The sequence below is a fragment of the Protomyctophum parallelum genome, assembly GCF_964188405.1.
Source record: "Protomyctophum parallelum genome assembly, chromosome: 1".
NCBI lineage: Eukaryota > Metazoa > Chordata > Actinopteri > Myctophiformes > Myctophidae > Protomyctophum > Protomyctophum parallelum.
In genome coordinates this window covers 17,243,708-17,307,469 of record NC_139697.1, presented here as the reverse complement: position 1 = coordinate 17,307,469, position 63,762 = coordinate 17,243,708, and the positions used below count along the sequence as shown (strand labels likewise).

Below are 63,762 nucleotides of genomic sequence, written 5' to 3'. Positions count from 1 at the left end.
CGTCGTAATGAGTGTTTTTACACTTGCTGAAAACGCGCTGTGCTGCGACACGTTGTGAGATTGTAGATCAGCTATTTTCAGCATCCAACCATTTGTAAAAGGACTTATACTGGATCTCTTGTCCACTAGTCCCTTCCTAACATTTTATTAGTTTTTATTTGTTGACAAAATTGTCAATATATTTAGTCTCAGTTTTAGTCATCGTAGCTTAGTGTCAGGAACACCTCAGTATTTGGACCCGTATGCAGAAATCCAGGCAACAACGTCTTGCACTCAAGCACTTTTATTTATAACTCAGAAAGCCCTCCCAGGGCGTACATAACATAAAGTCCCACTCTTGTTATAATCGAGCAACCTAACCAATAACACAGAGTCCCTAATATACCTCCATGCTCATTAACCAAAGTCTCTTCAGCTTAGAAGCGCAGGTGGACACAGTCTCACAATCAGCCAGGGAAAGGGAGGCAACAGAGGGGCAAAGGTAGGGACGGCGGTCCAGGTGTGGTACGTCCTAGGACAGGACGTGACACTTTTCATTTATATTAGTTTCCATTTAGTTTTTGTCAGTGAAAAAAGGTAGTCGTCGAACATGTTTCGTCTTAGTTTTAGTCGACGAAAACAACACTGTTTACTATATTTCTTTGGACCCCAGTCCGCTAATAAAGAAAGACTACATTTATTATTGAATATTATTGCAGGCCTAATGTCAATGGATGGAAATGATGATTTATTTATTTTTACCAGTTGTTTTGTATTATGTGAAAGAGACCAGCTTTCTTAACCTGTAACTCAAAAACACAATTATTGGCTGAAGAATTAAATAGACTCCATTTGCATGCAGTGCTAAAAGACCCATTCATACACTGCCCCATTTTTTTTATAGAGATGTTCTAGTGCCAGTTAAAGCCAGCCATTGTTGAAGCCCCCAGACCCAGATTAAGCACCGGGCTCCAGGGGGGCCCCAGCCAGTCCACAAGCACCAAGCTGTTTTTCTTCACACTGTTTTTCTTACCATTGTGTGTGTGTGTGTGTGTGTGTGTGTGTGTGTGTGTGTGTGTGTGTGTGTGTGTGTGTGTGTGTGTGTGTGTGCGTGCGTGCGTGCGTGCGTGCGTGCGTGCGTGCGTGCGTGCGTGAACATTGATGCTACACTGACTTACAGCAGTATTAGAACATAATATCAGGAAAGTGCACGCAGTGTTTTGGAATTTCTCAACAACATCCAATCCCAGGAAACAAAATGAATTATTTGTCAACCATTCAGTCAGCCTAGTTAGTAGTCTGAAAGATGGCTGTGCTGAAAAAAGGATTGGGTCCATTTCAAAGAATATGTTGAAAATCACACCCGTGTGAAGTGAGGGGCGCTCCTATCATCATAGATCATCCATTCATTTAATTGTCAATGGGAATGTAATCTTGGTGTAGGACAAAAATCACACCTGTGTGAAGTGAGGGGCGCTACACATTTTATGATGTTATTATCAGACAAAACAAACATAAAACCCATTAGACTGTTCCATGTCAATGGCGTTTTTATTGTTTGTTTAAGGAAAAACAAACATTAAACCTGTAGGAGAGGCTAGCGCCCCGCAAAAATAGACACTAGCTGAATATAGGAGGGGCTAGTGTGTAATACGGAAAAAGCCTTGGTCCGGCCGCCCTGCGGGGTCTACATAGTCTTAACCTGGTTCTGGTTGAAGAAGCCAATGGAACGGTCAGTTCAACTGTATCAAAGACTGCACTATTGGGTCAAGCTAAGCAGCACAGGCGAACTGAACATTCTCCAACATCAGCAGCCACTCATAAAGATGTCATTCTGAGACCCAGAGGAGACGAGAGCCCTTCATTTCCTTTCCTTAGTTTCAGCACTGCACTGAGGCTCTGACAGAACGCAGACACGACTTGAACTCATCAGATTGTTGTCCAGAAGATGACCAGATGAACGTGGGCCTGCTGGCGTGCAGCAACGGACTCATTAACAGTAGGCGTTATGCCTCTGTCTGTCTGTCTCTGTCAAACAATCTACTGGATGAACCTGTGATGTCATGCCCTACATTTTATTTGTGTTTTCTCTATTCACTTGGTCATTTAGGTCCACAGAATGAGAGGCCTGCTCTGCCGAAAACATCGCGAAAAAAACGTTATGGCCATTTTTGTATACCACACCATAGACAACAATATGAGGCAAAATGTTGCAAATTTCATCATGCTTTAAGGTAGCATGCGAGTCATGTCAAACTAGGGGGTTTTCATGATTCTGAATCCATTCCAAGCATTAGTTTTGCACGAAAAACAGCCATAGCCACTTGCCCAAATGTGCCCAAAATGTGCTGACCTCATCACATTTGTGATGACTTCATCACATTTGTGATGACGGATATGGCCGTTTTTAGCCCAAGGAGTAAAAATGGGACCAAATGCCTCCCTGCTTGGCACTCAGCATCAATGGGTTGGATTGGGGGGTCAAATCTACTAATCAAATGATTCTCGAGCGCGGCACGGCTGCAGTTCACCGCTCCTTGGCTGCAGCACACCGCTACAAGAGATGGGTCAAAATGGTCACTTACAGCAACTGAGGGAGCATTATTACGGGTCCATTTGGTTCCATAATGTACACTGTTCAGAGTTATGGCTTCATGGGGGGTCTGCCTGTGGCCTAATTCTAAATGCATACTTTGCATAGGAAAAACTAGGGGTCCTTACAATTAAAAAAGGTTTGAGAACCATTGTGGCGAGAGAGAGAGAGAGAGAGAGAGAGAGAGAGAGAGAGAGAGAGAGAGAGAGAGAGAGAGAGAGAGAGAGAGAGAGAGAGAGAGAGAGAGAGAGAGATTGATTTGATTGATTGATTGATTGATTGATTGATTGATTGATTCTGTCTGATTTTCAGACAGACAGACAGACAGACAGACAGACAGACAGACAGACAGACAGACAGACAGACAGACAGACAGAGATCCATGTCTGTTTAATACTGCACAAAAACACACTAGCAAAGATTAGGCTATACTATCAGAGCTTTTCAACAATATCAACAACCCTTTTGTTTTAAGTTTAACCACAAACACACACTGATGACGGGCAGTGCTGGAAAGTAAGTACTGTACTTAAGTACACTTTTGAGGTATTTGTAGAGTAGACCTACTTTACTTTCTAGGTCTATACATATCGGATGCAAATATTGTACTTTTACTCCAGTGCATTTATTTGACAACTTTAGTTACTATAGTTAATTTGTAGATTTTGTTTATGAAACAATCAACAACATTAACCACTTGAGTATAAATTGTTAATTTATACATTTGAAAAATTGAAATGGAACATTGTGATTTTGGGTTTTTCTTTTAGTTTTACTTCAGACTTTGACACCATAGAGATTCATTGCATCATTGGAGATTCCCACACAGCACCACGTGACGCGGTGGTGGTGAGGTCGGTGACGTCACGGCTCCAGGCAGTGAATGTGTGCGTAGCCTGCTCGAGGAGCGTTCATTCCAGTTACAGTATAGTTACCGTTCACTGTATATTCCACACACTATTATTACATTTAACAGCCATAACTAGTACTGCTCCTGACCTAAAGGACGACACACCAGGTAAGAATACGAGTAGTTCTTAACGACAGACGACGCCATTGTGCTCTAATGTCGTCCGTTATTGTGTGGTATTTATTATTTATCGCCGAACCAACCGGCGGCTCCTACAACATGGTTGTTTTGTTGTTTTTCTTTTTTTTCCTTTTCGACGCCAGAGCGGATACACCGGCATCGGTGACCTGTCGAATTTGGAGGCGACCGTAACATCTCTTGATTAGAAATAAACAAAACATTTTTTTTTAAATTATTATTATTTCAGTTGTTTTTGCTGCCATCCATCCATCCTCTCGTCGATGTTTCTGTATGTGTGAATTCACCGCAAATTAAAAAGTTAAACCCCCTGGCGTCGCAGAGTTCTCCAGGTCACCGCTTTCGGTGTGATGATCTCGGTGTCGCTGTGCGTTGCACCATGCTGGGCTGTATGGATGGCTGGATGGATGGCGACCCAAATAATGTGTTTCAAGTTTGATTTAACAATGACACCCATTTATAAGTTTTTTTTATTGAACCGTTTCTAAAAAATAAAAAAGGGGCGTTTGAATATATGTGTTCGGTAATGTCACAATACTCAAATAATATTCAAAATGATGATGGCCGCAAAATATAAACGGTGATATATCAACAATATCTGCTTAATGTTACAGATTCTATGGGGAATGAGCTATGTATATCTATATAAAATAATGAATATGACCGAGGCCTCAAATGTATTTACAAAATGGTGTGTGTGTCTGTCTGTGTATAATATAATTACATAAAGGCTGCACCTGTCGTCCCGTTAACATGCTAGCCTAGCTGATAGCTGCTGCATCCCCCAGCCATTACACACACACACACACACACACACACACACACACACACACACACACACACACACACACACACACACACACACACACACACACACACACACACACACACACACACACACACACAAATTAATTCACATGGGTTGTTTATCTCCTATTTATTTCCTTTGATGACAACATCATATTCTGCTTTGGTCTTTATGCTATTTCTGACTGTCAGACATGTGTGTGTGTGTGTGTATGTATGTATGTATGTATGTATGTATGTGTGTATATATATATATATATATATATATATATTCTCTCGTGAACATTTTCCAACAGCATGTGATGGCTAGTTTTATGGACAGATTTAGTAGGAGGACCAGTGAGGCCTAGATCTGTTTGTTTTCAACCAGTGGTCCTCGAGAGGGTTCCAGGCAGGGGGTCCCCAGCTAAATGATGAAGAGTCAATGCTAACCAAATGGACCCTGATAGATCTTTAACTCTTGAGAGTGTAAAATGAAACCAAATGGACCTCTTAAGGGTCCTTTTTGGTTTCATTTTACTCTCTCAAGAGTTTCATTGCATCTCAAATGCCCAATAAATGGACACTTTCAAAGAAATTAGAGAAACGGCTGGATGGCACTTACACCCGCCTTCTAATGAGAGTGCAAAATCTCTCTTGGAAGAGCCACCCATCGACTAATCTTATATACGGCAACATTCCCCGTGTTTCTTCACTAGTCCGGAAAGTCTGGCGTGGCATTGTGAAATCCATGATCTCGGTCGAAAAATGATGATGAGATGGATGGATGCATGGATGGATGGATGCATGCAGGTGTTTCCAATGCAGACAGGCCCGCCTGTCCTGTGCTGTGTAGCTCATCATTTACCTGTGCATGCATTAGTGTGGTGGACCAGGGTTCAATGAATCCATACGGCAATATATCCAGACGATCTGTGAATCTGCGATGCAGTTTAATTGTCATATAAACACAATAAAGCCAAGAGGTGGCTTTTATTTTTATGTGGGCCTGGAAGTGTTTTATTGTATTTGTGCAATATACAGAATAATAAAGAAGAGCTCTTGTAGTAAATACATGGTAGTTATTTGGAATCAACGTATGATAATATCGATATCGCTTCGATATATATATCGTATTGTGGCCTCTGTATCGTGGTACGTCTCCATCCTGAGGTTGCAGGCAACGCCCACCAAGCATGCATGCTTATTGTGTCAGATATACCGATGTGTTTTGTTGTTGCTGCATGTGTATTGTGTCATTCTTTCTAATAAATAGTAATTGAGTTTGCAGGGGAAGTTTCAGTCCACTGCAGAATAGTCTGTGCCGTAATGCAGTTTGTATCGACACAATATTTGGCAAGTGGTCGTAGTAGCAGCAGCAGCTTTAGAGATTTGGCAATGCTTAGTATAGAGCTGCAAGCAACAACATTAAGATTCTATCTTCATTGCATCATGCATATACTGCTGAGTTTATTGTCGTTTTTAGCACACAATCATCGGATAATAAGACCTTTCTGTTTCATGAATGGAGGGTATTGCAGCTTAGATGCAGATACTGGCATCTATATGCTTGTTGGTAAAATTAATTACTATTAGTGCCGAGTCATCCAGATGTCCCCGTTTCTGTGGGACAGTCCCTGTCATTTCCAAGACTTTTCAGGCGTCCCACAAATTGAGACCCTGTCCCACATTGTGACTGGCAGGCATCAGTGTTCAAATTGAGACCCTGTCCCACATTGTGACTGGCAGGCATCAGTGTTCAAATTGAGACCCTGTCCCACATTGTGACTGGCAGGCATCTGTGTTCAAATTGAGACCCTGTCCCACATTGTGACTGGCAGGCATCAGTGTTCAAATTGAGACCCTGTCCCACATTGTGAGTCTGTGACTGGCAGGCATACATTAAAGGTGTGTTCAGACTTGGACGGTTAGAGCGGCACGATTACATACAAAGTCATTGCAAAGACGAGATTGCAAACGGGCGCGCCGCGACCTGGCGCAGCACAAACAGGACGAACCGAGGTGAATATTTAAATTCAAGTCTGAGCGCACCTTTAATTGTTCAAATGCCCCTAATAGTGAGTACCCTAATAGCTGGCTTTCTGTTGTAAAGCTCTCTCATTGTCTCTTTTCCTGCAAGAAGTGTTTTTATTTTAAGCCTGTTGAAATGCCTGGTGAAGGTCTGAACGACCGAAACGTTGCTCAATCAATCTAAGTGAAGACAGCTGTGTGGGATCCTTTTTTCCTCTACTTCCAGTTATCCGACGCACCTGTCCACTGTAGGTGTGCAGAAGGACTTTTTACCAGCTGCTTCGTAGAAGGTCAGTGTTTACCTGGGAAACGTGCGACCGGTAGACGGACACCGCTATGTGACCGGTAGACGGACACCGCTAGTCTTTCTGCTGAGTGTTGCCAAGTCTGCATATTTCCAGCCTAACGTGGAATCGTGGATTAATTCACAGTTGCTTGCCTGGTTTGGTTTTTGGAGGCTGCTTAGCTTATTTCTGTCACGACAGTTGCCACCACTGGCAACAACCCATAACATCCCATCGTCTGCACGGCATGGCTAGTCGAGCAGTTCTGATTGGCTGCCTCGTCTCCAGCCATGTTGCCTCAGAATTCTTTAGGGTCACTAATTTGAGCATAACAGCGGAGCGCAGCTAAAAAGTGGCACAACGTCAGCAGCAGACCCACAGATGATAATAATGCAGCTGGTAATTAATTGATTTAATCAATTTGGGCTTGTTTTCTTCTAAAAGCCTGTTGAAATAACATGAGAAATATCCCCTATAGGCTACAGTATACCAAGTCGGCCATACCACCCACCACCCATGACCAAAAAGTTTAATAACAAAATGATATATTATTAGGCCTCTGGTCGAATATGACATCAAGGCATTTAAATAGCAAGCAAAACTAATCCGTTGCTAACCCCGTCCCGTCCCGTCCCAGTTTGTCCCACACAAGCAGTGTTGTTTTTCGCAGCAATTTTAGTTTTAGTCCTAGTCCTTTGAATAGTTTTGCTTTAGTTTTAGTCACATTTTAGTCACCAGGAATGTCTTAGTGTTAGTCCAGTTTTAGTCGACTAAATATCATAAGATTTTAGTCCACTAAATCTACGGCTGATTTAGTCGACCAAAATGCATTTTGGCGGGCCTTGATGACTGATGACTAATGACTGATTTTAGACTTGCTGAAAATAGCCGATCTACAGGCTTGTAGATCGGTTATTTTCAGCATGTAAAATTACTTATACTGGATCTCTTGTCCACTATAGTCCCTTCCTAACATTTTAGTCTAGTTATTATTTGTTGACAAAATTGTCAATATATTTTGTCTTAGTCATCGTAACTCATGCAGTTTCCATTTAGTTTTCATCAGTGGAAAAAAGGTAGTCGACGGACATTTTTTGTCTTAGTTTTAGTCAACGTCGAAAACAACACTGCGCACAAGCGATACTTCTTTGCCTCAAATTGAATCGGATCTGATTAGCCTAGCACTGCAGTGCGGACACACTTCCTGTAGTTGTTGTCATGTCAGTCAGGTGGTCATATATATAGGGCTCGTATGAGTTGGTGTACAGTGAGTTGTCAAGTCAGTCCTGGTGGTCATCTATAGGGCTCGTACAGTATGAGTTGGTGTACAGCAAGTTGCCTATAGGTAGGGATGCACCGATCCGATACTTGTATCGGAGATCGGCGCCGATCCAGGCTAAAATTCTAGATCGCGTATCGGATCGGTGGCCGATCCATTATCCGATCCGATAATTATGTGTAATTACAGTATGAAAACAACTCTACCTCCTCTGTGACACAGCAGTGTAGTATTGACAGTATAACATGTGGAATGCAGCCAGGCTAGCCTGCGCACACATTAACCTGGTCTAATTGTTGCACAGTTATTTAATAAATAATTCAGTGCATTTATAGCTGTGTTTGTTACATTTTGTTTTACAAAGTTGGGAAAGTAATGTTTAAGTCAAGCCTTGATGTTGCCTTACACAAAATAATGATTCCAGACTCCACACAGTGAGGCATACAGCTTAATAGGTTATTACGTTTCTTTGTGGGGGGTATCGGATCGGTACTCTGTATCGGCAGATACTGGACCCCCATGTATCGAAATCGGTATCGAATGCCAAAAAGCCGGATCGGTGCATCCCTACCTATAGGGCTCGTACAGTATGAGTTGGTAGCTCGCTGAGTGTCTGATTGAGCATGACTGAGGCCAAATCAATGAGGAAAACCGCCAAACGCATTGCTCTTCATTAGCTCGCATAGATTGAACAAAATCCAGAAAACGGAGAGTGATGGGGAAAATAAAGTGTAGTGTTTGCTTGCTTCCACCGACTGATACCCAGTTGTATTTTCCCAGTAAAGTACCTTGCTTTTAACACACTACTACTACTGTACTCCATTGTGGTCCATTGTGTCTTTTTCATTCGTTTACAGGGAGTGTGACTAGTCGTAGTTGATCAGGGGTAGAAGTTCAGAGTATGGTGTGTGTGATGTAAACACGTCTAAAGTACAAACCGTTCCTCTGTTTCTGTCCTGTTAGCAGGACATGCATGATGCCTTGTGGAACTAAACACATTCACTGTGTTCAGCTGAAACTAACAGGCCCTGCTTGCTTCCTTCCTATCCTCTGTGTGTGTGCATGTGTAGATTTAATGTGTGTGTGAATGTTGTAACAAGAGGGATTGATTGTGTGCATTGTTCTCCATGGTTGATTGATTCAGTCAGATAGACTATCATCATTGCAGGCAGTAAAGGAGTGAGAGAGACGGACGGACGATAAGTCTGCTCCGAGATGAGAGAGTGTAGCAGCTTTAGTGAATCTTTATAGCAGCATGCCAGCAGCCATGGAAACTACTGCTTCATCCCTACAGGATTTTTATGAGGCTCATTCCATTTTACTATTAGTAGAGAGACAAGTCAATGGACGGATGGAAAGTTTAGTTGGACAGGAGAACGGTCTACCATCTTGCATCGATCTCTTTTTATATGAGAATCTACTAGTTCATCGTTAATCCGATCCAATTTGGGGTTTGTTTGAGAAGAGCAATTTTGTTTAAAGAAATAGTTCACATTTTTTAAACTTAAGCTGCATGAAATACTTGCCATTAATATAGTGGTTGCAACTGTATCTGATTGATTGCCCGAGTCCCGTGGTGGGAGTTCTGCTCTGGTTTTGGTGAAATATTAAGTAGTTCTGGTCATTTTGTGGGAGTCACTGGGGTCATGCAGTAAAAGTAAATTAATCCACAAATCTAACGTCATTTGTATTGTTGACCTATTTCTAAAATATTAGTGCAACTTTCGTTCATTTTTTACCCCTCTACCACACGGAACTATGTTTTTTGTGTCCATATCACTACGTCCAAAAAATAGCTCCATGTGATAGAGGGGTCAAAGCTGAACGAAAGTTGTGCTAATATTAAAAAAATAGGTCAACAATACAAATGACGTTAGTTTTGTGAATTAATTTACTTTTACTGCGTGGCCCCCTGTGCCCCCCACAAAATGTGGAACTACTTAATATTCCACCAAAACCAAAGCAGAACTCCTACCACAGGACTCGGGCAACCAATTAATACAGTTGCAACCACTATATTAATGGCAAGTATTTCATACAGCTTAAAAAACAAGCCCTCGCAGGCAGGTATGGTCCATATTGCACACTGATCGATTTGACATTTTACTAGGGGGCTGTGGGGCCTTGCAAGCGTACTGCCCTGCTCTGTCCGTCCGGGGATCCCGGACAATTAATTTGCATGTGCATATCCAAATTGACAAATTCGTTTACTTTGTTTGATTTGTTTTGTTATAGTTTCTTATGATTATTATTGTTTTTGTAAATCCAACTTCAATCGAGTTAATTGTATTTTGGTCCAAAAAAAAAAAAAAGTATTTGTTTATTTTATTGTTATGAGGTCTCCTTCCATTTGCTGTCAAAAGCCTACTCCTGTCTAGGAAGAAAATGATGCGCTGGATCCAAAAATCAAGTGCGGGACATTTAATTAATTATCAGGCTCCTATTGACTGTAGCCTACTACAATATGACTTGGAAACAAATGGCTTTGAACATGAACTTGGATTTTCCTCCCCACTTCCTCCTGTCGGCAGGAAGCGGCGGTCAACGCGGCAGTTAACGCTTCCTGTTACTCTCTTGCTCACACAGTTCAGTTGTGGTAGATCAGCTCAATTGATGTCCAGCACACATGAAACTCTGATCAGTTTGGTAGTGTCTCAAAGTGTGCACAACTCAAGTCTGGCAATGCTTGATTAAAAAGCTCCACTGACAAGTTGATCATCCCGTTGAAGAGCACAAATTATAGCCTACTGTATATGGCTGTGGAAATATATATAGGTGTGCGTGTGTTCGTGCATGTGTGCAGACTTGGAGTCTACTGAAAACCCTGATATGCAATCTGAAAACACTGATATTTATGCAATCTGAAAACACTGATATTTATTAGGGATGTTGAAAAAAGTTGAAAATCGACTCGATTTTCGACTAGTGCTCACGGCGACTCAAAATGGACGAGTCGAAAAATCTTTTTAATTTTTTTATTAATTATTATTATTATTATGGGTGTGTGTGTCTGAACATGTCTGTGCTGCGCGCGTCTGTGCTGCTCTAGTCCATGTCTTCTCAGAGTCCTCTCGTGTGCTCACTGCGCATCTGCGTTTACTTCCTGCTTGCCCACAGCAAAGTAAATAAATACAGCGCCGCGTGAAATATGGCAGCTGCAGGTAGGAGTGTTGTGTGGGACTTTTTTGTGAAGATTGATGACGACAAACGTGTACAATGAAAACTGTGCGGCAAAAAGTATGCATATCACTCATCTACATCGGTGATGTCAACTCACATGCTCAGCAAACATCCACAGCCAAAGAAAGCCCAAAGCCACATGGACAACTTTACAGTGCAGCCTCGCCACTGTGACCCTCAGCGGGCTGAAAGGCTCACACAGTTGACAGCAAAGATGATAGCTGAAGATACCTTGCCAGTTAGCTTTGTCGAGGGTAAAGGCTTCCGTGCCCTGATGGCATTCGCAGAACCAGAATATACCGTGCCCTGTCGCTCAACAATGACAACCCGATTGGAGGGATCCTATCATCAGGAGGCCGCCTCACTCCGTGAGATTTTGACCAAAGCCACGAACGTCTCTCTTACCACTGACGCATGGACAGGTTTGACTACAGAGTCCTATATGACAATTACCGCTCACTATTTTGAAGACTGGGAGTTGAAGAGTGCTATCCTACAGACAGTCTCTCCGCTCTCGCATGGATCTCGACAAGCCAGACAAGGTCCAGTCGGTGTCTAAGAAAGCGTCTATGATCGGTTCTTTTTTGGATCCACGTCACAAACATCTGAAGTTCACCACCGAGGAGATGAGAGCAGCTGTTCATGAAAATGTCACTGCTCTCTTGTCAAAGCTCCCGGACTTGGATGCTGCTGGGCCAGCTACTACTGTTGAGGGGGAGCCGGACGAAGATGTGGCGGAGTTGGTCGCTGCTGCACCCACCGAAAAAAGAGCTAAACATGTGGACGCAATGATTGACTTCTTCGGGGAAGATTATTTCGCCACGGATGCCGCTTTGTCTGTTCAGGTCGAAATGGAGCGTTACCTGGAGGAAGACGCCATCTCTCCCACCAGGGGGGCAGTCAGCCAGATATTTCGTGAAGCCTCATTTGAAATCGGTAGTTCATATAATGGCCTGTTGTGGCGCTGGACCGGACCCAAAAAGCCCCATAGCTCCATAGAGGCCCATGTATTTTGGCCCAACTTCACCTAGACTGTATTACCTTAATAAACATGGTCATGAATACTTTCTTCTTCCAGTCACTAGTTTAAAGTCTCATTTCTAATGTCATAATATTCTTTTTGGAAAATTATGGTCCCATTAATTAAAAAAATGACCATAAAGAAAAAAAAACATCGCGTATGTTCTGAGGGGCGTGGCTACCATTACAGTCTATGATCGGGATTCCCCTCCCACTCGAGTCAAAATAAAAACCAACGGAGAAGAAGGGGGGAAGTCCCGCCTCGTTGTCTGGGCAGCCAATGACCAGCTGGTATACAAAACGGAGCCAGCCAATGGCCAGCTGGTACCAAAGATGGCGACTTACATCAGGAATTAGCATATTATTACAGGCTTCATTTTACGTTCATGTTAGACCCGGGGAACGCTTTGTCCATATTTTTTACAGTCTATGTCTCCCACACAAGACCCAGGTCTGTGGTGGGAACTACACGAGAACAGGTATAAGAAACTGTCACGTTTAGCAAGAGGTTACCTGTGCGTTCCCGCAACATCTGTGCCAGCAGAGAGAGTTTTCTTTGTTTTATGTCCGGTATGTAGGGCTAATGATTTCCAATTGATTTGGTCTGCAATGTGGCGTGATGGAAAGTTGGAAATGATAATTGCACAGAGTTCGTGTTTAATTGCACAGCTTTTCACTGTTAGGGAATGTGTGCAATATCTCTGTTTTGTGTATGTGGGTGTTTTATGGTGTTTTTTCTTTTTCGTATGTGAACATGTCTGTTATTTGTATGCAGCTGTGACTCTGTCTCCAAGACAAATTTCTCCCAATAAGGGAGACAAATAAAGATAACTTTGAACCTTGTTAATTGTTACTTACTGTTGTTTAACTGTTAGGCCTAGAAGAATGTTTTGGATTTAAAATTGTAATGTTTTGCTGCTACGAAGTTCGTTGTGATTACAAATAGGCCTATAGTGCCACGCACATGCCTCTTATTTTATTTTAAGCCTATAATAGGCCTATTTTAGGGCGCTATGTGTCCATTTATTTTGGAACAGCTGCAAGTGTATTACTTTTCGTTTGTTTTGTAATAAATGTTCCAGGCCATATAGCTACATTATAATGTTTAATTTGCCATGTTTACTGACTGTTAATTGGCACCGGGAGTCTGACATTATTCTAATTTTGTCAAACGTCGGCTTTCTTATATAGGCTGATGTAGCCTACGGATTACTGTTCCGTGTTTAATAAACACATGTTTATTGGTTACAAAATGAAGTTTAATTTGTATTGATTGATTGATTTGATGCACATTCTAAATACTATGGGTACAGCTGAAGAAGTTGTGGCGCTTCAAAGGAATGCACCGTTAGTTGCGCTGTCCTCAACTGCTGCGCAGCAACAAACAAAAAAAAGAAGGAAAAAAGTCGTTCGACACGTCGATTTTAGGCCTCGATTCGTCGATTGGCCACATGAGTCGTTTGGCATCCCTAATATTTATGCAAACCTCTACCAGGGGTAGAGGTTTGATAAGCATTATGCTTCTTCCCTTTTCTCAGCATCCTGGACTGTGCATTATGTCAAATGGACCCAGACTACCATGCACTCCTGGACTTGTTTGAGTTTGTTGGGCCACCGTGGCACCAAATTGCAGTGTTCATTGTTCTGGAATCTGAATTGATTGCACCATTCTAGATGATAAGTTAATACAGATCATAGATATGTATTTTTTTGTCCTGAACTGAACTGAGTCTCTAGCTTAGTGCTTCTCAGACCTTCTCATGTCAAATATATAGTTGGCCACACCGGTCGGACTCTCATCTGAACCTTTTTTGGTGCCACAGAAGGGACTCCCCCACACACCATGTTTCTATAATGGGGACTCACATTCTTCCCCAAATGTTTTTAAAATAGTTGATCTACAAAACAAGCTCACAATGCGTTGCTAATGCTATGCCACGCCACACGTTGTTGTGAGCTTGTAACTCGTCTACTTTCAAATAGTCTGCTATATGTCACACGGCTACTCTGCCTCGGAGCCACTGGTGCCCAGCTTGGGATCCGTGAGGTTCCCAGTTCGATCCCTGAGGGGCAGGGCTCCCCCAGAGTTAGTGTAGAAGTGTCCTTGAGCAAGACTCTGAACCCCTAATTGCTCCCGATGAGCAGGTTGGTGCCTTGCATGGTCTCCTCCGGCATCGGTGTGTGAATGTGTGTGTGCAACTGTGCGTATGGGTGAACGTAATGCACAATCTATGTAAAGTGCCGTTGATTGAGGCACTATATAAAATTATAAATGCACCATTTACCATTATTTACCATATTTAAAGCAGGTAGGTGTCTGTGTAGGCCTCATGATAGGCCTATAGTTACATATTTAATGCTGGTAATCTTCCACATAGGCTGTATAGGCCTCCAATGCTGTAGGCCCCACAGGCTGCTTTGTGCAGCTGTTTCATTCATGCAGGCTACATGTCATATGGGGGAGGGGTGGGGGTTGTCTCTGGTCTGCCTATTGTCTTGTGCTGCTGCTGTTACGAGGCTTCCTGGCTAGCCCAGTTGAACCCCTGTCCTGGTCTGTTGAGTTTAAATTGTACAAGTGAAAGCCCTGGCCTAGGTCTGTTGAGTGGGCGACTGTGGCTCAGGAGGTAAAATCAGGTCGTCCAATGACCCGTGGGTCGGCGGTTCGAATCCCGGCTCCTCCTGTCTACGTGTCGAGGTGTGCTTGGGCAAGACACTGAACCCCAAATTGCTCCCGATGTGCTGGTTGGTACCTTGCATGGCTTCTGCCGCAATCGGTGTATGTATGTGTGTGTGAATGGGTGAATGTAATGTAAAGCGCCTTGGATAAAGGCGCTATATAAATGCACCATTTACCATTTAAACGGTACAAGTGAAAGCCTTGGCCTAGGTCTGTTGAGTTAAACAGTACAAGTGAAAGCCCTGGCCTACGTCTGTTGAGTTTAAACTGTACAAGTGCAAGCAAAAGAGTGGTCCTTTTGAACCTTTCCTTACTTTGAAGATGAACAGCTGGAAATTGTCATGTCATTGTCATTGTCGATGAATATGTTCCACTTCCACTTGCTAACGGGAACATGTGCACTGCGTAGGTGTTGCAAAAAACATTAGCTTCAGAATTGTTTCCATTCATTCATTAGGTAGACAGTTTCTGTTTGGATGGGTTTTTATCGGATTATACCAAGCAATTATTTTTGACCAGTTTATTGTTCTTTCTTTCTTTCTTTCTTTCTTTCTTTCTTTCTTTCTTTCTTTCTTTCTTTCTTTCTTTCTTTCTTTCTTTCTTTCTTTCTTTCTTTCTTTCTTTCTTTCTTTCTTGAATAAATTGTCATGATTTTGCAGTACATCGTTAGTGATGCAAGCTGTGTGACACACCGTGTGCAGCTAATCTGTTGCATACACAGAAGAAAATCTCGTCTTGTGTAAAAAGCTTTGGGGAAATACTTTCCATCACATGCGTAGACGATTGGACGTACTGTAGATAGAGCGCATATCACTGACGTCGGCCAGAAACCTCTTATCTCCATAGTTCAACTGTCCTTACTTTCTGTACATAATTTAACGCTCTTATTTTATCACGCAAGAGTTTAGCAGAAAAGTAGTGAGAATAGCAGATCTACAAGTCCACAACCGGTCTCATCGCGACCCGTTGTGAGCTTGTAGATCGGCTAGAAAAAATGAATGGTTCTGGACATACAAGTTTTCCATCCCGACGGCGACAGTATCAGATGATGGGACTATGTCACGTCTCGATTTGGTCACGGTTGCTTTAGTTACGCAGTCTATCAGTTGATCCCATTCCTGGGCTGACCACAGTACTCTATCAGTTGATCCCAAGGCTGGGCTGACCACCCACTGACTGGACATGACTGAAATAAGGCTCATCTTGTGTTACTTATGTGCCGTGGTTATGTACTCTTCAGGGAGGGGAGGGGAGGGGAGAGGAGAGGAGAGGAGAGGAGAGGAGAGGAGAGGCGAGGAGGGGAGGGGAGGGGAGAGGCGAGGAGAGGAGAGGAGAGGAGAGGAGAGGAGAGGAGAGGAGAGGAGAGGAGAGGAGAGGAGAGGAGGAATGCAATCGCATCAAATAGCATGGTTGGTGAGGAGAACGTGTACAGTGGTCATGTCCAGTCGCGAAGCGTGCCGTGGGCATGGCATATCTCTCTCCTGTTTAGGTAACTAGAATTTCGCGGCCTCCCATCCCAGAGTTACTTTGCCGCGCACTATGGGAAGAAGGAAATTGCGGGAGTTGACTCCACATGTAGTAACGGATGGGTTATTAGTTATTATTATGTGTCCTTATTAGTGTAGTGTAGTGTAGTCAACACGTTATGGCTCATACACACTGCCCGGTATTTGCTCCGATTATGCTGTCGGGGAGCATTTTTGGCGCTGGCCGAGATCGTGATCTACCTTTTGGGCACCGCTTAACTCAACATTTTTTTAGAGAGGGTGTGCAAGTCAGTACAGAGCTATCACACATGTATCTTGGCATATAGGCAGGTGGTGGAGTGTGGCATGGATAGGGTTCAGTTATGCTTGTCACAGACATCTTCTTATTCCCGAGACTGTAGTAGTTGTGTGTGTAAAATTAATTTCACATTTACTTTGTGTTTGGTACTGCTGGCAATAACCTTGAGCCCTGTGCCACCCACCCCCAAAATCACAGCAGGTGAGCCTCGTCAGCCTTTTGAGTTTTCACATGTCACATGCCTGCAGGCAGCATTCCCTTCAACTCTAAACCATTTCCATTGTACCATGATGACAAGAAGCCATGTACAGTCAGTAGCTAGTAATAGTAAACTTAATACTCACTGTGTGTGTGTGTGTGTTAGGGATGGCCAAATGGAAAGATTGTCTTAACCGGTTACCGCCAGGACTTGCCGGCTAATTAACCGTTATCCGTTAAGAAAAGAAAAGCGCTATTTTGCGCATATAAAATAGACAAATACACCGTTTACACGTGGCCTGCTGTCAATCAGTGCACTAGTGCGCACTGCGTAGGCTACAGTCTTCTATACGCACACATGTATCGCGGACCGGTCGGGAAGGATTAGGAAGAGAGAGAGAGAAAGAAAGACGTGTTAGAGAGCGTCTCTCTAACACGCACGCGCGCGCGAGAGAGAGAGAGAGAGAGAGAACGTCTGAGAGAGAGAGGGAGGGAGAGAGGGGGGGGGGGGGTCCCGTCCGTCCGTCCCGTTAGCAACAAGCTAACAGCATACGTTCGTTCGTTCTATGATCCATAAAACGACAGATCCACAACGCAGATCGGAACCAACGTTCGTTGCATGAAGGGCAGATCTGCGGGCGCGCAGCGGCGCAATGCTGTGTGTGTGTTCGTCTTTTTTTCTTTTTCCCTCCTGCTTCCACAGTCCACTACATGCAGTTGTTTTTGTGTTTTTGTTTTGGGGGAAGTAAGTCACAGCACATGCGTGGTCACTGGTTGCACTGACAGTAAAGGTGGAAAGAGGGGCTTGGTGCTTTGGCCGCGGTGCCTGCTCTCGGCGCTTCAAAATAAAATATATTTTTTTTTATCGGTAAACCATTAGCCGTTAGTGTTGTCGGTAACCAATTAATTAACGGCTAACGGCTAACGGTTATCGGTTGGCCATCCCTAGTGTGTGTGTGTGTGTGTGTGTGTGTGTGTGTGTGTGTGTTTATAATGTCTATCCCTGCCAGTGTGTGTAATGTCTATCGCTGCCTGTGTGTGTGTGTGTGTGTGTAATGTGTATCCCTGCCAGTGTGTTGCTTTTTTAAATATTTTTTGTGGCCTTTATTTTATTATTTTTATAGAAAGATAGACAGTAGGCTGACAGGAAATGGGGAGAGAGATGCGGGGTGGGTCGGGATCGGGAGTCAAACCCGCGGCACACGCACACTGCCATATTGGATTTACCAGCCAAGGTGCCTGGACCGCTGAGCCACGGCCCAGGCCGTGTGTGTTGCTTTGTGAGCGCGTCAGCAGCCGTGTCTCACCGCTGTCGCGATGGACGGACGGACGGATTTTTCAATAGCTAAAGTGTAACATAATGCTTAGTTAAAACACCAAAAGGGGTTCCCGTCCACTCTTGTCTTAAAGGTTGCTATTTCCAGCCTGTTGTATTGCATCTGACAGACTGCTAACTGTACTCGTCACGGGAGTACAATGATTTCTTAGTGTTTTGATTAGGCTCACTGGGCGGAGTGGAGTTTTTGTTGTTGATATTGTAATGATAATATCACTGTGTGATGATAATATCAATCAGATTTATGTTTAATTTGTAAAAAAAAAAAATGTAATGTAATGTAATGATAATGTCATAATCACAATATCCACAGACCTCTCTTGTGTGATGAAGTAGTAGGGCATTAATGGTCCGGGCATCTAGGCTGCTAATCCAGCCTATAGCCTTGCTTAGCCAGCCTTCAAACGGCCTTTGCAATGCATATGGAGGGTATGCGCATGCATAAAGTCAATGGCAGATCGAGTGGCAAAGTGAATTTAATGTTGTTTAAAGTAATTTAATGAAATCGGATAGGACTTTTCTGTTTGGATGTATTGGCTGTCTGTCAATCAGATATAGGACTTTTCTGTTTGGATGTCAAGGCCAGAAAGTAGTTTTGTGCCACTCAGTAGGCGTTCCCGCATAACTTCCGGGTATGATGATGATGTCACGCGCATACCCTCTATTGCCCCAGGTGGATTGAGTCTGTCGCTCAAGTGTCTGTGGGCGTATGTCGCGGACCAGCAGTAGTGTAGGACCAACCAGGGCCCAGTATGTGTGTGACGTAGCGGGTTGCGCTGCTCTGATTGGCTGTAGTATGTCAGTATGAATCTTTTTGTAACCGCCCATTGGACAAATCCAAACCCAGATGCGTTGGCTAGGCGGGGCTACATCCAGCCAGGCAGTGGGCGACGGGTTTGAGTCACGAGTTTGGACCGACGGACGGTGTTTGGACGTACTGTATACAGCATGTTGATTATCTGTGTGTGACTGCTCTAGTTCAGCGGTTCCCAGGGTCGGTCCGTTAGGGGGAGCTGGGGGTACGGCCGTTCCCCGGCCCTGGACTCCAGGGCTGGGGGGTATGGCCGTTCCCCGGCCCGGAACTCCAGGCCTTCCAGCTGTCAGTCAGATGATCACCATCGCACAGTCACAGAGCTTTACTTGGTCGACCAAATAAAGGTCCAAAGCATTATCTCAGGGTGCTACAAATGTCTATCTACGTCCTGTATGAGTAGACTTAGAAATATAACTAGTCTTGTAGCCGAGCTTCCATGACAGTTGTTGTTGATGCCGGCCAGCGCTCTGTAGACTAACCGAGTAGTAAACAAGAACCTGCGTGGTTTAAACGCAAGCTTTTAGCCAAAGTTCATGTATTTACAAATTATGAAAACCATGCACCTGTGACTTAAACAATGAACACACTTTGGAAGTACGTTAAACATTGAACCTCTGGTTCAACATTGAACCTCTGCGCCTGATGGAGGGGAAAGGAACTGGTTGGAATAACGTGTTCCTTCCACGCGCTACGTCCAACCAGGGAAACTCCCCCCTGTCAGGTGTAAAGGAGCTAGCCTGGTTAATAAACCAGACCGAATCAGCCGGCGGATTTCGGTCTGGAGAGGCTCAATTTTACGCCCATTTCCTACACACGAGAATGTGTGCGCCCAATAGGGACACGGTATGCAATATGGGCGGGCTTTGGTACAGTGACGTTCAATGCTTGAGACCTTTGACTGACAGTAGCTCTGACCAATTGCGTCAAAGAGAAAATGTTTCCCTGGAAATGAAATCCAAGCTGAGCCTCCCCAGACTAATATCCCGCGGATCCGTGCGATATTAGTCTGGTTTATTAACCAGGCTATAAAGGAGCAACTTGGACACTCAAGCATGAAGGAAGCATGAGTTAAGTCCGTTGCTCTCCCCAGGTTGGCGGAGGGTGTGTAGAGCCCAGGATCACATTAGATGATTGACACAGGGGTGAAAAATGGGTTACAAAATCGTGGGATAAAAAATATATAAAAAGAAAAAATAAACATTGAACCTCTGTGGCATTCGGTAATCGGTATCGGAGTATAGTTTATTGTATTTGTCATACTGGCTCACATCATCATCATCAACAACAGCTGGCGAAAAAACACATGAACAGGTAGCGCTACAGACAGTACAGTACTGTTACTGTCACTGCCTGCAAGAATGTGATGTAATTAATTCATTAGTTAATTAATTAGTTCTCTTAGCCTGCTTATATCATGCCCTTAAAGGCCGCCGTGCCGACTCTTATAAACATTTTAGTTCATTAGTCGTAACTTAAGTGGGTCCGCCGCAGTGTTGTTTTTGGCAGCAAATTTCTATTTTGGGCTAAGCCTTTGTCTTTGGAATGAACTTAATTTAGTTTTAGTCACATTTTACTAGTCACCTGGGATGTTTTAGTGTTAGTCTAGTTTTAGTCAACTAAATTTCATAAGATTTTAGTCGACTAAATCTACAGTTTATTTAGTCGACTAAAATTGTCAATATATTTACTATTTAGTCTTAGTTTTAGTCATCATAGCTTAGTTTTCATGTGGTTTCCATTTAGTTTGTCAGTGAAAAAATGTAGTCGACGGACATTTTTCGTCTTAGTTTTTTAGTCGACTAAATCAACACTGGTCCGTTGTGCACTGTGCTGCTGAACTCTGTTTGCATTCGTGTGAGAGAAGCCTGCAGTAGCCGAGGCCTGTAAGACCACCGGTGTTCAGGTGCGGGATGTGTTTGTTTTAAAGCGACATAACGACAAGCTTTGATGGGTTTATTATCTCGCACCATAATGCAGCGTGTCATGATACAGGGTGAGGGGGGTCTGTTCGGGGTGCCCCCCACCGGCCCCGTGTTGACTTGTAAGAGCTTGTAGAACTGTGGTTTTCACTCGTGTCTACTAGTGAGTCTGTGACCTCCCCAGATCACGGAGAGACAATCAAATGTCTCGTTTCGGTCTTGAGTGAAAATCTATCTTCTTCACCACACACACACACACACACACACATACACACGCTCACGTGCGCACACAGCAGTGTACCGACCACAAGTCTGCTGTTCTGCTTCCTAACAGTACTGCTGCTGCACACTCGTTTTAAGTCAGCAGTTTGTGGAAATGGCTTTGGCTTCACCCCCTCCTCCTCCTCCCTGCCAAAGCTCTGTTCTAAGGACTTGTGGGCCTTGGCTTTAAAGGGGAATGTATTTTTTTTAGGGTTCGGGACAGGTTTGGTAATGGGGTGAGTCAGAATGGCCATGGGTCGGAATAGCGAATAGTGAAGTTTCTCGGAAAGACCTCAGGTTTAAAGGTGTCTAAAAATGCACCCTCTTTGTGTGTGTGTGTGTGCGCGTGCGTGCGCGTGTCTGTGACGACACTGCAGTTACGTCTCCCGGGCTAGTCCGATTAATAATGCATTCTATTTCCAAGATGTCACCACATGCGTCCATGGCAACGCTGTTAGCACTGGAGCAAGAAAAGGAGAGCTCAGTTTAAGTAGACACGTACGTGTGTGTGTGCGTGTGCACCTGCATGACGTGCGTGTGTGCGTACAGTTCCATCGTTTACCCTTCAACCAAACCGTTTTCATCTCTCTTTGCTCCGCCGTTTTCAGATCTACAAGCAGATCTACAGATCTACAAGCTCATAGCGCGCCACCGGGTGGCGCGCTACGAGCTTGTAGGTCTGCTATTTTTGAAAAATCGTGAAAACGTGGCACAAATCTTTGTATATTTTATTTATTTCGACGTCGGGCCTAAATGGGTTAATCCTGTCAAATCCATGGATTCCTTACTGCCCTACTGCGTAGCCAAAGTGCAAATACTTCATCATCATCATCATAACCTTTTATTTAACCCATTTACTGTAGACCTGAGGACGATTCTACAGATGCCTTCTAAATCCCAACAGTTTTCTTAAAAACCTATGTTTCTATGTCAGTCGTTCTCCAACTATTTACTGTACGGCAAGGACCCCCAGAATTATATGTAATTGGCCGCCGACGCCCATCTCAAAATATGTTGTTCCAGGAACCCCCCCCCCCACCCGCCAGAAGCAAAGATTTGAGTTAAAAACGCTCTGAAAGAATATATATTCAAAGATTTGCGCTACATGTAAACGATTTTTCAAAAATAGCAGATCTACAAGCTCATAGCGAGGCACCGAGTGCCGCGCTATGAGCTTGTAGATCTTCTATTTTTCAATAGCTAAGGTATAACCAGGGCTTAAAGTAAAACACCAAAAGGGGTTATACCGCCCAGAATGGGTTAAACTCGTGAAGTACAGTTGAGGGGCAGGCCCTCGTTGTCAATGTAGCCGAGATGCGCAACAACAAATCAACGATATACATTTAAACACGTACAGCAATGTCAAATAGATGAATTTGAAGACCGAAAACAAAAGAAAATAACTATAACAGATGGGCCGAGAACGAATTAAAGCAGTTACATTGTTGAAAGAAATCACACCTGTGTGAACTGAGTGGTGCAACTCCGTGTGGGGGTCCCCGGTGGGTCCCCGGAACTTCCAGACCCACAGGAACGCGCCCAGGTTGCCAGCCCGGTTTCCGGCGAGCCGCCCCACGTCCAAAACGGTCGAGAAATGACAGAGTTACTGTGTGGGGGAATTAGCATTCTCTCTCTCTCTCTGTGTAATTAGCAGGCAACAGTGCAACACTATCTCTCTCTCTAGGTGCTGCCACACTTACTAAAGAGCCGCGGACGTTCTCGGCTGTCCGCAGCTTCTTTTCCGGGTTTTTAGACAGCTGGTGGATGGAAATTGAGCGTTTCCGGGAATCTGTCCGTCGCGGCAGTCAGCCGCGGAGGTGGAGCTTCTTTTCCATCCACCAGCCGTCTTAAAAACTCGGAAATTACGTAAAACACAGATTCTTCTGTCCGCGGCTGTCGGCCGTTTTCCGCTCAGGTGTGGAAACACTGTCTCTGTTTCTAGCACAACAGCGCCCCTTTTGCCCCTACTGGTACTCTAAACATTGTGACATAGGGACATAGGTTAGGACATAGGGACATAAGGACATTGCTGTTCCTTGGAGTGGTTGCACCACTCAAAAAGTGCTAGAATTCATTTCCCTGAATTGACCCAAGGAAGGCCATCTGATTTCTTTTTAAGGACTTGTGGAGCTCATTCGAATCAAATGGAACACAGATAGAGAATGCGGCTGCTTGGAATTAATGGTTAAATTGTGGTGGATAGGCACGCACAGAACAGTTGTTAATAATATAATTCACTACGTTCTTGCCCATGTTTAATGGTTGTTCCTCTCACCATAATGCAATGCATAGTGTGTTACCTTTAAGACTGAATAAACACACCTCCGAGGTGTTGACGTATTCACCAGGTTGACGTATTTACCTCTGCAACAAGTTTGTTGTTCTCTCTCTTTTCTGATTAAACGGAGTGCCACCATCGTTGGCTTTTCCAATGTGAGAATAAATCTCCTTCTCTTCTCTGCCTACACCGGCACTCCTACAAAATAATATTAATAACAACATGTCTGTCTCTCTCTGTTCCATTGCTGTGTGCTAGGGGGGCGGCAGTGGCTCAGGGGGTAGAGTGGCCGCATGGGACCCGGTTCGATCCCTGTGGTCAACCCCAGAGTTAGTGTCCTTGAGCAAGACTCTGAACCCCTAATGTGTGCAGGTTGGTGCCTTGCATGGTTTCCTCCGCCATCGGTGTATGAATGAGTGTGTGAATAGGTGAATGTAATGCACAATCTATGTAAAGCGTCAGAACTGCAGCATCACTCCCAATCTTCCGCCATAGTCTGAAAACCCACCTTTTCAGACTCCATCATGGCACTTACCCCACCCCCTTAGATAGCATTTCTGTAGACTTTTTGATACAGACTTATAGCATGTTATGTAGACAGCACTATAATTGCATTGTATGTAGTCATAGCACGTCATAGTACATATGTATAGCATAGTATATACAGTAGATGTATAGTTTATATGTATAGTTTCATTATATAGATATTCCACTGTTACTTTCTTAGCTTACGCATGTTTCATGATAAATGTTTTTATGTGATGTATTCCCATGCTTTTTTTGTTCTTGCTTAATGTAAGTCGCTCTAGATTAAGAGCGTCTGCTAAATGCCTAAATTGTAAATTGTATAAAGGCGCTATATAAATGCAACATTTGCCATTTTATTTTACCATTTTGCTGGGACTGCAGTCAGTGTAAATTAAGTGTCTGTTCCATCGCTGTGTGCTCATGGATTAAAATTCTCATTCGTGACGACTGATTTCAGTCATTTAGGTCACATGTAGAATTCAGCCTGTCATGTCTTGCACCGAAAATAGGGTATCTACAAGCTTACAGCACGTCGCACTGCAACGTGCTGTAAGCTTGTAGATAGCCTATTTTCAGTTATTCGTTGTTTTAAGATTTAAGTATTTGAAGTGGCTATAAACTAGCAATAGAATGCATGTTCAATCGTCCAGAAAATCCTGACAATCACAGATATTTCATAAAAGAAAAGGTTTACCCTCTGCCGTCTGGAGTTTTTGTTTTAAAATGTAATAAATCGCTAATGGGGTAATAGCTGACAAGACGTAATATTTCAAATATCAATATTCATAATTTATGAATTTTGAATTATTAAAATATTAAAATATAATAATTATATTGCTCACGTCACTGTGTAATGTAACATGAGTTCTTGGACAGACTTGCAATAAATATTCCAATCGGTACTTGTACTGTAAATATTGAGATAGAATACACAACGACTTCTTAATGAAAATCATATAAATTTATTAAAAATCAGTGTACAAAGTGTACAAACAATCCCAAAATTGACAAAGGTTTAAATTAACCCTTTTGATCATAGTAAGGTCAGGTAAAAGTAAATAGTGATAGCTCATGAAACAAATAAAGAAAGAGAAACATGAAATAATAAAGAGGTTTCAAAATGAGCAGATCCACATTCAAAATAACAATCTACCCTGCCCTGAACACTACACTCAGTTGCCATTTTTCATGTGAGATATGCTCGCCTGTGTTGTGGAGGAGACGTCAGCAGTGGATGGCAGGCCCAGGATGATGTAGCTGCATGTTGCTAGCCAGGGAGGCTAGTGGCTGGTGGCAGCCATTGTCTGTAGCTGTACATCATGTGGTAGCTGGGGCCTAGGGCTGCAACTAACGATTAATTTCATAATCGATTCATCGGCCGATTATTTAAACGATGAATCGATTACTCGGATTATGGCACCTTTTTGCAATTACTTAAAAAAATTAGCTTCAAATTATTTTAGGCATATAAACACTAACAATAAAGACAATAAAAATGAATACTCATTCAAAATTAATATTTTACCCCCTTTTTTTATCCAATTTGATTTCATTGCCATTCCTACTTGTAATGATACTGTAATCTGTAATGTTGACTGTGTATTAGGGTTGGGTGACGATACGAATACATCGTCAATCGCGAATATACGAATCCAATCGCCGAATATTTTTATTAGGCGATTTCTCGGGACGATTTAGCCCAATTAACATGTAAAGTGTGAGCAACATGTAGTAACAGCGGCCGGGTGAAAATCCCCCGTTATAATGGTATGCTCCCAGCCTCCCACTGTCCCCGCACTCAGCACTGTCAGCAGCCAGCATCGGGCACCGGGGCACGGCACTTACGGCAGCCGCCAGCCAAAGTAAAGGCTGGGAGCTGGGAGGATGTAGCCTACATGTTGTTTAAGCTCCGGAGTCCAGACCCATGCAGTTTAATAATATACAGTCACAACAGAATGCACACTGCTGTCTCGTGTCTCATCACAATCCCAATGCGCCACCCGTGAGTGGCGGGGGGGGAAATAAAAAAAACTTTCTACTAGTGTTAGTGTATAGGCTCGGGGATCATAATAGCGCTTAGCTTAGCATTAGCTTAGCGTGTAGCCAATACTGGTGCAACCCACTGATTGAACTTCATCTCCGCCTGTAATCCAAGTTATTTTTATTGACAACGTGAACGAACCCCGACACCAGCGCTGCAAAAATAGACAGATCTACAAGCTCTCAACGCGTAGCGAACGGCACTGCAAAAAGAGGCAGGACGCGATGCCTTGAGAGCCTGTGTGGATCAGCCCGGGGCGGCCGCAGCAGCTTGTGGGCTCCGCTCCGAGCCTCCGACGTGCGGGGAGGGAAGGGAGCTAGTTACCCTGCCTGGCTGCGCTGCAGTCTGCAGAAACAGACTGATCTACAAGCTCTCAACGCCTAGCGAACGGAGCTGCGAAAACAGGCAGGACGCGGCGCCTTGAGAGCTTGTAGATCTGGCTTTTTTGCGACCTGCAGTGAGCTGTTCTCACTTTACTTTTATGACACGAATATCGTCAATCGGCGAATATTGGTCAGACGATTGGCGGTTGAAAAAAATTGGCATATCGCCCAACCTTACTGTGTATAGCTGACTGTCTCTTTCCATTTCTATCTCTGGGACCCCAATTTTTATTTTTTAATTTCTATGGTAAAATCAATTGTGAGTCCATTTGGTTCCATTTTTGCACTCTCTGTTACAGACCCTTTAGGGTCCACTTGGTTTACTTCCTAACTATCTATAATGTAGCTGGAACTCCCACTATGAGAACCACTGTCCTACACAGTCTGTGTGGACACGCACGCACGCACACACACACACACACACACACACACACACACACACAGTGCACACAAGTTACAATTAAGTAGCATGCTAGCTGATAGGGGAAACCGTTCTTATAGCAGCCATATTGGCATGTTCTCTAGGGTCTAGGCTCTAGTATCACATATTGCTAAAGTTAAACAGCATTGAATAAATCATTAAGCAAAAACGTTCACTTCACGGAGATTTTTGCCCTGTGCCCACTTCAATGCGCTGCTGTGATTACACAGGTGGAACAAATGAGGAGCTAACGATCGTTAGCAAGCTACACTGCTATAGTGCTCGTCGTAGACAGCCTGCAAGCTCACAGATTCAGACATTGTGGAGCATTTTTTGTCATAAGACAAACACATATGGACAGTGGCCGTGCTCACAAATGCCATGTTTTGGGACCTGTTTGGGGCATTTTGCAAGCAGATCATCGCAGCCACAGAGCTAACGCTCTCCCTCTCTGTGTGTGTGTGTGTGTGTGTGTGTGTGGGGGAGACTGAAGTTAGTTGGGAGAGAGAGGGGTAGATGCGGACCGGGCGCTCTGGTCATGTTCAAGACAATATTGTGGGTGCGTTTGGAAATGCACACCGGGAGCGCAATCGCCTATTAGTTTGCATTGCACAGTGCGCTCAGTGCGCTATTTCCGAACGCGCCCTGTGTTGTGTTTATACCGACCCGTTGCATATTGTTCGTTCAGCCTAGTGCCGTTACGGAACGGTAAAAAGAAAGCAGCTTTACGTTACATTTTAATGTTGGAAAACACCCGATAATAATCGATAAGATAATTCGTTGGCAACGAATTTAATTATCGATTTTTATCGATTTAATCGATTCGTTGTTGCAGCCTTACTGGGGCCGTGTGCTGCTGAGCTCACCCGGGCGGCTAGGGGCAGCGGATGGCAGGCCCAGAAGGATGTAGCTGGGCGGTGGTTTTGTAGTCGTCAGAGGCAGCTTGCTTCCCCGGTTTCCCTCATCGGGATCAGCTGTGCGTTCTTGGTGACGCTTGGCTTAAGCTGACCCTCTTGAAGATTTGAGCGGTAGAGAAGACTTGAGGTGTCTTATCCTCGCTGTGGTGTTGAGAGGCGTGTAGAGAGGAGCTGTAGTCAGTTCAGTTCTGGGTTGCCTCACGGTCTCTGGGAACCGGCCGCTGTGGCACTGAGTCTACCCAGAATGGCTCCTCTGGTGTGGGGACAGAAGTCGACCCAGGGCCTGGTCAGTGAAGGAGAGCTGTGGTAGTTGAGAGGTAGAGAGAGCCTGAAGAGAGAGAGATGGCTGCTTGGACAGCCATCTTATATCGAAGAGGCGGAGACTAGTGGTCCTTGTCATGCAAGGAGCTGCAGGATGTGTGTGAGCTGTCATGGGTGGCACTGCCCCTCTGCTTAAAGCCCAAAGTACTACTTCTGCATTAAACAGTCTTGGGGAACTCCTGTTAACACATCTGACTGAATATTTGGAATCAGCATGAATTTATACATGTGGAGATATCAAACAGTACAGCCGTATGTCAATTAGAAGTCAGGCAAGTCAGAAAATAATTATTTACAGACACACATCACATTAATTCAACACGATATATATATATTGTTGAACCCCAATACATAGTATACAAATATATATATGCATGGTTCAAAGGCATAATACGTGAGCAGTTTTATTCAAATTGTTCGCTTTCCATTGGAGAATATCAGAGAGGCCAACTCTGATATTGAGGGTCTCCCCTTTGTGTCCTGCAGATGCTAACGGCATCCTGCATTCCAATGGGTAATAAAACTCCCAAACTCATTCTCAGCACGCCAAGCAGTGTCCCTGAGAACATGGGGGGGGTTTGTGTACCGTGCCTGTAATGTGTTCATTGGTTACATATCTGTCCCGGCCACGCTACAAACATATGAAATGACTAAAGTAATTTTATTATCAGGGCTGGTATGGCTTTTGTATCAATCTGCAATTTATTCAACTTTACCTTTACATATTGTCCTAAACAATTATGAAACACACGTCTAATGTGGGCGGGGGGATTTCAATTCAAATATGCAACGTGGAACTATAGTGGCCCTCTGGAGTGAGTGTGGAACTATAGTGGCCCTCTGGAGTGTGTGTGTGGAAATATGGTGGCCCTCTGGACTCTTCTGGAGTGAGTGTGGAACTATAGTGGCCCTCCGGAGTGAATGTGGAACTATAATGGCCCTTTGGAGTCAGTGTGGAAATATGGTGGCCCTCTGGAGTGAGTGTGGAACTATAGTGGCCCTTTGGAGTCAGTGTGGAAATATGGTGGCCCTCTGGAGTGAGTGTGGAACTATGTTGGCCCTCTGGAGTGAGTGTGGAACTATGGTGGCCTTCTGGAGTGAGTGTGGAACTATAGTGGCCCTCTGGAGTGAGTGTGGAAAATAAATATGGTGGCCCTCTGGAGTGAGTGGTGGCCCTCTCCATTGTCAAAGTTGCCCACCCCTGGTGTGTAAATATCCACATGTCTCTGTTCTGTAGGAGTGAGCAGTGAGCCGGCCAGCGCCCCACCACCACCACCACCACCACCATGTCGACGGACAAGAGCGGCTTCCCCATCATGGGAGAGAACAACCCTCTCCACAACAACATGTACGGGCCTCCGCAGCCAGGCTTCGCCATGCCCCCTCCCAACTACGGCCCGGGCCCCGGGGGGCCCTTCCCCTCGGCCGCCACCTTCGGCCAGCCGACCGCGCCGCCCTACGGGCAGCCGCCGCCGGCGCCCGCCTACGGGCAGCCGGGCTACGGGCAGCCGGTCATGGGCTTCCAGCCGGGGCCTTACCCCCAGATGCCTTACCAGCAGGGCCCCATGCAGCCCGGCGGATACCCTGCAGACCCCACGGGTGAGTCTTAACCCATTTCTACAAAATGCCTTCTAAATCCTGCCAGTTTTCTGAAAGAAAAACCCTGTTTCTACGTCAGTCGTTCATGTCAAGGACCCCCACAAATGTATGTAATTGGCCGCCGACCCCTATCTGAAAATATGTTGTTCCAGGGACCCTCCCCCCATGAAGCAAAGATTTGAGTTAAAAAACGTGTGCTCTGAAAGAATACATATTCAAAGATTTGCGCCACGTTTTCGCGATTTTTGAAAAAAATTGCAGATCTACAAGCTCGTAGAGCGGCACTCTGTGCCACACTATGAGCTTGTAGATCTGCTATTTCGCAATAGCTAAAGTAATGCTTAAAACACCAAAAGTGGTTCCCGCTCACAACCTAAAACAGTCCTGTTTTAGGTGAAGAGGTTGGCCACCTTTTCGGTGGTGACCTCTTCACCAATACGGTGGTTTGGACTATCTGCCTCTTCTATTCCTTGCTGGTCCTTTCCTTTCCTTGCTGGGCCTGGTCGTTGTCTTCATTATTTCATTTCTTTGTTCTCTTCCTCCTCTCAGAAGGCAGACCATCTTCCCACTGGAATTAGGACGTCTTTTTTGATGGACGAGAAGACTTAATGCAATTGTATTTGCACACAAATAATATGTATATAGTTTTAAAATATATATACATGCAGCAACAAACCGAAGCAAGAAAATGTGAATAGATTGTTTAATAATTAATCTGATAAACCATTTAAGCCTTATTTTATTTTTGGTTGTACGACTGTGTCCCGCAAACATCTCCAAGGAAAGTCAGTCGGGTGAGGAGAAGGTACAGTGACAAATATCAACCAATGCTTCTTGTGAACGTAGAGAAACCTTTTCAGTAGAGGCAGCTTTTAGCGTTTTGTAATTCCTTCAGTGTTGACTCTCCCCTCCTGTTCCCTAAAGCCAAGTAGCTGTTTTATTTATTTTTCCATTAGCCCATTTAGGCCTGACGTCGAAATTAAAAAAATGATATTTCATGTCAAGGACCCCAAAAACTATGTAATATGCCTCCGCCCCCCCATCTGAAAATATGTGGTTCCAGGGACCCGCAGAAGCAAAGATTTGAGTTAAAATGTTCACACTGTAATAATATATATTCAAAGATTTAAGGCATTTTCACGATTTTCACGATTTTTCTAAAGCAGACCTACAAGCCGCGCTATGAGCTTGTAGATCTGCTATTTTTCGACAGCTAAAGCTTAACATAATGCTTTAAAACACCAAAGGGGGTTTCCGCCCCAAAATGGGTTAGAGAAAGAGAGCACCGGTTTGGAATGGAACGTTCTTCTTCGTTTAGGTGGCAATTTTCTTTTCTCTTTAAAGGTATATTCAGTGATTTCACTCAAAAAACCTTAGGTTTCGTTTTTGGCTGTGGGACCCAGCCTTTCGTCCAATCAGGATAGAGAGTCAAAAACGAAACCTAAGGTTTTTTGACCCCCAGGGGTTAACTGGGGACAGGGAGGAACTCCTTATATGGTCAGCACACTCTATAGTAGGGAGGATTATCACAACAAAACAAAAAAATAAGTGATATTTGAATTAAGTGAAATCACTGAATATATACCTTTAAAAAAGCGGACCTGTAATTATTACCCGGAGAAATCCTGAAAGCTTTGCCGTTTCCATGTGAGCTGTGCTGAGAGAACCAACCGTGGAGTGCATCTGTAGTCTCTAGTCTAGTCTTCAGACCAGTGGTTCTCCAACTTTTTAGTGTACAGATGGTATCATCGTGCCCCCAAAAAGAGAAATTAGACGTTTGCCCGGGACCCAAACTAGTGAAAATAGCAGATCTACAAGCTCACAACGCGCCACTTCGCACCGCGTTGTGAGCTTGTAGATCGGCTGTATTCACTACTTCTTAATTATTTTTTTTCTAATTTATGGAATTTCTTATATTTATTTTTCTTTTGAGTTTTGTTATCAATTCATGAAAAAAAATTGCTTTTTTCTTTTTTTGTAAATGTTTTTTAAATAATAGGAATTAAAAACAAAATGTAGGAAACGAAGAAAAAAAACGAATGGACTTATAAAATAAAAACTGTGGGTTAAACAAGTGTTCTAGACCGCACCGTAATGACGACTCACTGGTTCGATCGATATGTGATCAATGCTTCAGTCAGGTGGCCTGTGTCCAAAACAACACTGCTGCTTATTTTCCAAAATGGGATAAAACACTGGGAAAAGGTGTTTTCTTTGTGATACAAATAATTAGAAACGACTCCATGTATTAGGTATACTACGTTAGTTCCATTGGTCCAAGCCTGATGGAGGGGAACTGGTTGGAATGACGTGTTAAATTCCACATGCTATACGTCCAACCGGGGAAACTCCCCCCTGTCAGGTGAAAAGAACCGACTTGGACTCCTCATGCATAGAACGAAGCAGGAGGTCAGTCCGTTGCTCTCCCCAGGTTGGCAACTTCCAGAGGGAGTGTGGAGCCCATGATTACATTAGACAATATTGACACTGGGTGAAAAAAATGGGTTACAAAAGCCGTGGGATAAAAATGTATACGCTGGTCCAGAAAAGGTTGAGAACCCACTCACTGTATTAGCACATAGTTAACTTAAACCTTGTTTCTTTCCTTTTCTTTTTGTTCCAGCGCCCATGGTCAGCCCCGGTTACGGAGACATCCCTCCGTCTTACGATGACAACGACGAGTTCACCAACTCCGGCTTCGAGGACAAGAGCATCCGACAGGCTTTCATCAGGAAGGTAGGGACCATCTAAGACAGGGGTGGGCAACTGGCGTCCCGGGGGCCACATGCGGCCCCCACCTTCACTTAATGTGGAGAATGTCAGAATACTGATTACAATATTGGTTTCAGCTGTTACTAGTCCACAACATGCAAACATGACCCGCTGTAGAGACCATCTAAGACATTTAGTTTAGAAGGTAGGGACCATCTAAGACATTTAGTTTAGAAGGTAGGGACCATCTAAGACATTTAGTTTAGAAGGTAGGGACCATCTAAGACATTTAGTTTAGAAGGTAGGGACCATCTAAGACATTTAGTTTAGAAGGTAGAGACCATCTAAGACATTTAGTTTAGAAGGTAGGGACCATCTAAGACATTTAGTTTAGAAGGTAGGGACCATCTAAGACATTTAGTTTAGAAGTTCAGAATCAGAAGCCTTTATTGGGCTTCATTGCGATTGGGCTAAAAACAGCCATAGCCGTCATCACAAATGTAATGAGGTCATCACATTTTGGCAAGTGGCTATGGCTGAATTTAGCCCAATGAGTGTTTTCCGTGCAAAACTAATGCTTGAAATGGGTTCAGAATCATGAAAACCCTCTAGTTTGACACGTTTGTGTTGATGATGGTACCCCGACTTTCAGCAGCTGTCAAAAATTCCCCTTAGGGTGGTTGAATAGAATGTAGGATCAGTGTTATTTTCGTCGACTAAAAACTAAGACGAAAAATGTTCGCCGACTACCTTTTTCCACTGAAGAAAACTAAATTAAAACTATGCTATGGTGACTAAAACTAAGACTAAATATACTGACAATTTCGTCAACAAATAAAAACTAGACTAAAATGTTAGGAAGGGACTAGAGGACAACAGATCCAGTATAAGTCATTTTACACTTGGTTGCATGCTGAAAATAGCAGATCTACAAGCTCACAACACGTCGCGCTGCGACGCGTTGTGAGCTTGTAGATCGGCTATTTTCAGCAAGTGTAAAATAAGTAATTGTGACGGCAACAAGGCCCGCCAAAATAAATTTTAGTCGACTAAATCACCTGTCGATTTAGTCGACTAAAATCTTATGACATTTAGTCGACTAAAACTACACTAACACTAATACATTCCAGGTGACTAAAATGTGACTAAAACTAAGTGAAAACTATTCAAGAGACTATGAATAAAACTAAAATAGAAATATGCTGCCAAAAACAACACTGTGTGGGATATGTTAGTACTAGACACCTTTACAAACGAGACAATTCTTGTTAAGAAATGTATTCCCAGATTGTATTAATATCCCCTGACATGGAGGAAAAATTAGTGTCTGGCCTTCACAGTCTTTAGAGAACACAACCTCTTGCCTGAGGGGGAGCAGGGCAAAAAACTGTAGCCTGCAGGGTGTGTTAGGGTCAGCCATGATCTCCCTGGCCCTCCTCAAAGCCCTACTCCTAAACAGGGCTGCAGCTTGGCCTTGTCCTCTGCCACTGCATCGGGGGAACCAGGCAGGTGATGGCGACGGTGATGACCGTTGGTAGGGAAGGTGTTGGACGATGGACAGACATTTAGTTTAGAAGATACTAAGGTAGAGTCGATGAAGATGGAAGACATTTAGTTTTAGAGTAGAGAGGATAACAAAATATTCTAAGTCTTGGTTCTTGAGTCTCTGAGAGTCTAAATGTCATCAAATTGGTGGTCCGTGGCTAAAAATGCAGAATAGATAATGGACCTTGATATGAACAGGGTTGGAATTCCACTGATCTGTAGTGCTACTGTGAGAATACAACCAGTTAGCTTAATGTTCCTTCATGGTTCCCCTCTCCCAGGTGTTCCTGGTGCTGTGTTAATCCATTCATTAAATTCAAAAGAATTATGTCCTCTAAATCATGACAGTTCTCTGAAAAGCCTGTTTCTATGTCAGTGGTTTTCAAAATATTTCATGTCAAGGACCCCAAAAATATATGTAATTGCCCGCAACCCCAGTCTGAAAATATGTAGTTCCAGTGACACCCCCAGAAGCAAAGATATGAGTTAAAAACGTTCGCTCTGAAAGAATATATATATTTCAAAGATTTGCGCCACATTTTCAAGATTAGAAAAAAACCAAAAATATCAGATGCGCTACTACGAGCTTGTAGAGCTGCTAAAATTTTAAAATAATTTGTTCAAGCGATGAATAAAAAAAACTAACGTCATACCTCCTCTCCTCCCCAGGTGTTCTTGGTGCTGACGGTGCAGCTCATGGTCACCTTCTCCTTCGTGGCCATCTTCACGTTCGTGGAGGACGCCAAGACCTTTGTGACGGAGAACCCGTGGACGTACTACGTGTCCTATGCCATCTTCTTCGTGTCCCTCATCGTCCTCAGCTGCTGCGGAGAGTTCCGCCGCAAGCACCCCTGGAACCTGATCGCCCTGGTAACTCTAAATGGTCCCCCTCCATTTTAGTGTCATTTAGAGGGAAAAAACCTTCAAATGTGAATAACTCTTGATCTAAATCAATCCGTCCCAATTCTAACCAAAGATTATGTTTTTGACGGCCCATCGCGGTCCCGTCGCTAGTCGCGTTAGAAGTAATCATACTTCCCGATTTCGTCGATCCCCTCGGGGGTGTTTTGGCTACATCTAGGGCGTCCTGTTTTAATGGTTACAAATACCCCCGGGCTCATTTACTGCCGACCCGCAATTCAGTCAAATGTCCCTCACTGCAGGACGTAGACAAAAGTGTCTTTTATTTTGAAAACCGCCGAATTTCACCCCCGATGAATCGGACGTAAAGATCATCCATAACTAATTTGCCCCGATCGTTACTTTCACTTGCATCCGAAGCGTTAATATCGTAACCGCCGCGAGGTAGTGACAGTTTTTTTTAATGAGCTCCAATAACATAGACGTTCTGTTCAAACGCGCTGCGACGCGTTGTGAGCTTATAGATCGGTATCTATTTTCAGCAAGTGTAAAAAACACGATGGCATCAAGGCCCACCAAAATACATTTTAGTCGACTAAATCAACTGTAGATTTAGTCGACTAAAATTGTATGATATTTAGTCGATGCTATAACATTCCAGGTGACTAAAATGTGACTGAAACTAAATGAAGACTATTGAAGAGACTAAAATCAAAATTTGCTGCCAAAAATAACACTGGTTGTAAGTGACATTAACGTGTGCATGTGCGTGTGTCTGTGTGTGTCTGTGTGTGTGCGTGTGTGTAGTCCATCCTGACCCTCAGCCTGTCCTACATGGTGGGGATGATCGCCAGCTTCTACAACACAGAGACGGTCATCATGGCCGTGGGAATCACCGCCGTGGTCTGCTTCACTGTGGTGCTGTTCTCCTTACAGGTACCTCTTTAACCCATTCTGACCTGAGATCAGATTCTAAAAATGTCTTCTACATCCTGACAGTTTTCCTTCTGACCTGAGATCAGATTCTAAAAATGTCAGTCGCTCTTCGATTTTTCAAAAATAGCAGACTTACAAGCTCGTAGCGCGCCACTCGGTGGCGCGCTATGAGCTTGTAGATCTGCTATTTTTCAATAGCTAAAGCATAACATGATGCTGACACCAAAAGGGGTTCCCGCTCAGAATTAGACCCGAGGAACATTCTACAAATGTCTTCCAAATCCTGACAGTTTTCTGAGAAATGCCATGTTTCTATGTCAGTGGTGCCCCAAAATATCTATATATCTATGTTGACCTCCGACCTCCATCTGAAAATGTGTTGTTCCAGGGACGCCCCAGAAGATCTGTGCCTCATTTTCACGATTTTTCCAAAAGTAGCAGATCTACAAGCTCGTAGCGCTGCACCATTGTAGATCTGCTATTTTGCAATAGCTAAAGTATAACGTAATGCTTAAAACACCAAAAGGGGTTCCCGTCCAGAAAGGGTTAACACCATTTAGACCTGAGGCTAAAAAGGTCTCTGAAAACATACGTTTCTATGTCAGTGGTGTTCAACCATTTTCATGTCAAGGAATCCCAGAATTATTTGTATTTGGCACTACGAGCTTGTAGATCTATCTATCTATCTATCTATCTATCTATCTATCTATCTATCTATCTATCTATCTATCTATCTATCTATCTATCTATCTATCTATCTATCTATCTATCTATCTATCTATCTATCTATCTATCTATCTATCTATCTATCTATCTATCTATCTATCTATCTATCTATGAATGAATGACAGTGGTTCTCTCAGGGTTTCTAGAGGGGATGGGGTTCCATTGGTACACTCCCAGAGTTACAGACCTGTTAAGGGTCCATTTGGTTCCATTGGTACACTCCCAGAGTTACAGACTATTGTATTTGTGGCTCGTGCTATTTCCGGCGCACGACATGACATACAATGAAGTAATTATGTATCAGGCTTGAACGTTGGTTGTCTTTTCTTTTGTCTCCCCAGAGCAAGTATGACTTCACGTCGTGCCGGGGCGTGCTGTTCGTCTGCCTCATCGTGCTGGTGCTCTTCTCCATCCTCTGCATCTTCTTCCGCAACAGGATCCTTCACATCGTCTACGCCTCGCTGGGAGCGCTGCTCTTCACCTGCGTAAGACCCTAAGCCCTAGAACCCTATAAATCTAACACTATGCCTCTCTGGGAGCACTGCTCTTTACCTGCTTAAGACCCTAAGCCCTAGAACCTTATAAATCTAACACTATGCCTCTCTGGGAGCACTGCTCTTTACCTGCTTAAGACCCTAAGCCCTTGAACCTTATTAATCTAACACTATGCCTCTCTGGGAGCACTGCTCTTTACCTGCTTAAGACCCTAAGCCCTAGAACCTTATTAATCTAACACTATGCCTCTCTGGGAGCGCTGCTCTTCACCATAGAGTATAAAGAAGGATAGAGACCGAACTGGAGCGTTAACCCTCCCCCCCCCCGTTTTGAAGCACCCGGAAGACTTCCGGAAGTATAATTCTAACTCAATGGCTCGAGCGAGCGGAAGTTTAGCCTAGCCTAGCCCTGGACCTCAATTTTGAGGTCCGGGCTTACGCATGTGACGTCATGAACGTCCGTCCACTTCCATTAAAGTGCTGCAATTCCACATTTCGCCAGTAGGTAGTGGCATCTTCAACATTGGATAGCCTTACTGGGGGCTTGCTCTTCACCTGCGTAAGGCCCTGCCTACACCCTAGAACCCTATGGGCTCCATTTTCGTCACCGCTAAACCCCTTATCCCTGAATTTCTTTGCCTTTTTGTTACTATTTTGAAAAAGATTTTTTAATAGTTCAACTAGCCAATCTACATTGACACGTTGTGAGCTTGTAGACTGGCCATTCTAACTATTCAAAAATGTTTTGCAAAATAGTAAAAATAAAAAAAGGCAAAATAGCTTATTATTAGGGATAAGGGGTTTAGCGGTGACGGAAATGGAGCCCTATAAATCTGACTAACACTACGCCTCTCTGGGAGCGCTGCTCTTCACCTGTGTAAGGCCCTATACCCTAGAACCCTATAACACTAACCCCTATAAGTCTAACCTTATAGCCCTCGTTAACCCTCTCTGGGAGCGCTGCTCTTCACCTGTGTAAGGCCCTATACCCTAGAACCCTAGAACACTAACCCATGCCAAGTGTGGAATGGTACATTTTTGACATACTGTAAAGTTGCACCAAAAGTAATTTTTTCTAAACGTTCGCTCGAGGTGGAAAGGTTTACGTATAACCAAAGTAATTAATGCAACAGCGATTCAGTGGCTCAAGAGGTAAGAGTGGCCACTGGGGGGGGGGGGGGGGGGGGGGGGGGGGGGGGGAGGAGTGTCCTTGAGCAAACGCACACCAAACCCCCGTTAACTCCTCCCGTTGAGCAGGGTAACCTGTTTGTTGGCTTATTGCGTTTCCATTTCTTCTGTGTGAATGTACTGCTCATGTAAAGTGCGCTGGACGAAGGAGCTGTCAAAATGCATCCAGTTAATGACATCTTGTGCTGTCACCTTGTCAGTGGCTTACTACGTAGTCTGTAGTGAATAGAGAGGTCATCAGAAGGTTCACTCACTATGTCAAAGTGACTGTCACCATGTCCATATGAACATGAACAGCCATCTGCTGCTTCTGCACTGTTGTTTTTGGCAGCAAAGCTTAGTTTGAGTCAGGTGACAAACTGACATATTGAGCCTACGACGCACAGTATGGCCTACCCCTAGTACCCCCCTTCACATTCAGTAGAGCCTGTGATCTTGTGTGGCCAGATGTAATTTCCTGGTGGTCTAGTGGGACTATAGAGCGCCAAAGTCCTGACGTCAGCTCGCTCATCCCCATGGTTCTGCCCGGTTCACGGAAGTCATTTCTCTATGGAGAATAACATGGGGTCATCTTAAAATCGTTTCATATAAGCATTATGGTATAAACAAGCTGTCTCTGCGTTATTGTCAGGGAGGTGTCTCTGTATCGTTTGCGACAGTCAGTCACTCATACAGTATATGATACAGTCTGTTTCTAGGTAAAATGTAACTAATTCAGTAGCAGTAACAATAGCGTTTCCTCTCAGTCAGTTGATTCTTCATATCCATATGAGTGAAGCGGCCAGGATGTTTATTTTTCGAACACAGTACTTATATGAGGCGATCTAAAATTACAATGCAAATAAAAATGACATAAACCCGTGGATTTGCGCCCTCTGCCGATATTGACAGACTTCGGTGCTCTATGGTAAATATGGTAAATAATAATAAAGAACTCCCCGTAAAAATATGTATTTAGCCCCATGTTCGAATGCCCCCACCCCCCCTGTCAAAAATAGCTAAAATCGCTAAAACGAAAGAAAGCAGCAAATGGGGAAAAAAATTAAACATGGACCTTGGTTGAAAATAACTAAAGCTGTCTTTTACACAAAGACTTTGCATTGATGGAACTGGGCAGGAGGAACACATAGTTCTCTTTCCATTCTCTTTGGAGTGTTCACTGTCAATTTCGACTCTTTAGACTTTTGCATGAAAAACTTATCTTGCATTAAAAAACAAGAACCGTGTTTCACGCGCCTTAAACAATACACTGTGGCTCTCCGAGTCTCCGTATCTAAGAAAATACCTTGAACAACGAAAGAGCTCTGACTGAAAGAGTATGTCCAGATGGAATGCACTTTTTGATAACATAACATTTTGATAAAACGAAATATCGAAGTGCCACATTCAAGGCTGCACAGAATGAATTCACTTAATTGATAAGCACTTTGTAATGTAGGAGTCGGGACGTTCCGTTCTCGGTTCCACATATATTGTGATTTGTGAAGATAGCAGATCTACAAGCTCACAACACCTCTCGCATTTTCAAACCTTTTGCCTCCATCTTATATTATTTGACAATTTGGCCAATGTTTGACCAGTTTGTCAGATATGGACAAACTGGTAGGTAGCAGTCCTACCTACTTTTTTTTTTTTTTTTTTTTAATACAGAAAATACTTGAAACACATGTAATTCGAATACATGCCCATCTCTGCCAGTTGTCATTATATAGCAAGGTTGGTTGATTACTGATTGATGCAGTGATGGTCTTTGCCTTATGTATTAAACAAGTCTTAAATGTCCATTCATTGTCACTTCACTCAAGTTCACTGTCATCTGGTGACAACCCCTGGTGACTAAAAATGTCAGTCGTTCTTCGATTTTTCAAAAATAGCAGACCTACAAGCTTGTAGCGCGCCACTCGGTGGCGCGCTATGAGCTTGTAGATCTGCTATTTTTCAATAGCTAAAGCATAACATGATGCTAACACCAAAATGGGTTCCCGTTCAGAATGGGTTAAGTTCAAAACAGGTGGTACGCATGGACCGTTATCGGTATCCAACGAGCGCTTGGGGGGGGATCACCTGCAAGGATTTTATTTATTTTTATATATATATATAATTTTTATCCCACGATTTTCCAACCCAGTTTTATTCACCCAGTGCCAATTATCTAATGTAATCCTGGGCGCTACACTTCCTCTGCCAACCTGGGGGGGGGGGGGGGGGGCAGTGGACTGACCTCATGCCTCCTTCTATTCAAGCTGCTTCTTTTCACCTGACAGGGGGGGGGGGTTTCCCTGGCCGGACATAGCGCGGCCAGATTTTCCTTTATGGATGAATGAGCCGTTATTGGCAAATTGCGGCTATAGTTGCCGCCCTGCCATTAACTTATATGGCAAGATGGCATACGGTCAATTGATCCGCAGTCAGTTGCACCGCAGATGTCGAGAATGACAACGGACACGGTGTTGTGGCTAGAATTTCATCCCTTTTTCCCTCGGCTACTTTCAGACATGTCTGCTCCACATCACATTCACATTCTGCTCGTGCACAATGCTGTCAGGCTGCTGAGCGAAGCGCCAAGCAGTGAATGGTTTACTGTGAGATCAGAGAGCGAGGTCACAACTTTCCTCTGCAGCAAATAAAGCTCACAAAGCCAGAGAAAGAAAAAAACATTTGACTCCAGTGCTGGAAGAGAAGTTAATAGGTTGAAGTCTTGAGTCTGACCTACATTTCAGTCTGGTTTATTAACCAGGCTAACATTTCAGTACGTGGGCAACTGGCAGCCCGGGGGCCACATGCGGCCCCCACCTTCACTTAATGCGGCCCGCAGGTTAATATCAGAATACTGACGACATATTGATTTCAGCTGTTACAATTCCAAACATTTTTTGTGTCCAATGTAAATGTGTATTTACTATTTAGTTCAAGTTAAAGGGTAAGACCACTTTTAGAGAGGTTTGGGCAGGGGGGCAGTCAGCCAGATATTTCGTGAAGCCTCATTTGAAATCGGTAGTTCATATAATGGCCTGTTGTGGCGCTGGACCGGACCCAAAAAGCCCCATAGCTCCATAGAGGCCCATGTATTTTGGCCCAACTTCACCTAGACTGTATTACCTTAATAAACATGGTCATGAATACTTTCTTCTTCCAGTCACTAGTTTAAAGTCTCATTTCTAATGTCATAATATTCTTTTTGGAAAATTATGGTCCCATTAATTAAAAAAATGACCATAAAGAAAAAAAACCATCGCGTATGTTCTGAGGGGCGTGGCTACCATTACAGTCTATGATCGGGATTCCCCTCCCACTCGAGTCAAAATAAAAACCAACGGAGAAGAAGGGGGGAAGTCCCGCCTCGTTGTCTGGGCAGCCAATGACCAGCTGGTATACAAAACGGAGCCAGCCAATGGCCAGCTGGTACCAAAGATGGCGACTTACATCAGGAATTAGCATATCATTACAGGCTTCATTTTACGTTCATGTTAGACCCGGGGAACGCTTTGTCCATATTTTTTACAGTCTATGGGTTTGGGTTGTTTTCTTACCTTATTATGGGCAAACTAGTCCATTCCATGAGTTGTGTTGTTTATTAGCAATTTAAGAAATAGAAAATAGTCGCTCATTGACTTCCATTGTAACGGGGAAACAGCTCTCAAAGTCACTCTTTTAGCACATAAACCAACGCAACAAAAGCTGATTCTGACAGGTTATCACATCAGGAAAACTCATGCGGTTAAATTTTCGTCTTTTAGGATAGATTTATAAAGTTACTATTTAGTTTGGAGATATATACTGAAGCAGTACTCCGGCGTTCCCAACTCTCGCGGGGACATATTCAGGGTTTTGTTTGTAAACAAGTCTCCACGCTGTTTGAGATGTACCCAGCTGCAGCCTTGCATAAGAGCAGTCCCAGACACTTCTTCTAGTGTCTCCCTCAAACACGTCCATTGTGTATGTTTTTAGCGACAAGCGGATGAGATCAAATCCATTTGTTTACATCCCACTCGTGGCTCAATGGCATTCCAATAATACGCTTCAGGAGTGGGTGTACAGTTTTGGTCAAATCAGATCGTTTTTGAGTGGTGCAACCACTCCTACATCCAGCAACGTCCGTGTACCTGTGTGTGTGTACCTGTATGTATGTATGTATGTATAAGTGAGCACGAGTATGTTACATATTTATACCAGTAGGGGGCACCAGAGATACAGCAACGTCCGTGTACCTGTGTGTGTGTGTGTACCTGTATGTATGTATAAGTGAGCATGAGTATGTTACATATTTATACCAGTAGGGGGCACCAGAGATACAGAGAAGAAATTGGAACGATACAGAGAAGAAATTGGAACGATACAGAGAAGAAATTGGACGATACAAATTGGAATGATACAGAGAACCAATAGACAGGAGTTGCACCACTCTGTTCACACTGGTGTGATTTTTTACTCTACGCGAACAGCAGTGATTCGGTCGGCGTAGGCATACCTACCGGATCTTCTTTCTATTTAATTTATATTTTTTGTCCCACGATTTTGTAACCCTTTTTTCACCCCTGTGTCAATCATCCTGTGATGTGATCCTGGGCTCTACACACCTTCCGCCAACCTAGGGAGAGCAACGGACTTAACTCATGCTTCCTTCATGCTTGAGTGTCCAAGTTGCTCCTTTACACCTGACAGGGGGGAGTTTCCCTGGTTGGACGTAGCGCGTGGGGGGAGCACGTTATTCCAACCAGTTCCTTTCCCCTCCATCAGGCGTCCCGGCTGGCCAGGGGGAGGCAGTTTAGAGACCAGGATTACTGCATGTTTTTGTGAGGGTACCTACCCTAGGGGACACGGGGAGAACATGCAAACTCCACACAGAAAGGCCCTTTCGCCAACCCCGCCTTCGGGTATGGGCACTGATGACGCGGAGGAGGATACACGCCGCCAGCACCCACAGTGCCCGAGCGGGAATCGAACCCAGGACCTTCTAGCTGTGAGGCGATCTTCTTTCTACACAAATTAGTCAAAACAAGACATTTTTTTTTATTTTTATTAAAAATAAAACCGCATGAGTTTTCCTTACTGTCAGAATTAGCTTTTGTTGCGTTGGTTTATGTGCTAAAAGAGTGACTTTGAGAGCTGTTTCCCTGTTACAATGGAAGTCAATGAGCGACTATTTATATTTCTTAAATTGCTAATAAACACCACAACGGAGCAAAATAACCCATAGAATGGACTAGTTTGCCTAGTTTGGACTAGTTTTGAGGCAGCGGTGGCCGAACGGTTTCCGGAGCGGTCTTGATATCGGAAGGTCGCTAGTTCGTATCCCTGGACCGGCACGTTAAAATTACCACCGCTGAAGTGCCCTTGGAGGCATTGAACCTCTAACATGAAATGTTCTATGAGCAGGGCCTGGCTGTAAACAAGTTCTTGAGCTTAGTCCAGTTACCCTGGGTAAACATTTTTGCCCATAATAAGGTAAGAAAACAACCCAAACCTCTAAAAAAGTGGTCTTACCCTTTAACATAACTATAATTAAAGTAATTTGAATTAAATATAACATTAAATAAATCAGGATTCCAATTGATAAATAGCAAAGAATATTTCAGCATTTCAATTCCAATAATAGCAAAAATAGCTGATCTACAAGCTTGTAGATCGGCTATTTTTGCAACAACAGTAATATCATTCAGATTGTATCTTTTTTTTCCCACAGTCATTGTTTGTGCTCAGTATGTTTGGATCAACATACACATTTTTTGCTCCTTCACTGACACAGCAACGTCTCTGCATTTCACTCACATCTTATCAGGCTTTTTGTTCACCTCGACCGCACAAAATACGACAATTCTTGTCATTTTGTCATTTTACAAAATGCACCTCTCATTCTTCTCTATTTAACCCTGCAGTTAACCGTGCATGTCAACATAATGTGTGGTGTGAAAACAAATGTATGCCTAATCACATAACGCCTACAATACAACATTACAATTAGCATTTATGTTTCTTCAGTGGAGGACTGGGTAAACTGTTGAGCCCTTCTTTGTTCCGGGTTCAGTGCAGGTGCAGTGGTCTCAAAAACTCATTCACACATTCACAGACAGGTGGTGGAGGAAACCATGCAAGGCACCAACCTGCACATCGGGAGCAATTAGGGGTTCAGCGTCTTGCTCAAGGACACTTTGACACTTAACTCTGGGGGAGCCCGGAATCGAACTTGGAACCTTGCGTTTCCCATTTGGCTGTTCTACCAGCCACTCAAGTAACCCTGAGCCACTGTCGCCCCAACATGAAGGAAAGCGACTTGCTCTCCGCATACTGTATAGTTTTAAGAAAGACTCCTTAGACAGAGACTTAACCCATATTATACTGCCTCCTGCTGGACGCAGAGCCAGCCAACTGCCATTACGCCAGAAGCAGTTGCTAGTTGTATTCCTTATAACGGAACGTTCCGCCAGGAGCAGTTAATAAGAAAGTAGAATTGATTTATATTTTTTTGATTGCTCATAAAGTGCTCTGTGCTCAAAGTGAGGTTAGAATTATCAAACATTTCAGTCCCGGGACCTTTGCCAGTGTTACTGTATATCTTTATGTCTTCATATTTCCCTTGCAAAAGGTCTTGATTCCACACTTTTCTTATCTCTTCCAGTTCCTGGCGGTGGACACCCAGCTGCTCCTGGGCAACAAGAAGCTTGCTCTGAGTCCAGAGGAGTACATCTTCGCCGCCCTCAACCTCTACACGGACATCATCAACATATTCCTCTACATCCTCGCCCTCGTGGGGCGCCGCGAATGAGGGCACGGCGCCTCCTGACCTTTGGCAGACCGGACAGAGGGAGAGAGAGACGGAGAAAACCTCTCCTCGTTGTTGAATGCTGAATCATAATAAGTCTCCCCCTCTCCTCAAAGCCTTTTTGTTTTCCCTTCTTAATTTCACCTTTCCCCCGTCTCACACACTCCTCACGTTCCTGTTTCATCACATAGCTCTTTGTTTTTTTTCCTTTTTTTTGAAGCAGGTTGGGTTGGGCAATGGAGGAAGAAAATGGTGTATCTGGCAATGCAGCTGGGAGAAGGACACTGGTTTATATATTTATCTAATGAAAAACATTTTAATGACAACATTTTACTATCGCTCTTTTCCTTTCCCTTTATTCTCCCCCCCCACCCTTGGGCCATTATCGACCAGTATAGTGCTTGCTCTAACAGCCCTCTTGGCTTCTACTAACACAGATGACTTGTCGAACTTCTACCCATCCATCGGTCTCCGTTTAGCTGAGCCCTCCATCCCATCCATGCCCCTGTGTGCCTGGCACTCTAACTCGCCATGCAGCGTGTGTATATGCTGCTGCGGAGAGATTGAACCGAGAGAGAGAGAGAGTGAGAGAGCGAAGAAGGGAGGGCACTCGGATGAGTGCAGTGCTGCCATGCCGAATGTCTGAAGGGAAGAAGCTGTTAACTTAGAACAACAAATATGTCCTTATCCCCCAGGTTTCCCTATCCATCCTTGACTTGTAAAGTAACTCTGCATGGCAACTTTGAACAAACAAAAAACCCACTAAAGATGTGTCCCATGTTTTCTTCAGAAGCACCGGAGGGGTTCCTGTCCTGTCCTGTCCTAGCTTGCTTGTACACATTGCTGTAAATAGTCGTGTGTTCCCTGACCGTATACTACGATGCTAACCACATCCCCTAATCTCTGACCTCTAGGCATGGAGGGAGAGGCGTAGCTCAGGCATTGCATCTTAGCTAGCCCAGTGCAAAGAGCAAACCTCTTTTAAATGGCGTATAAAGAAAGGAAAAAAAAGAGGGTTTCGTTTTTGGATGTATACGATCTAACACAAATATACACACACACACACACACACACACACACACATAGAATATATAGTCTCTGTATATATTCCTACTGGATATCTTTTATTAAAGAAGTCGGATTTTGATCATTTGAAATGATGAATACCTGAGTGTCTTCAAAGTAGCATCCTTTGGTATTATATTTTATTTCTTTCCCTCTCTTTCTTTCTTTTCCACTAACCCCACTTTGTCTGATCTTTTATGTAAAGTGAACCTAAGTGCTGTTTTTTTTTTCTCTTTTCATCATAATGTGAACAATTTTAAGTATTATTAATATTTCTCATCACTTTTATACCCAGCTGTTCAAAGTATCGCTAGTAGTCGCTTGTAATTTTTAAAGAACTAATGTGAAGTGAAAGGGTAGAGAGTTGAAGATTTTTTGCCAGTGATAGGCCTAAGTTATGAATCTATTTATTGGAAGTTGCTGTAGAGTATACCGCGGGTTGCTTGGTTGTTGTTGTAAAGCTGAGGAATAATGCACTCAAATGTACAAAACATGTTTTCAATGGAATGGATTTAATTTATGTTACACAGGTAGGACTGCTTAAAACATGGGAGGATTAGCATGTCACATACCGGAAATCTCAAAATGTAACTTTTGGAAGGAATAGTTATTGAGGTCCATTTTGAAATCATCAAACGACTATTACACTCCACTGTAGTACGTACTACACCACAATTATTATTGAATAGAACTGTTAAGATAATGCCATGGTCGTGTGCAACACACATGATGCGTTTCAAAATGTATATCAAAACGTCTTTTAAACGGTGATTTCACCTTGTATTTTTCACCTGTTGCATGATGACTGCCCCTCATGTTTGCATGTGCTACCAATGCGCGCACACACACACAGTCACACACACGCACAGACAGGTGTAGGAGGTATTGTTTTGACAACCCTTTTTTAACTCTTGTGTTTGTATCTCAACTAATGTGTACGTGTATATACAACTAGTGGTTTGATGTGTATAGAGATAGTCACTTTGGGCTACGTTGGTCTGTTTGCACTGTATATTTGCATTAAATTAAAACTGGAATTGCATTCCTCTATACTGCTGTTCGCTTTTCATTAAATGAAATGTAAAAGTGGTGTCTCTAGTGTGTTTATTAACTACTTGATATTGTTTTATGCAACAAAGTAAAAGTGTCATGTCTGCTCTCTGGGATATATTTCTAGTTTAGGGTTATTTAATGGAGAACTATGATGTGAAAACTCCCTGACTGTATGTACTGACGACCTAGAGAGAGTAACTACACTGGCTGTCGAGTTTCAAAGTCTTACTATATCTAATACTATATTAGATTGCCGCAAACTACATTTAACTCTACAAAACGAGCTCTGCATTATATGCTTTTCTCTGATGTGACAGATTCAGATTTATTTATTTATTATGATACAAACGGTACAAGACAAAAGAATGTTGACAGGCCTACTGTATGTGTTTATAATCTAGTACAGTATATTGTACCAACTTATATCCAAAACTAGCAGTATATAAACATCAAGCAGTTAATCGGTTGACATGTGTATTTAGTCATTTATATCACTTGAAGCAGTAGGTCTATTATACAAAGCAGAATAAACTATATTTGTGTATACTATAGAGATTTCTGATAATCAATATAAATAGGAAGCAATTAATTTAGGTAGGCTATGTCGGCTCCGTCTTTTGAGCTAATTTAGAACTTCCTGTCTGAGAGCTAGCTAATTTAAGACATCCGGTTGCCTTCAGAATAAAATAAGGTTATTTAATTAATAATTATTACATTACATTATTAGTATTATTATTACATTACAGTTATTGTAAAGACACACATTATGTTTCTGTGTAAAAATAAGTAATTAAATAACATCAAAAAGTTATCTAAATGGATAAATGCTATTCACTGGAGTGAATATTCTATTATATTCTAAAAACGACTTATAAATCCTAAAGCCTTGTTTATACTTCACTGTGCAACGGTCCTATGCTGGACAATAGCAGATATGCAAACTCACAGCACATCTCATTCAAGACACTGAACTTGCAGATCTGCCATTTTTGAACACACTATAAAGTTAACCATTTATCATGCTGCTCTACGTGACACTGCATTCTGTGACATTAAACCAAATGGCATTTTCCACTCTATGACACTACTGTTCTACATTTTTGTCTAATAAAATAGGCTATTAATTTAATCAATCAAACTGCATTAACTAACAGAGATACTACTAACCAAGCTATCCATGTCAACATGCTCTATAGGAGTCTCAATAACAGGTATAAGTAACGTTTAATGTTTAGTAATGTTTAATGTAGCAGAAGAGGCCATTCATTGAACAGAGTTTTGCACAATTTTAACATCCCAGATCGATTGAAATATGAATCTACTGTGCTGTGCTACACCATGATATATTAAGAGTACAATAACATTCCATTCAATTCAATTCAATTCAATTTTATTATAGTGTCAAATCACAACGAGTTGTCTCAAGACACTTTACAACCAACAAAGATCCACCCAGAGCAAGCAATATTGCGAATTTGCGACAGTGGCAACGAAAAACTCCCCTTTTAGGAGGGGAGAAAAGAACGTCAGGCAGAACCAGACTCTGGGGTGGGCGGCCATCTGCCTCGACCGTGTCGGGGGGGGGGGGGGGGGGGGGGGGGGTAGAGGGAGAGAGAGAGAGATAGACAGAGAGAAATAGACAGAAATAGACAGGTGGGCTCCGTGGAGGGGTCTGGTCCACATCTGGTCCACATCTGGTCGAGCTCTGTGAGGCCGGGTCCAGGTCACACTTCTGGTGGGCTCCATGAAGAGGCCTGATCCACGGTCACGCTCATTCAGTCAGTTGGGGGTTAGTATTAGAGGTCCACAGAACTGCGACGGGGAGGACGAAAAGAGACTCCGGGGAGAGATTCCCCGGATGTTGGATTAGTGGCAGGCCTTACTGGAGCCTATATAGTGTATATTACAAGTACTGCTGGGAGACAGACCCACACAACAATGTACGACCATGGTATCCAGCCAGACTTGGAGACAACTCTAGCTATAGGCTTTGTCGTAGAGAAAGGTTTTCAACCTAGTCTTGAATGTGCAGAGCGTGTCAGCCCCACGGACCGAAGCCGGGAGAAGGTTCCACAGCTGAGGTGCCTGGGACCTAAACGCCCTGCCTCCTATTGTAACTTTTGATATTTTTGGAACAGTAAGCATTTTTGCATACTGTAGACGCACTGGTGTTCTATTTGGTTTGTAAGGATCAATGAGATCTTTGAGATATTGTGGTGCCTGACCATTGAGAGCTTTGTAGGTAAGAAGAAGAATTTTGAACTCTATTCTGTGTTTGACAGGGAGCCAGTGTAGAGAGGCCAGTGAAGGAGTGATATGGTCTCTTCTTCTGGTACCTGTCAGCACACGCGCCGCAGCATTTTGAACTAGCTGTAGGCTTTTCAGAGACTTACCTGGGCAGCCTGATAATAGCGAGTTGCAGTAGTCCAGCCTATTGTGAATTGTGAATAAAAACCTATTAACCACAGTGTAATGCTAAAGGTTTCATCACAGGGCTGTCTGCTTCATGTAATATCATTAAAAGTGTTGTTGGTGACAGTTATATGAGTTGGAAGCATTAAGACCCATTTTAACCCTCAATGGCTTCCTTTCTGACAAATAACGTTATTGTAAAAAAAAAAAAAGATTCACGCGTTCATATGTAGCTATTTTGCATTAGAAGCGGATGGGACCAAGGGACCCGGATGTAACGTAAGAGGACTACAATAGATTCGCGGTTAAATCTCGCGGGCGTGGCCTCACACCGGAAGGAAGTGCCGCCGCCCTCAAATACGGAAGAGACGTGTGGAGGTAGGTTTGGTCAGTGTTTGTTTGGAACGTGCCACGTCACCATCGCGGGTCCGTCTTCGGAGCAAGTAAGTGATTAAATGTTATTTAATACTTAACGCTGTTGTTGTTTGTGTGTTCAAACGTCTATCACTTGAAGTTACTTGTTATGATGTTTATATATGATGTTTGTACGAAACTGTAAAACAGTGTTTCAGTAGCCGAATGGTTAGTGTCGAAGGTTTATAAACAACTATGCCCGGCCTCAATGTTTACTAACCGTCGACAGCACCCACTCGACTACCGAAACACGGCTTTAAAGAGTAGTATTTACATATCTAAACACAACAAGTAACTTCAAAAGTGATAACATGTTTGAGCCACGGACCACCATTTCACATTAATAGACTCTCACAATGGTGGTCAGTGGCTCAAATGGGTCTGAGAGACTAGATGGCCTCAAATGGTGGTCCGTGGCTCAAACGCTGAATAAATAATCGACTAGAGGTGAAAATAGTATTGTTTGGTAGGTAAAAGGACAAACATTCTGTGAAAATTGGCACGAAGCAACAAACATTCTTTGAAATTGGTGGGAAACGATCCCGGCACTCATGTTAACAAAGCTCAGTCACTAACCACTATGCTACAATCAGCATTATATAATCAAAGGATCAAAAGTAGCAATCTTCTACATTCTCTAATTGTGTAGTTTTTTTTGGAAATTAAGCAGATGCTTAACAACAATTGAACTATTGAGAGTGTAAAGATCTACTATTGGGGTCAATTTGGTTACCTAAATTAAATTGCTCTGTAGGCCTATTGTGACAGTAATCATTGCTATAGTGTGTGTTCAGTAACAGTGTTAAATAGCTCTATAGTGTGACAGTAATCATTGCTATAGTGTGTGTTCAGTAACAGTGTTAAATAGCTCTATTTTGTGACAGTAATCATTGCTATAGTGTGTGTTCAGTAACAGTGTTAAATAGCTCTATATTGTGACAGTAATCATTGCTATAGTGTGTGTGTTCAGTAACAGTGTTAAATAGCTCTATATTGTGACAGTAATCATTGCTATAGTGTGTGTTCAGTAACAGTGTTAAATAGCTCTATAGTGTGACAGTAATCATTGCTATAGTGTGTGTTCAGTAACTTGCAACACAGCAGCCAAGTATATGCAGAACACATATACACGCATTTGACATAACACAAACAACAAGACAATTTACATACATAAAGACATGAAGAAAAGAGCAATATCCACCGCTTAGATTATCCTGTGGCTACTACAACTCCTGATTAAACCCTTTTCTATTTATTAAAGAGCTGGAGAGACAGGAATATTCCTGTTACTGAACACACACTATAGCAATTATTACTGTCACAATAACTTTGTACTTTTGCTACTGATGTTTGTGTGCAACATTTGAGCTGGTGTCAAGTCACCTTAATTCAAGTGATAGATTATATACAGGGGCATGCCATATGGTCTACCTGCACAGCCTTTGTGATTACTGGTAGATCACGATGTACCTTTTGGGCACCCCTGCAATACAGGATTCCTGTCCAGAATTGTTTTTTATTAAATATAGAGGGTTTAAGTGTAGGGTTTGTCATGTTGGTGTTCTCTATAACTTTTCGTCCTGGGCATGACGTTAAACTGTCCAGTGTAACTCCAAGTTACATGGGGTGGGTATGGTTTGAGAGTTTGTGATGCTCAGTTCTTTTTTTGCGTCTCGGTTCCTCAGGTGGAAGCTGCATAGTTGGGTTTTTGATGGGTTGGGTTTCAAGTGGCTGGTCGTTTGTTTAGATATTGAAAAGGAGGGGGGCGAGCGCGCTACCTTGTGGGAGGCCGTTCTTTTCGGCTTTCCATTTACTCCTCTGGTCATTTAACTGAACATAGAAGCGCCTGTTGTTGAGGAGGCTTTTCCTGACCATTGTGCGGTGTTGGACAGTGTCGTAGGCAGCAGAGAGATCTCTGAATGCTGCTCCAGTTATTTGTTTCCCCTCAAACCCATCCTCAATGTGTTGGGTGAGGTTGAGCTCTGTCCAGCACAGGAGCGGCTGGGACGGAAACCAGCTTGGTCTTTAGTCAGCTTGGTATCTATGAGTGGCAACAAGGCGTTGGAGTAGCAGCTTCTCATATAGCCTTGTAGGTGAGGCAGAGGGAAATGGGTCGGTAGCTCTTTGTGGATAATGGGTCTATGCCAGGTTTAGGGATTGCAACCACGTTGGCCTTTTCCCAGACAGAAGGGATGGTTTTCTGTGCTATGCATGTGTTCAGCATCCCCACAAGCCAGGTCTTTGCGTTGGGTCCCAGGTGCTGTAACATTTCTGCCAGTAGGTCATCAATCCCTGCTGCTTTTCCGGGTTTCAACTTTCCCATTGCAGTTTCAAGTTCTTCTAGGTCGAAGGGTTTGGTTTGAGGGCTGGCTGATTGTGGTTGGTCTGATACCACTGTGCGATGGTATTCTCCTGTGGGTCGGTGGCGGTCTTGGTCACAACTGGTGGCCAACAGTTGTAACCAACACCGCCACCGACCCACATAGAATACCATCGCACAGTGGTATCAGACCAACCACAATCAGCCAGCCCTCAAACCAAACCCTTCGACTTAGAAGAACGTGAAACTGCAATGGGAAAGTTGAAACCCGGAAAAGCAGCAGGGATTGATGGCATACTGGCAGAAATGATACAGCACCTGGGACCTATCGCAAGGACCTGGCTTGTGGGGATGCTGAACACATGCATAGCACAGAAAACCATCCCTTCTGTTTGGAAAAAGGCTGGAGTAGTTGCAATCCCTAAACCTGGCAAAGACCCATTATCCCCGAAGAGCTACCGACCCATTTCCCTCCTCTGCATCACCTACAAGCTCTATGAGAGGCACTACAATTTCTGAACAGACTATATTTACATCAATATGTCTGGGTCCCCACCTACTCACTCAGGGTTGACGTGTCACACCTGCAGTGATGGGAGGGGCACCAAAATGTGGTATTTTGATTGTTTAATGGGGGCACTCCCTTAGTATAAAAGTGTATGTTTTGTGTACACATGACCTGATGAAGATCAAATGGATCGAAACGCTGTCAGTATTTCAACAAAGAACGTCTTTCTTATACCTGTGGTGTGCGGGCTCCATCCAATACCTACACCAGTTGTGATGCAACAGAGTTTGCTGTGACCGTTGTGAATTATGGGTGGTGTGGTTTTTGCCAAGACTGTGGATTGTGGCCCATGCCTTCCTGCTGTTATTTGACATGTTGGTGTTCTCTATATCTTTTCGTCCTGGGCATGACGTTAAACTGTTCCGTTCGAGAGGACCAGCGACCCTCGAATGTAAACGGCCACAAAAGGAAATTATGTGTGTGTGAGGTGTTCTCTATAGGTTGGGTTTCAGGTGGTTGTATTGTAGTAGCTTGATATTTCTTGGAGGGCACTTTCAAGGACAGACTCAATCTTCTGGAAGTCTGCTTGTTGGGTCGTAATGCAGAGGTTGTCGGCGTAGATGAAACGCTGGCATTAGGCATTGGGTAGTGGCTGGTCGTTTGTGTAGATATTGAAAAGGAGGGGGGCGAGCACGCTACCTTGTTGGAGGCCGTTCTTTTGGGCTTTCCATTTACTCCTCTGGTCATTTAACTGGACATAGAAGCGCCTGTTGTTGAGGAGGCTTTTCCTGACCATTGTGCGGTGTTGGACAGTGTCGTAGGCAGCAGAGAGATCTCTGAATGCTGCTCCAGTTATTTGTTTCCCCTCAAACCCATCCTCAATGTGTTGGGTGAGGTTGAGCTCTGTCCAGCACAGGAGCGGCTGGGAGGGAAACCAGCTTGGTCTTTAGTCAGCTTGGTATCTATGAGTGGCAACAAGGCGTTGGAGTAGCAGCTTCTCATATAGCCTTGTAGGTGATGCAGAGGGAAATGGGTCGGTAGCTCTTTGTGGATAATGGGTCTTTGCCAGGTTTAGGGATTGCAACCACTTTGGCCTTTTCCCAGACAGAAGGGATGGTTTTCTGTGCTATGCATGTGTTCAGCATCCCCACAAGCCAGGTCTTTGCGTTGGGTCCCAGGTGCTGTAACATTTCTGCCAGTAGGTCATCAATCCCTGCTGCTTTTCCGGGTTTCAACTTTCCCATTGCAGTTTCAAGTTCTTCTAGGTCGAAGGGTTTGGTTTGAGGGCTGGCTGATTGTGGTTGGTCTGATACCACTGTGCGATGGTATTCTCCTGTGGGTCGGTGGCGGTCTTGGTCACAACTGGTGGCCAACAGTTGTAACCAACACCGCCACCGACCCACATAGAATACCATCGCACAGTGGTATCAGACCAACCACAATCAGCCAGCCCTCAAACCAAACCCTTCGACTTAGAAGAACGTGAAACTGCAATGGGAAAGTTGAAACCCGGAAAAGCAGCAGGGATTGATGGCATACTGGCAGAAATGATACAGCACCTGGGACCTATCGCAAGGACCTGGCTTGTGGGGATGCTGAACACATGCATAGCACAGAAAACCATCCCTTCTGTTTGGAAAAAGGCTGGAGTAGTTGCAATCCCTAAACCTGGCAAAGACCCATTATCCCCGAAGAGCTACCGACCCATTTCCCTCCTCTGCATCACCTACAAGCTCTATGAGAGGCACTACAATTTCTGAACAGACTATATTTACATCAATATGTCTGGGTCCCCACCTACTCACTCAGGGTTGACGTGTCACACCTGCAGTGATGGGAGGGGCACCAAAATGTGGTATTTTGATTGTTTAATGGGGGCACTCCCTTAGTATAAAAGTGTATGTTTTGTGTACACATGACCTGATGAAGATCAAATGGATCGAAACGCTGTCAGTATTTCAACAAAGAACGTCTTTCTTATACCTGTGGTGTGCGGGCTCCATCCAATACCTACACCAGTTGTGATGCAACAGAGTTTGCTGTGACCGTTGTGAATTATGGGTGGTGTGGTTTTTGCCAAGACTGTGGATTGTGGCCCATGCCTTCCTGCTGTTATTTGACATGTTGGTGTTCTCTATATCTTTTCGTCCTGGGCATGACGTTAAACTGTTCCGTTCGAGAGGACCAGCGACCCTCGAATGTAAACGGCCACAAAAGGAAATTATGTGTGTGTGAGGTGTTCTCTATAGGTTGGGTTTCAGGTGGTTGTATTGTAGTAGCTTGATATTTCTTGGAGGGCACTTTCAAGGACAGACTCAATCTTCTGGAAGTCTGCTTGTTGGGTCGTAATGCAGAGGTTGTCGGCGTAGATGAAACGCTGGCATTAGGCATTGGGTAGTGGCTGGTCGTTTGTGTAGATATTGAAAAGGAGGGGGGCGAGCACGCTACCTTGTTGGAGGCCGTTCTTTTGGGCTTTCCATTTACTCCTCTGGTCATTTAACTGGACATAGAAGCGCCTGTTGTTGAGGAGGCTTTTCCTGACCATTGTGCGGTGTTGGACAGTGTCGTAGGCAGCAGAGAGATCTCTGAATGCTGCTCCAGTTATTTGTTTCCCCTCAAACCCATCCTCAATGTGTTGGGTGAGGTTGAGCTCTGTCCAGCACAGGAGCGGCTGGGAGGGAAACCAGCTTGGTCTTTAGTCAGCTTGGTATCTATGAGTGGCAACAAGGCGTTGGAGTAGCAGCTTCTCATATAGCCTTGTAGGTGATGCAGAGGGAAATGGGTCGGTAGCTCTTTGTGGATAATGGGTCTTTGCCAGGTTTAGGGATTGCAACCACTTTGGCCTTTTCCCAGACAGAAGGGATGGTTTTCTGTGCTATGCATGTGTTCAGCATCCCCACAAGCCAGGTCTTTGCGTTGGGTCCCAGGTGCTGTAACATTTCTGCCAGTAGGTCATCAATCCCTGCTGCTTTTCCGGGTTTCAACTTTCCCATTGCAGTTTCAAGTTCTTCTAGGTCGAAGGGTTTGGTTTGAGGGCTGGCTGATTGTGGTTGGTCTGATACCACTGTGCGATGGTATTCTCCTGTGGGTCGGTGGCGGTCTTGGTCACAACTGGTGGCCAACAGTTGTAACCAACACCGCCACCGACCCACATAGAATACCATCGCACAGTGGTATCAGACCAACCACAATCAGCCAGCCCTCAAACCAAACCCTTCGACTTAGAAGAACGTGAAACTGCAATGGGAAAGTTGAAACCCGGAAAAGCAGCAGGGATTGATGGCATACTGGCAGAAATGATACAGCACCTGGGACCTATCGCAAGGACCTGGCTTGTGGGGATGCTGAACACATGCATAGCACAGAAAACCATCCCTTCTGTTTGGAAAAAGGCTGGAGTAGTTGCAATCCCTAAACCTGGCAAAGACCCATTATCCCCGAAGAGCTACCGACCCATTTCCCTCCTCTGCATCACCTACAAGCTCTATGAGAGGCACTACAATTTCTGAACAGACTATATTTACATCAATATGTCTGGGTCCCCACCTACTCACTCAGGGTTGACGTGTCACACCTGCAGTGATGGGAGGGGCACCAAAATGTGGTATTTTGATTGTTTAATGGGGGCACTCCCTTAGTATAAAAGTGTATGTTTTGTGTACACATGACCTGATGAAGATCAAATGGATCGAAACGCTGTCAGTATTTCAACAAAGAACGTCTTTCTTATACCTGTGTTGTGCGGGCTCCATCCAATACCTACACCAGTTGTGATGCAACAGAGTTTGCTGTGACCGTTGTGAATTATGGGTGGTGTGGTTTTTGCCAAGACGGTGGATTGTGGCCCATGCCTTCCTGCTGTTATTTGACATGTTGGTGTTCTCTATATCTTTTCGTCCTGGGCATGACGTTAAACTGTTCCGTTCGAGAGGACCAGCGACCCTCGAATGTAAACGGCCACGAAAGGAAATTATGTGTGTGTGAGGTGTTCTCTATAGGTTGGGTTTCAGGTGGTTGTATTGTAGTAGCTTGACATTTCTTGGAGGGCACTTTCAAGGACAGACTCAATCTTCTGGAAGTCTGCTTGTTGGGTCGTAATGCAGAGGTTGTCGGCGTAGATGAAACGCTGGCATTAGGCATTGGGTAGTGGCTGGTCGTTTGTGTAGATATTGAAAAGGAGGGGGGCGAGCACGCTACCTTGTTGGAGGCCGTTCTTTTGGGCTTTCCATTTACTCCTCTGGTCATTTAACTGGACATAGAAGCGCCTGTTGTTGAGGAGGCTTTTCCTGACCATTGTGCGGTGTTGGACAGTGTCGTAGGCAGCAGAGAGATCTCTGAATGCTGCTCCAGTTATTTGTTTCCCCTCAAACCCATCCTCAATGTGTTGGGTGAGGTTGAGCTCTGTCCAGCACAGGAGCGGCTGGGACGGAAACCAGCTTGGTCTTTAGTCAGCTTGGTATCTATGAGTGGCAACAAGGCGTTGGAGTAGCAGCTTCTCATATAGCCTTGTAGGTGATGCAGAGGGAAATGGGTCGGTAGCTCTTTGTGGATAATGGGTCTTTGCCAGGTTTAGGGATTGCAACCACTTTGGCCTTTTCCCAGACAGAAGGGATGGTTTTCTGTGCTATGCATGTGTTCAGCATCCCCACAAGCCAGGTCTTTGCGTTGGGTCCCAGGTGCTGTAACATTTCTGCCAGTAGGTCATCAATCCCTGCTGCTTTTCCGGGTTTCAACTTTCCCATTGCAGTTTCAAGTTCTTCTAGGTCGAAGGGTTTGGTTTGAGGGCTGGCTGATTGTGGTTGGTCTGATACCACTGTGCGATGGTATTCTCCTGTGGGTCGGTGGCGGACTTGGTCACAACTGGTGGCCAACAGTTGTAACCAACACCGCCACCGACCCACATAGAATACCATCGCACAGTGGTATCAGACCAACCACAATCAGCCAGCCCTCAAACCAAACCCTTCGACTTAGAAGAACGTGAAACTGCAATGGGAAAGTTGAAACCCGGAAAAGCAGCAGGGATTGATGGCATACTTGCAGAAATGATACAGCACCTGGGACCTATCGCAAGGACCTGGCTTGTGGGGATGCTGAACACATGCATAGCACAGAAAACCATCCCTTCTGTTTGGAAAAAGGCTGGAGTAGTTGCAATCCCTAAACCTGGCAAAGACCCATTATCCCCGAAGAGCTACCGACCCATTTCCCTCCTCTGCATCACGTCTTTCTTATACCTGTGGTGTGCGGGCTCCATCCAATACCTACACCAGTTGTGATGCAACAGAGTTTGCTGTGACCGTTGTGAATTATGGGTGGTGTGGTCTTTGCCAAGACGGTGGATTGTGGCCCATGCCTTCCTGCTGTTATTTGTCATTATGGTGTTCTCTATATCTTTTCGTCCTGGGCATGACGTTAAACTGTTCCGTTCGAGAGGACCGGCGACCCTCGAATGTAAACTGCCACGAAAGGAAACTGTGTGTGTGAGGTGTTCTCTATCATTTCATTCCAGACTTCACTGTCTATCTCCTGTGTTTTCCATTCATCTTGAGCGTTACACAGTCGTCTGATGTGCGAAGGGAGGTGCCGGCTAGCGCATAAAGGCACGGACGGGACAGGTGTTGTCTTGACCCATCCCGTGATGATGCGACAGGTGTCATTTAGGGCTGTGTCGACCAATTTGGTGTGACGTGATCGGCTCCAGCTTGAGCAGGCATACTCTGCTGTAGAGAAAGACAGGGCCATGGCAGTTGCACGGATTGTTTGTGGGTCTGCGCCCCACTTGGGAGTTCACTAGTTTTCACAGGATGTTATTGTGGGTGTTGACCGTGGCTTTTGTGTTCTCCAGGTGTTTTTTTGAAGAAGAGTGTCCTGTCCAGTGTAACTCCAAGATACATGGGGTGGGTATGGTTGGAGAGTTTGTGACCATCCCAAGTGACGCTCAGTTCTTTTCTCGCGTCTCGGTTCCTCAGGTGGAAGCTGCATAGTTGGGTTTGTGTGTCTTTCTTTTTCTGTCTTTCTTTCTTAGGACGGAGATCAAGGTAGACGCCATAGGAAGGCTCAACACTAGCCGATGCCCCTAGAGATCCATCCCAAAGCTTCCCTCAGGGAGCACAGCAAGCCAGCAAGCCTGCCCAGTCAGCCAACGCAGCCAGTCAGCTCCGCCAGTCAGCCAGTGTAGAAAGTCAGGCTGCCAAGCCAGAGCATATCAGCCCTTGCAGTCAGCCATTGCAGCCATACCAGCCTTGCTCAGTCAGCTCAGCCAGGCCTCTCTTGAGGCCTGGCTCTCTGTCTGCCTGGCCCGGTCTGCCCTGCCCTGCCTTGCAGTAACAGAACCAGCCTTTCTGGAAAGCCAGCCAGCTCAGAATGCGAGCTGAGCAAGCCAGTGCAGCAGCAAGCCCAGACTAGGTTACCGCAGCCTTACTGTGCAGCCACAGCCACTCAGTCTAGACCAGCAGGAGCTGGCCAGGCTCCAACCCTTGCAGCGCAGCCTTAGGCCGGACAGTCCCCCTGCCTGCACTTTGTTGCCTTCCTGGCCTGTCTGCCTGCCTAGGCGCCTCGGTCTTCCTGTCTGTCTGCCTTGGCCTGCCAGTCTGAAACTGGTTTAGACTAACTGCGTGCTTGCCAGCTGCGCTGGCTTGCTGAGCTCGTATTCTGAGCTGGCTGGCTTGCCAGCAAGGCTGGTTCTGTTGCTGCAAGGCAGGGCGGGGCAGACCGGGCCAGGCAGACAGAGAGCCAGGCCTCGAGAGAGGCCTGGCTGAGCTGACTGAGCAAGGCTGGTATGGCTACAATGGTTGACTGCAAGGGCTGATGTGCGCTGGCTTGGCAGCCTGACTTTCTACACTGGCTGACTGGCGGAGCTGGCTGGCTGCGTTGGCTGACTGGGCGGGCTTGCTGGCTAGCTGGCTTGCTGGACTCCCTGAGGGAAGCTTTGGGATGGATCTCTAGGGGCATCGGCTTGTGTTGAGCCTTCCAACGGCGTCTACCTTGATCTTCGTCCTAAGAAAGAAAGACAGAAAAAGAAACACACACACAAACTCAACTATGCAGCTTCCACATGAGGAAGGCAGGCAGGCACGCAGGCAGGCACAAGCTGCCTGCGTGCTTGCTTCGCCCTCCAGTTGCTGCTCCAGTTATTTGTTTTCCCTCAAACCCATCCTCAATGTGTTGGGTGAGGTTGAGCTCTGTCCAGCACAGGACGGGACGGAAACCAGCTTGGTCTTTAGTCAGCTTGGTGTCTATGAGTGGTATGAGGCGTTGGAGTAGCAGCCTCTCTTGTAGGTGATGCAGAGGAGGGAAATGGGTCGGTAGCTCTTTGAGGATGATGGGTCTTTGCCAGGTTTGGGGATTGCAACCACTTTGGCTTTTCTCCAGACAGAAGGGATGGTTTTCTGTGCCATGCATGTGTTCAGCATCCCCACGAGCCAGGTCTTTGCGTTAGGTTCCAGGTGCTGTATAATTTCTGCCAGTATGTCATCAATCCCTGCTGCTTTTCCGGGTTTCAACTTTCCCATTGCAGTTTTGAGTTCTTCTAGGTCGAAGGGTTTGGTTTGAGGGCTGGCTGATTGTGGTTGGTCTGATACCACTGTGCGATGGTATTCTCCTGTGGGTCGTGGCGGTGTTGGTTACGACTGTTGGCCACCAGTTGTGATGCAACAGAGTTCGCTGTGACCGTTGTGAATTATGGGTGGCTCCCTGAGGTCCTTGATCGCCATTGGGTCCAACAGTGGTCATTGAAGCGTGCACACACATGCACACATGCACCTACACACACAGGGGCACATGCGTATGCACACCTGGACCTTTAAATGAACAACAACACAAAAACTAAGGCACTGGTGTCGGACTTCTGGTTTACCGGAACAGGGTTCAACTCCCTGCAGTGCCCTGCTCAATGTGTTGTATTTCATTCATTGGTCCATGGTCTCAGGTCATTGAGCGGCGCGCTATAGTGTGCGATTCTTCATCATTGTTGAGGATTTTTTAAAGGTGAAAATCAAGGAAAAGCAAAAGGCTATAGTCCATGGTCACGGACCGCATACTGGTCAAGGTCATTTATACTGGTGAAGATCATTTACTAGTCTTCTAAAGGTCATTTATACTGGTGAAGATCATTTACTAGTCTTCTAAAGGTCATTTATACTGGTCAAGGTCAATTACTAGTCTCATGAAGGTAATTTATACTGGTCACAGTCATATACTGGTCACGGTCATTTCTACTGGTGAAGGTCATTTATACTGGTCAAGGTCATTTGTACTTGTCAAGGTCATTTATACTGGTCAAGGTCATTTACTAGTCTTATTGAAGGTAATTTATACTGCTCAAGGTCATTGATATTGGTCAAGGTCATTAAGTGGCACGCTATAGTGCGCGATTCTTCATCATTGTTGAGGATTTGAAAAAAGGTTAAATTGCAGAAAAGCGAAAGGCTAAAGTCCATGGTCACGGAGGGCATACTATAGTATGTTGTTTTTCTTTTTTTTGGTGGTGTGCGGGCTCCATCCAATAACTACACCAGTTGTGATGCAATAGAGTTTGCTGTGACCGTTGTGAATTATGGGTGGTGTGGTCTTTGCCAAGACGGTGGATTGTGGCCCATGCCTTCCTGCTGTTATTTGTCATGTTGGTGTTCTCTATATCTTTTCGTCCTGGGCATGACGTTAAACTGTTCCGTTCGAGAGGACCGGCGACCCTCGAATGTAAACAGGTGTTGGGACAGGGTCAGGTGTTGTCTTGATGCATCCTATGATGATGCCACAGGTGTCATTTAGGGCTGTGTCGACCAATTTGGTGTGACGGGATAGGCTTGTAGGTGATGCAGAGGAGGGAAATGGGTCGGTAGCTCTTTGGGGATAATGGGTCTTTGCCAGGTTTAGGGATTGCAACCACTTTGGCCTTTTTCCAGACAGAAGGGATGGTTTTCTGTGCTATGCATGTGTTCAGCATCCCCACAAGCCAGGTCTTTCCGTTAGGTCCCAGGTGCTGTATCATTTCTGCTAGTAGGTCATCAATCCCTGCTGCTTTTCCGGGTTTCAACTTTCCCATTGCAGTTTCACGTTCTTCTAGGTCGAAGGGTTTGGTTTGAAGGCTGGCTGATTGTGGTTGGTCTGATACCACTGTGCGATGGTATTCTCCTGTGGGTTGGTGGCGGTCTTGGTCACAACTGGTGGCCAACAGTTGTAACCAACACCGCCACCGACCCACATAGAATACCATCGCACAGTGGTATCAGACCAACCATAATCAGCCATCACTCAAACCAAACCCTTCGACCTAGAAGAACTTGAAACTGCAATGGGAAAGTTGAAACCCGGAAAAGCAGCAGGGATTGATGACCTACTGGCAGAAATGATACAGCACCTGGGACCTAACTCAAGGCCCTGGCTTGTGGGGATGCTGAACACATGCACAGCACAGAAAACCACCCCTTCTGTCTGGAAAAAGGCCAAAGTGGTTGCAATCCCTAAACCTGGCAAAGACCCATTATCCCCGAAGAGCTACCGACCCATTTCCCTCCTCTGCATCACGTCTTTCTTATACCTGTGGTGTGCGGGCTCCATCCAATACCTACACTAGTTGTGATGCAACAGAATTTGCTGTGACCGTTGTGAATTATGGGTGGTGTGGTCTTTGCCAAGACGGTGGATTGTGGCCCATGCCTTCCTGCTGTTATTTGTCATTTGTCATTATGGTGTTCTCTATATCTTTTCGTCCTGGGCATGACGTTAAACTGTTCCGTTTGAGAGGACCGGCGACCCTCGAATGTAAACAGCCACGAAAGGAAACTGTGTGTGTGAGGTGTTCTCTATCATTTCATTCCAGACTTCACTGTCTATCTCCTGTGTTTTCCATTCATCTTGAGCGTTACACAGTCGTCTGATGTGCGGGGGGAGGTGCCGGCTAGCGCATAAAGGCACGGACGGGACAGGTGTTTTCTTGACCCATCCCGTGATGATGCGACAGGTGTCATTTAGGGCTGTGTCGACCAATTTGGTGTGACGTGATCGGCTCCAGCTTGAGCAGGAATACTCAGCTGTAGAGAAAGACAGGGCCATGGCAGTTGCACGGATTGTTTGTGGGTCTGCGCCCCACTTGGGAGTTCACTAGTTTTCACAGGATGTTATTGTGGGTGTTGACCGTGGCTTTTGTGTTCTCCAGGTGTTTTTTTGAAGAAGAGTGTCCTGTCCAGTGTAACTCCAAGATACATGGGGTGGGTATGGTTGGAGAGTTTGTGACCATCCCAAGTGACGCTCAGTTCTTTTCTCGCGTCTCGGTTCCTCAGGTGGAAGCTGCATAGTTGGGTTTGTGTGTCTTTCTTTTTCTGTCTTTCTTTCTTAGGACGGAGATCAAGGTAGACGCCATAGGAAGGCTCAACACTAGCCGATGCCCCTAGAGATCCATCCCAAAGCTTCCCTCAGGGAGCACAGCAAGCCAGCTAGCCAGCAAGCCTGCCCAGTCAGCCAACGCAGCCAGTCAGCTCCGCCAGTCAGCCAGTGTAGAAAGTCAGGCTGCCAAGCCAGAGCATATCAGCCCTTGCAGTCAGCCATTGCAGCCATACCAGCCTTGCTCAGTCAGCTCAGCCAGGCCTCTCTTGAGGCCTGGCTCTCTGTCTGCCTGGCCCGGTCTGCCCTGCCCTGCCTTGCAGCAACAGAACCAGCCTTTCTGGAAAGCCAGCCAGCTCAGAATGCGAGCTGAGCAAGCCAGTGCAGCAGCAAGCCCAGACTAGGTTACCGCAGCCTTACTGTGCAGCCACAGCCACTCAGTCTAGACCAGCAGGAGCTGGCCAGGCTCCAACCCTTGCAGCGCAGCCTTAGGCCGGACAGTCCCCCTGCCTGCACTTTGTTGCCTTCCTGGCCTGTCTGCCTGCCTAGGCGCCTCGGTCTTCCTGTCTGTCTGCCTTGGCCTGCCAGTCTGAAACTGGTTTAGACTAACTGCGTGCTTGCCAGCTGCGCTGGCTTGCTGAGCTCGTATTCTGAGCTGGCTGGCTTGCCAGCAAGGCTGGTTCTGTTGCTGCAAGGCAGGGCGGGGCAGACCGGGCCAGGCAGACAGAGAGCCAGGCCTCGAGAGAGGCCTGGCTGAGCTGACTGAG

General features: G+C 44.6%; 1 protein-coding gene across 1 annotated transcript; it reads left to right on the top strand.

Moving 5' to 3' along the window:
- Nucleotides 1-3,451: 3,451 nt before the first annotated feature.
- grinaa (glutamate receptor, ionotropic, N-methyl D-aspartate-associated protein 1a (glutamate binding)) lies at nt 3,452-47,038 on the top strand. Its single transcript, XM_083778661.1, has 7 exons — nt 3,452-3,590; nt 29,317-29,678; nt 32,302-32,414; nt 34,605-34,805; nt 35,604-35,732; nt 36,800-36,943; nt 44,757-47,038. Exons 2-7 carry the CDS (start codon nt 29,366-29,368, stop codon nt 44,901-44,903), a joined length of 1,047 nt encoding a protein of 348 aa, XP_083634787.1. The 5' UTR covers nt 3,452-3,590; nt 29,317-29,365; the 3' UTR covers nt 44,904-47,038.
- Nucleotides 47,039-63,762: the final 16,724 nt, after the last annotated feature.

Bases quoted from the DNA above. Each gene is read 5' to 3' on its own strand.
- grinaa (XM_083778661.1), top strand. From the start codon at position 29,366: ATGTCGACGGACAAGAGCGGCTTCCCCATCATGGGAGAGAACAACCCT. The intron at 35,733-36,799 runs GTACCTCTTTAA...TTGTCTCCCCAG, and splicing joins TGGTGCTGTTCTCCTTACAG to AGCAAGTATGACTTCACGTC. The intron at 36,944-44,756 runs GTAAGACCCTAA...TATCTCTTCCAG, and splicing joins GAGCGCTGCTCTTCACCTGC to TTCCTGGCGGTGGACACCCA.